Raw genomic sequence first — 60,948 nt, 5'->3', positions numbered from 1 at the left:
TGTAATTACTTCGCTACTATGGCCTATTTATTGCCTACCTCCTCACACTGACTTATTTTTTTTCTATTGTTGACTGTATGCTTGTTTATTCCATGTGAAACTGGTCGTTTTGCACTGCTTTGCTTTATCTTGGCCAGGTCGCAGTTGTAAATGAGAACTTGTTCTCAACTAGCTTACCTGGTTAAAGGTGAAATAAAATGTATAAAATATCACATTCATTCATATACAGGCTATCCTCTGTATAGCCTTCATGAAGTTGGTTCCGTTTTCAGTCATGTCTTTGGTCACATTCGCGCGGGTCAAACAAAAACACCCTAATTACTTGACAAAAGTAATCCACTCAAACACACCCATTGTATCATTCCATGCTTGACAATAACACATTGTGTACGACAAATTTGCCACCCTTCCTCCCACGACCACTGTGCCTACATTAGTTTAGATTCTAATGTCAATATGTACACCAATTACAATACCAATTGTGATATCATTCAATAGTGAGCCAAAAATAAAGTACTTGTACAGTGTTTGTATGTAATATTTGTTGATGCTGCTGATTGGGATTTGCCTTTCAGTTGATATGTTTGATACCTTTGTTGATACACATTAACTCAAACTGTAAAGTAGGCTACTACTTAGTAGTAAGTCTATAGTCTACAATAGGTGAATAAGAAAACAATATTGTGAGGCTACTTGTTAATGTGGCATGGAATTAGACCTGTCTGAACACGGTTCGCTAACCGGGATTCCTTGGGACATCCCTACCCCAGGGTTTCCCAAACTCAGTCCTCAGGACCCCAAGGGTGCACATTTTATTTTTTGCCCTAGCACTACAGAACTGATTAAAACTACTAATCATCAAGCTTTGACCATTTGAATAAGCTGTGTAAGTGTTAGAGCAAAAAACAAAATGTACACCCCTTGGGGCCCCGAGGAGAGTTTTAGAAACGCTGTAACCCCTACCCTAACCATTTTGAATGTCAACTTCAGTTGGGTAGAGATGTCCCAAGGATGCCGGATAGCAAGGACTGTCTGACAACATTGTTTGGACACACCAACTGGAAACAAAGATGGCCATTACCACAGTGCATCTTGTTTATTATCCATTATGTTCACTACACCCCCACATCAACAATATCTTTAGCGTCATTGGCACAGTACCTCCGACACTAGGCAGCAGTATTTCAAGAAAAATAGATACTTTCACAGTTATCATCTCAAACAGAGGATTAAGTATTGCACCTCAATTAACCTGTGCTTAATACAATTAAAAAATGCTCTCAAATACCTCAGAAATCAGCAAGTAAAATAGCATGCAAAGTTCCTTTTAAAAGCTTGCGATTTCAATCTTCATACCATTAATGTGCATTAAATAATTGTTTTACATAATATCTTCAATTTAATACTCATTTACAGATGCCATTCCACAGGGAGGAAATTTGGCCAGCAAATATCAGATCATCTCTCTCACATGTATGCTGCATACACTTCATCAATCACCTACTTCAAGCTTCATGTTGCCAATGACCAGTAACAAAATAAAAGTAACATATCAAATTGATGTTGTGCCAATCAAAACAGATTTTCTATGGCCATACCAACATCTAACTCCATATCTCTAATGCAAAACTGTCACCGGGTGGGGGGGGTTCTTTTCTTTAAAAAATGTAACCCAGATCAAATTCTCTGTTGTATTATTTCTGTTCCTCGTTAGACTTTGCCCCCTTGATGTCTTCGTAACATTGAATTTCTGTACTCATTGATAATACAATCCGATTGTCTTCATTCAAACTTTAGCATTGATCCTAGTGTGCACATGATTTGTTGCTTATCACCACGAGACAACTGTGCTTCTTCCAAAATATTGGAGGGACCAAACCTGACAGGGTAAACAGAATATAAAGGTGTAACCTGGATTATGAATGTATGAGGCTGCATTTACACAGGCAGCTCAATTCTGAGATTCTAATTGGTCTTTTGACTAATCACATCAAAACTTTTCAGATTTGATTGTCAAAAGACCAATTAGTTAAACAAATATTAGAATTGGGCTGCCTCTGTACACACAGCCGGAGTGGCATACACTTGCAGCAATGGATAAGTGAACCACCAAAGCACAACCACCGCCCACAGTACCCATAATGCCCTACAACTTTAGAGCTCATGACCAGCACTGTGAGGAGAAGGGAGGTCCTTGATGTCACAGTTCTGGATTAGATTGAAGTAAAAGACCACCAGTTCCTCGTAGTTCTTCTTAGAAATCCTCTCGTTAATACCATGGAACCTGAAAATGCAGAGGGAAAAGATAGAAAGATAGTTGCCAAACTACATTAAGTTGAGGTGTTCTCGTTTGTCGAATGCAGTACAGAGCATTGTTTAACCCCCCCTTGTCGGCACACTGTGTGTATAGGGCTGACTTACATTTTATGGTTCAACCGTGGCGCATGGCTAGATCACAAGACTGGAGTATTAGTCTCATGATCAACAAAAGAACAGGGCCTTGTGTTCAAACAATCCTATGACTAGATCGTTATGACTACATTCAAAACCTTGCTTCTGGACAAACTAAACACCTTCTTCCCCCGCTTTGAGGACAACACAGTGCCACCGACGCGGCCCGCTACCAAGGACTGTGTGCTCTCCTTCTCCGTGGTAGAAATGAATAAGACATTTATGCGTGTTAACCCTCGCAAGGATGCAGAGCAAAACGGCATCCCTAACAGCATCCTCAGAGGATGCGCAGACCAGCTGGCTGGAGTGTTTACAGACATATTCAATCTCTCCCTATCCGTCTGCTGTCCCCAGTTGCTTCAAGATGTCCACCATTGTTCCTGTACCCAAGAAAGTAAAAAGGTAATTGAACTAAATGACTATTGTGCCATAGCAATCACTTCTGTCATCATGAAGTGCTTTGAGAGGTTAGTTAAGGATCATATCACATCTCCCTTACACCCTAGACTCACTTCAATTTGCTTAACGCCACATTAGTTCCACAGGCGATGGAAATCGCCATCACACTGCCTTATCTCATCTGGACAAGAGTAATACCTATGTAAGAATGCTGTTCATTGACTAGAGCTCAGCATTCAACACCATACTACACTCCACGCTCATCATTAAGCTCGAGGCCCTGGGTCTGAACCCCGCCCGGTGCAACTGGGTCCTGGACTTCCTGTCGGGCTGCCCCCCAGATGGTGAAGGTAGGAAACAACACCTCTACTATGCTGATCCTCAACACAAGGGCCCCAACAAGGGTGCTTGCTCAGCCCACTCCTGTAGTCTCTGTTCACCCGTGACTGCATAGCCACTCACGCCTCCAACTCAATCATCAAGTTTGCAGACGAAACAACACTAGTAGGCCTGATTACCAACAATGCTGAGACAGCCCACAGGGAGGTGAGGGCCCTGGGAGAGTGGTGCCAGGATAATAACTTCAACTTCAACAAAACAAGCCGATTGCGGGATTCAGGGTACAGCAGGGGGAGCACGCCCCTATCCACAGATGGGACCGCAGTGGGGAAGTTCCTCGGCTTACACGTCACTGACAAACTGAAATGATCCACCCACACAGACAGTGTGGTGAATAAGGCGCAACAGTGACTCTTCAACCTCAGGAAGCTGAAGAAATTTGGCTTGGCCCCTAAAACGTTTACAGATGCACAATTGAGAGCATCCCGTCAGGCTATATCACCGCCGGGTACGGCAACTGCACCACCCACAACTGCAGGGCTCTCCAGAGGGTGGTGCGGTCTGCCCAACACATCACAGAGGGCAAACTACCTGCCCTCCAGGACACCTACAGCACCCGATGTCACAGGAAAGCCAAAAAGATCATCAAGGACATCAACCACCCGAGCAACAGCCTGTTCATCCCGCTATCATCCAGAAGGAGAGGTCAGTACAGGTGCATCAAAGCTGGGACTGAGAGACAAAAAAACAAACGAAAACAGACTTAATGCCATCATTAGCCGGCTTCAACCCGGTTACGCAAACCCTGCACCTTAAAGGCTGCTGCCCTAGAAACAGACTTGGAATCACTGGCCACTTACATTTAACATTTACATTTAAGTCATTTAGCAGACGCTCTTATCCAGAGCGACTTACAAATTGGTGAATTCACCTTCTGACATCAGTGGAAAAGCCACTTTACACTTGAATAAATGGAACACTAGTCATTTTAATAATGTTTAAATACTGCTTTAATCATTTCATATGTGTACACTATTCTATTCTACTGTATTTTAGTCAATGCCATTCCGACATTGCTCAATCTAATATTTATATATTTCTTAATTCCATTCTTTTAGATGTATGTGTATTGTTGTGGATTGTTGTTAGATACTACTGCACTATTGGAGCTAAATACATTTTGATTTGAACACAAGCATTTCTCTACACCCGCTAAATATGTGTATGTAACCAATAAAATGTGATCTGATTAGAGGTGGAGAGAGCTCTTCTACACAGAATATTTCCTTGTGGGTGTTATGGCTCACAGTTCTTCTGTTACAGTGTGTGTCCTACCTCTGGGCGTCCCCTGGTCTGAACCATGTAGGAGCAAAGCGATAGATGTCCTTGGCCAGGTCAGTGTAGTGACGGCTGTCTGTGTTTCCGATGCAGATACCTGCACATTGGAATATGATAGTAGGCCTCGACATAAAAATGCTAAAACATTGCCTGAACAACCCATTTCATGAGCAGAAAACATTTTCAACATCATGGTGGGCAAACCAAACTACTACCATTCCCTCTCCACGTATCCCCATTTCTTACCAGGGGCAACAGTGACTTGTGGGAACTGGTCCAGCACAGTCTTCTTGATGATCTGGAACCCAAAGGATGTTTCATCGTAGGAGCTGACAGGCAACGGGTCAAAGCCATCTACAAGCTCCATCTTAACCCTCTCATCTCCCACTGTGGACTGGATCAACTCCAAAACCTGAAGGGAGGACAAATACACTATCATTGTGAAAACTGTGAACAGTTTTCTTCAACTGTACTTCAAAGTTGCCAGCATGACTAAATTAAATAACATTTTCAATGCTTTACTTTTGTGAGAGGGACATATGATTCTAGCTAATATAATAGATAAGTAACATGAGTTTTTAATATAGCATGTGGTTGAACCATATAGATAGCAGTAGATTTGCAATGTCGCAGCAGCATTCATTAGACCAGGGATCACCAAATAAATTCAGCCACAGGACAATGTAGCTTGAGCAGATGGTCAGGAACATAATTACAAATAATTTGTAGACTGCAAATTGCCCACAAACATATATAATATTTGACTAAAACAATCATTTAAAATATTTATTGCTCAGAAAACTTGGGGTGCCAAATAAAAATCACCCATTGGCCAATTTGGTCCGTGGGTCACCAGTTGGGGAACCTGGCTTTAGACAGAGCTTGCAGTAAATACTAATCCCCACCTCTTGTAGTGACTGTGCGGAATGTATCCGCAGATTCACATAGGCCTCAGCTTGGGAAGGAAGAATGTTAACCTGTGAAGAAAGAAAACAAATGTATGTAATTAAAAGGACTCCCCAGAGGAAGTTGCCGCCACTATTTCAATGTAATTTCCTGTCCTAGAGATGTAATACACATTTAGGTTCCACAACTAAAGTATGACAAAGGCTCCTTATACATATTCACGAATTGGGTGTGGGAATTTCCACTTGGACTTGATAAACATCAACCAACAGGTCACCGACAGCAGTACAGTTAGCATGCTAACCTTATCTAGCTAGTTAATGTTACCCGTTGTTGCCATTTTGTTTTTTTACTACACAGTATTCAAAAGATTAGCTAGCTGGTTCTGGAACTGGATTTGTCATAAGCACTGATTTATGGAAAACTTTGCCGCAGATGGAAACCACTGGACGCGAATCCACCATAGAAATAGAAAAGAATAAGATGAAGCTCCGGTAATACAGATAACTATTGAAAGATAGCTGCATTTTTCTATATTTGGAATGGAAACGATGCAACCTCCGGTAGGCTGCTGACAGGCTTTGGCACAGAAAAGCAAAGTCAGCCAGTGTTCAGGGTTCTCACAGGGGAAGTGAAATGATAGGCTACAATGACTTAGCTCATGATCATGCACGCCGAAAATGACATGTAACTATAAGTTCCTTTGAAGGTGCCTTTTCATTATCTGGATAGACACTTGTGGTTTCTGGCCATTGTCTTTCAGCTCAGAAAAGTGATTTCTACTAGTGCGGGCATTTAACAGACAACTTTATGCACAATATATAATTTATCATGACTAGATATTGTACCTTAACTCCTGAGTTGAACATAGTGATTGCAGTTGTGGTTCTCACAAAAGCATTTGTATCAGGTCTTCTTTCCATTACTCTGTAGCACAAATATAAGCTGTAATTAGGTTTCATAATTAAATCAACACCATAAATTCCCACAACATGAGGCATGTTTATTTTATAGGAGTATAAATCCGCATGTAATTCAAATAATCAAAGATGGAACAAGCCAGTGAAATTCAGAGTGGAAAATTACCTTCCAAGGAGTTGGGAGAACAGCCACATATTCGACATGACAAATTTGAGTGGGAGCCTAAACTGTGAGAAAGAAAGTGATAAAAAAAGATTTTTTACTGACAAATAGATTTAATTTGATGGAACTTTCCCTTTAACACTCTATAGCACTTATAGGATGTCTGAGAATAGAAACACAGCATTACCTTGTGAGCCAGGTGTTCAAAGGTCCCACGTTCAGGGCCTTCACCAAACAACCTAGGCATTGGGTTATCCTCCAATCTGACGAAACAGATCACGTGTGCTTAGACTTAGAGAATGTGGGCTTAGGGTCACAAAGATTCCTCCCTTTACTGAGTTTCCTAATATTATTAACTGAAAAGGTCCTAAGAGGGAACTTGGACCTTGCAAAATGTCTCATGCTCTATATACTGAGTACATCAAACATTAGGAACACCTTCCTAATATTAAGTTGCGCGCACACCCCCACCCCCTGCCCTCAGAAGAGCCTCAATTCGTAGAGACATTGTCTCTACAATGTGTTGAAAGCGTTCCACAGGGATGCTGGACCATGTTGACTCCAATGCTTCCCACAGTTGTGTGAAGTTGGCTGGTGGACCATTCTTGATACATACAGGAAATTGTTGAGCGTGAAAAACCCAACAGTTCTTGACACAAACCGATGCACATGGCACCTACTACCATAACCCGTTCAAAGGGACTTAAATATTTCTTTAACATGATATCAATAAGGGATAAAAGCTTTAACCTGGATTTGCCTGGTCAGTCTTATGGAAAGAGCAGTTCTTAAATGTTTTGTATACTCAGTGTATGTTCATGGCTGACCATGCAAGGAAAATGGAATTCCCTTTGATAGCACAGTACCTGTAGTTGTTAAGCAATGGCTACACACAGTAGATCCATCTAGCCAATTCCCAGCCATACCTGTGACGATTCATTAATCCCCTCTTACCTTTTGACTGCTCCTGCCAGGATGCCTATGCTGCTCTCACTGGGAGGCATGGAGGAGTGACCCGGGGCCTTGGAAACGCTCAGCTTCACCGTAGCTAGCCCCTTCTCACTGATCCCAATCCTGACATATACACACAGGCAAATCAAATAAAAATCTAATATTATTTGTCACATTATTTGTTACAGTGAAATGCTTACTTACAGTTGAGGTCGGAAGTTCACATACACATAGGTTGGAGTCACTAAAACTCGTTTTTCAACCACTCCATAAAACTACAGTTTTGACAAGTCGGCTAGGATATCTACTTTGTGCATGACAAGTAATTTTCCAACAATTGTTTACAGCCAGATTATTTCACTGTATCACAATTCCAGTGGGTCAGAAGTTTACATACACTAAGTTGACTGTGCCTTTAAACAGCTTGGAAAATTCCAGAAAATGATGTCATGGCTTTAGAAGCTTCTGATAACTGATGTCAGTTAGCCTGAGTCAATTGGAGGTGTACCTGTGGATGTATTTCAAGGCCTACCTTCAATCTCAGTGCCTCTTTGCTTGGCATCATGGGAAAATCAAAAGAAAATCAGCCAATACCTCAGAAAAAAATTGTAGACCTCCACAAGTCTGGTTCATCCTTGGGAACAATGTCTAAATGCCTGAAGGTACCACGTTCATCTGTACAAACAATAGTACGCAAGTATAAACACCATGGGTGTCATACTGCAGTCATACCGCTCAGGAAGAAGACACGTTCTGTCTACTTGAGATGAACGTACTTTGGTGCGAAAAGTGAAAATCAATCCCAGAACAACAGCAAAGGACCTTGTGAAGATGCTGGAGGAAACAGGTACAAAAGTGTATATATATATATTTAATATATATATATATATATTTAATATATATATATTAAATATATATATATTAAAACGAGTCCTATAGACATAACCTGAAAGGCCGCTCAGCAAGGAAGAAGCTACCGCTCCAAAACCTCCATAAAAAAGCCAGACTACGGTTTGCAAGAAAAATATCATACTTTTTGGAGAAATGTCATCTGGTCTGATGAAACAATAATAGAACTGTTTGGCCATCGTCCTGTTTGGAGGAAAAAGTGTGAGGCTTGGCAAACCGAACACCACCATCCCAACCGTGAAGCACGGGGGTGGCAGCATCATGTTGTGGGGGTGCTTTGCTGCAGGAGGGACTGGTGCACTTCACAAAATAGATGGCATCATGAGAGAAGGAAAATTATGTTGATATATTGACGCAACATCAGGACATCAAGTCAGGAAGTTAAAGCTTGGTCGCAAGTGGGTCTTCCAAATGGACAATAACCCCAGGCATACTTCCAAAGTTGTGGCAAAATGGCTTAAGGACAACAAAGTCAAGGTATTGGAGTGGCCATCACAAAGCCCTGACCTCAATCCCATTGAAAATTTGTCAGCAGAACTGAAAAAGCATGTGCGAGCAAGGAGGCCTAAAAACCTGACTCAGTTATACCAGCTCTGTCGGGAGGAATGGCCCAAAATTCACCCAACTTATTGTGGGAAGCTTGTTGAAGGCTACCTGAAACGTTTGACCCAAGTCAAACTATTTAAAGGCAATGCTACCAAATACACTCAATTAGTATGTAAACTTCTGACCCACTGAAGAAAGTAATTAAAGCTGAAATAAATCATTCTCTGCTTTTATTCTGACATTTCACATTCTTAAAATAAAGTGGTGATCCTAACTGACCTAAGACAGGGACATTTTACTTGGATTAAATGTCAGGAATTGTGAAAAACAGAGTTTAAAAATATTTGGCTAAGGTGTATGTAAACTTCCGACTTCAACTGTACAAGCATTTGATAAAGGAACACAAAGTAACAATAACGAGGCTATATACAGGGGGTACCGGGTCAATGTGTAGGGGCACAAGTTGGTTGAGGCCATTTGTACATGTAGGTAGGGGTAACGGGACTATGCATAGATAATAAATAGCAAGGGGGGGGGAAATCAATGCAAACAGTCTGGGTGGCCATTTGATTAATCGTTCAGCAGTCCTATGGCTTGGGGGTAGAAGCTGTTGAGGAGCATTTTGGACCCAGACTTGGCGCTCCAATACCGCATGCCGTGCAGTAGCAGAGAGAACAGTCTATGACTTGGGTGACTGGAGTCTGAGAATTTTTGGGGCCTTCCTCTATAGGTCCTGGATGACAGGAAGCTTGGCCCCGGTGATGTAATGGGCCGTACGCACTACACTCTGTAGCGCCTTGCGGTCAGATGCCGAGCAGTTGTCATACCAGGCAGTGATGCAACTGGTCAGGATGCTCTCGATGGTGTAGCTGTAGAACCCTTTAAGAATCTGAGGACCTGTGCCAAATCTTTTCAGTCTCCTGAAGGGGAAAAGTCATTGTCGTGCCCTCTTCATGAGTGTCTTGATGTGTTTGGACCATGATAGCTTGTTGTTGATGTGGACATCAAGGAACTTGAAACTCACGACCCGCTCCACTACAGCCCCGTCGATGAGGATGGGGAGTGTTCGGCCCTCCTTTTACTATAGTCGACGATCAGCTCCTTTTTCTTGCTCACGTTGAGGGAGAGGTTGTTGTCCTGGCACCACACTACCAGGTCTCTGACCTCCCTATAGGCTGTCTCATCATCGTCGGTAACCAGGCCTACCACTGTTGTTGTCAGCAAACTTAATGATGGTGTTGGAGTCATGCTTGGCCACGAGGTTGTGAGTGAACAGGGAGTACAGGAGTGGACTTGAGCATGCACCCACGAGGAGCCCCCGTATTGAGGATCAGCGTGGCAGATGTGCCGTTGCCTACCCTTACCACTTGGGGGCGGTCCATCAGGAAGTCCAGGATTCAGTTGCAGAGGGAGGTTTTTAATCCCAGGTTCCTTAGCTTAGTGATGAGCTTTGTGGGCACTACAGTGTTGAACACTGAGCTGTAGTCAATGAATAGCATTCTCACATAAGTGTTCCTTTTGTCCAGGTGGGAAAAGGCAGTGTGGAGTGTGACAGATTGCGTCATCTGTGGATCTGTTCAGATGGTATGCGAATTGGAGTGGGTCTAGGGTTTCCAGGATGATGGTGTTGATGTCAACCATGACATGGGGCAGCAGGTAGCCTCGTGGTTAGAACGTTGGGCCAGTAACCGAAAGGTTGCTGGATCAAATCCCAGAGCTGACAAGGTAAAATAAAATATGTTGTTCTGCTCCTGAACAAGGCAGTTGACCCACTGTTCCCCAGTAGACCATTGTAAATAATAATTTGTTCTTAACTGACTTGCCTAGGTTTTAAAGAATGTAAAAAGCACTTCATGACTGCCCGACATGAGTGCTACGGGGCAGTAGTCATTTAGGCAGGTAACCTTTGCTTTCTTGGGACTATGGTGGTCTGCTTGAAACATGTAGGCATTACAGACTTGATCAGGGAGAGGTTGAAAATGTCAGTGAAGACACTTGCCAGTTGGTCCGCACATGCCCTGAGTACATGTCCTGGTAATTGCACATGCTGGTAGAAATGAGGTGAAACAGATTTAAGTTTGCCTGCATTAAAGTCCCATGGCCACTAGGAGAGCCGTTTCTGGATGAGCATTTTGTTTGCTTATGGCCTTATACAGCTCGTTGAGTGCAGTCTTAGTGCCAGCATCGGTTTGTGGGAAATAGACGGCTATGAAAAATATAGATGAAAACTCTCTTGGTAGATAGTGTGGTCTATCATGAGGTACTCTACCTCAGGTGAGCAATACCTCAAGAATTCTTTAGACTTTGCGCATGAGCTGTTTTTGAAAAATAGACAAACACCACCACCCCTCGTCTTACCAGAGATAGCCGTTCTGCCCTGCCAATGCACGGAAAATCCAGCCAACTGTATATTATCTGTGTCGTCGTTCAGCCATGACTCAGTGAAACATAAGATATTACCATTTTAATGTCCCATCGGTAGGATAGTCTCAAATGGAGCTCATCCAGTTTATTCTCCAGTGAGTGCACTTGGCAGGCATATACACTTTCAATATACTGTGATAGCAAACATAAACCATATTTAAGTTGTGTTTAATATCATATTGTACAACAGCTGATGAAACTAACACTGTAAAAGTGTGAAACTTTGATCAGTAACCAGGTTTCCATCCAACCACTTCATGCAGATGAACTACGTGACGCATGGGAAAATCATGACCTGGTTGATGGAAACAGCTGGTACAATTTTATAAATGTGGAAAGACAATTTATTCATTCGACATAGTGGAATCTTTGTGTGTGCGGAAAATTAATTACACGAGAAATTATGCAAATATTGAGTCACAAGACGATATGTTGTGTGTTCCTTCCACTACGACTCGGGAAAGCATGCAGTTTATTAGGCTACAGATGAAAGAAGTTATGATGAACTTCACAGGGTGGTGAAAGTGCACAGGGATGATCTTGATGCTCCTTTCCAATAAATATTGAGGATCTTATTCTAGTGACATGATGATCAATGCTTGGCTTCCATTTGACAATTAAACATTATCTTGCTCTCATCCATAATAATCTCATCATGTAGGTAGCCTACCTGCAAGCCATTGGCAAGAGTGGTCACACTTGCTATATAAACAACAATTTTGGTGACAAAACTATCAGTAGTTGAAAATGCGATAGAGACCCATTTAACTTGTTTTTTTTGGGGTTTTTGGGGGGAATTTAACCGCAAAAGTTGTTCTCACACAGCCTTTTATCCACAATAAGTCCAGTTGATGGAAACATTTCTGGTGGGAAAATGTGCATATTGTCGTACTCACATTTTTAAATAGTCGCATGAAAATCTGTCGCCAATTGGATAGAAACCAAGCTAATGTTAGTTTCTGGTTGAAAATATATTTTATGCAGGACCTTGTAATCAGCCGTTTTTGCATGGGTGGAGTTTTGGCTTGCCTGTTGACATCACCAGGCAGTATAAATTAATAGGCCAATAAAGAGTTCCAAACCTCTCTGCCAATAACAGATAGTTTCAGGTTACATATCCCTCCCATTAGGCCCTTCCAATTACACCCCTCAGTCAGACCACTTCTAGACCACTCCTAGACAGTACTAACTAAATTCTTGCTTAAGAAATTAATTTTTGCTAAAAATCTATTTGGATTTGACAATTTTAATGGAAAATTATTATAATGGTACTTTATTGTTACCCAGAAATGAGTTCATGCTGAAAAAAAAGGCTACATTGGGCCTGTGGTTATAATCACTTAGAAAGACACTAAATATGAGAGAAGAGTGAATGAATGCTTACAGAGCAGCAGGCCCCTGCAAACCACTGATGACTCCATCCAGCACAGCCAGACCCTCATCCAGTACAAACGCCAGCTGTACCCCTTTCTTCTTCAGCACCCTCACTATGTTCATTGCCCCCTGGAAGCCACTCACCTACAGTAGACCGACAAAATCATGTTAATGATTTTTGTTCCTTTTCAGTTAGTGAAATACAGTGTAAGTTGATTCCTGACATTTAATCCAAGTAAATATTCCCTGTTTTAAATCAGTTAGGATTACCACTTTATTTTAATAATGTGAAATGTCAGAATAATAGTAGAGAGAATGATTTATTTCAGCTGTTATTTCTTTCATCATATTCCCCGTGGATCAGAAGTTTACATAAACCATTTAAATGAAATGGTTTAACTTGGGTCAAACATGTTGGGTAGCCTTCCACAAGCTTCCCACAATAAGTTGGGTGAATTTTGGCCCATTCCTCCTAACAGAGCTGGTATAACTGAGTCAGGTTTGTAGGCCTCCTTGCTCACACACGCTTTTTAAGTTCTGCCCACACATTTTCTATAGGGTGGAGGTCAGGGCTTTGTGATGGCCACTCCAATACCTTGACTTTGTTGTCCTTAAGCCATTTTGACAACTTTGGAAGTATGCTTGGGGTCATTGTCCATTTGGAAGACCCATTTGCAACCAAGGTTTAACTTCCTGACTGATGTCTTGAGATGTTGCTTCAATGTATCTACATCATTTTCCTCCCTCATGATGCCATCTATTTTGTGAAGTACACCAGTCCCTCCTGCAGCAAAGCACCCCCACAACATGATGCTGCCGCCCTATGCTTCATGGTTGGGATGGTGTTCTTTGGCTTGCAAGCCCCCCCCTTTTCATCCAAGCATAATGATGTTCATTATGACCAAACAGTTCTATTTTTGTTTCGTCAGACATTTCTCCAAAAAGTACGATATTTTCCCCATGTGCAGTTGCAAACCGTAGTCTGGCTTTTTTATGGCGGTTTTGGAGCAGTGGCTTCTTCCTTGCTGAGCGCCCTTTCAGGTTGTGTCGATATAGTTCTTGTTTTACTGTGGATACAGATACTTTTGTAACCGTTCCCTCCTGCATCTTCACAAGGTCCTTCGCTGTTGTTCTGGGAATGATTTTCACTTTTCGCACCAAAGTACGTACATCTCAAGTAGACAGAACGCGTCTTCTTCCTGAGCGGTATGACGGCTGCGTGGTCCCATGGTGTTTATACTTACGTACTATTGTTTGTACAGATGAACGTGGTACCATCAGGCATTTGGAAATTACTCGCAAGGATGAACCAGACTTTTTTTCCTGAGGTCTTGGCTGATTTCTTTTGATTTTCCTATGATGTCAAGCAAAGAGGTACTGAGTTTGAAGGTAGGCCTTGAAATTCATCCACAGGTACATCTCCAATTGACTCAAATGACGTCAATTAGCCTATTATCATTTTCTGGAATTTTCCAAGCTGTTTAAAGGCACAGTCAACTTAGTGTATGTAAACTTCTGACCCACTGGAATTGTGATACAGTGAGTTATAAGTGAAATAATCTGTCGGCAAACAATTGTTGGAAAAATGACTTGTGTCATGCACAAAGTAGATGTCCTAACCGACTTTCCAAAATTATAGTTCGTTAACAAGACATTTGTGGAGTGGTTGAAAAACAAGTTTTAATGACTCCAACCTAAATGTATATAAACTTCCGACTTCACAAACTTCACAAACCTCCTCATCATGACCCAAACCAATGAAGAATCCCCTTCGCGGTGAATAACCTCTTATCAACAGGTACTCCAGCGCCTGGAGAATTCCCTACAGTGAAAAATTTGTCTGGTTAAATTCTCACAATGTGAAATCGTGTTATTGGGTGAGAAAATCAGCAACCACATTGTTGATTATGCAATGCTCTTAGCACAAAGATAATACATATCATCGATTTATCTCTACAATCTGGTCCTTGTTCATGGAACACCCAGGTTCCATAAACATCTACCCACTGTCAACCCTCACAATCTCACCATGACAGACTGCTTGTTATCGATTGTCCCTCTCCCGTAGATAAATCCATCTATCTCCTTTGCAGAGAATGGTGGGGCCTCCCATCCGTCTCTCTCCTCAGCAGGCACCACATCTATGTGGGCCAGCAGCATGTAGGGGACGAGGGCCAGGTCAGAGCCCGGCACCCAGAACAGGTGGCTGTAGTTGGCCACAACCTCATGCTGGACCAGGTGGGAAGAAAACACTGTCGGGAAAGCTGGCAGACGAAGAAAAAAAACATATGTTAAGTGTTAGGAAATGCAGGATACCACCCATATGAAAAAAAAACTACACTCAGAGTGTTGCATTATTCTACAAATACTGCATCCAAAATACCACAGTTACTGCAGTTACTGCACTTTTACTGCAGTTTCAAAACTGAAATATTTTTTGGGAAGGACATTTCTATTAAACTTTTAAAATAGTGGATTTGAAGTACACGCAGATGCATTACTGCTTGAGTATCAGAAAGCAGTGTCGAAATGCTAATTGGTAACTTTATATGCTCAAAGCCCGGCAGATGGCGATATTGAGTCGTTTCATCTTATGGTCTTAAGGGAATGCATGCAGCAGGCTATACACTAGTATCCCGCGTGGATGTCTTTTTGTGTGTGTACATTCTCCATTCAGGATGCAAAGACATCAATTTCCTCCTTAAATTCTGCCTTCTCACTATTAAATTGAGTTATTTGGGAAAGTATGCATTTTCTTGATGAAACAACATTTTCCACCCCCATGGTAGTGGCTAATGCTACTTCCTGATGTTTAGCCAGGGTCATGTCTAGATGGGACACAGCTTGTCAAAATTGAGGTCAAAAGTTATTATTTTTACATTTTAGCTAACCGTACTATTTTCCTAACCATAAACTGAATTATCCTAACCTGGGGGGTTATGAAGGAACCAATGGGATGCTCAAGGTGGGGCATTCCTGCAGGGAACCCTTAAAATATTATTGTGCAGTTGCATACATGGATTTATTGGGCTTCACTAAGGGGCTGTAAAATTAAAGTTGTAACAAAGTTGACATTTGGGCATAGCATCCATTTTTTGTCACGACCCCCAACACCCTACCATAATACTTCACCTAACAGTATATGGCCTGTGCGCATTTTTAGCACTTCACTGAGCTGGCAAGCCTCCAGCTACACAGCACTCACGTAGAAGCAGTAATAGTTAGTTCAGAGTATTTCTGAGTCAACTTTTTAGACGACATGCGTCCCATTATGCCTGATGTAAACCAAACACTGCATTCCACAGTAAGAACCTCATACCAACAGTCAAGCGTGGTGGTGGTGGTGTGATGGTTTGGGGATGCTTTGCTGCCTCAGGACATAAAGGCTTGGCAACAATGATTTGAAAGTCGCAAAATAAATCAAATGCTGTTTCTTGCCTTAAGCTGGGCATAATTCACAAGTGATAATATCATTCACAAGTAAAAGGCTAATAGTCACCCATCAAACTATTCTTGATTTAATCTTATTGTTGCATATACTAAATAATATATGTGAAATTTGTTTTGATTTCAGTGCATGATAATGGTCAATTCTCTCTCAAAACAAGGGCAGCAGAAGAAATACATGTCATCTATGCACTTAAATAGCAAATGGAGGACGCTTTTCCCGTGGTTCATTATCATGCCAGCCAGGTAGGCTATACTCCTGTTGTAAGGTGAAGCAATATGCTTAATATTAGGAAAATGTATAAATATATATAGTAGGCCTAGCCTATAGAACACTGGATGAGAACCTCTTCTTTTAATAGAGGCCATCACTCTGTTCTCTCACGCAACAGCATAGCCTATAGAATTGTTGAGCACTGTTTGATTAGATGTTCGAATATATTTGCATTGATGTCAGAGTGATTAGAGGGACAATAGAATGCTGAGTACCAGGCAGTTAACAAGTCTGGTAGGCTACTAATGACCATCAGCCGCATCAGAGCTTTTTAATTTAATCTTTATTTAACTAGGCAAGTCAGTTAAGAAATACATTCTCATTTACAATGACGGCCTACCCCGGCCAAACCTGGACGACACTGGGCCAATTGTGCACCGCCCTATGGGACTCCCAATCACGACCAGTTGTGATATAGCCTGGAATCGAACTAGGGTCTGTAATGACGCTTCTTGCACTGAGATGCAGTGCCTTAGACCGCTGCACCACTCGGGAGCCTAATTACCATGACGAAGCGGTCACGTGGAATTAGACTGCCTTCATGACTCGTCACCGCCAGTGTGACGGTAATATGGTCACCGTAACAGCCCTAGTCCACATACACATATCTGTCATGCTGCTGCTCCAGTTTCAACTGTTTTGCCTACGGCTATGGAACCCTGACCAGTTCACCAGACATGTTACCTTGTCCCAGACCTGCTGTTTTGGACCCTCTCCCCCCCTCCCTCTACCACACATGCTGTCTCAACCTCTTAATGCTCAGCTATGAAAAGCCAACTGACATTTACTCCTGAGGTGTTGACTTATTGCACCCTCTACAACTGTGATTATTATTTGACCCTGCTGATCATCTATGAATGTTTGAACATCTTGAAGAACAATCTGGCCTTAATGGCCATGTACTCTCAATCTCCACCCAGCACAGCCAGAAGAGGACTGGCCACCCCTCAGAGCCTGGTTCCTCTCAAGGTTTCTTCCTAAGTTCCTACCTTTCTAAGGAGTTTTTCCAAGCCACCATGTTTCTACATCTGCATTGTGTTCTATTTTAGGCTGGGTTTCTCTATAAGCACTTTCTGACATCTGCTGATGTAACAATGGCTTCATAAATACATTTAATTGTTTTATAATGTTAGCTATATGTAGTAATAAATAAAGGCTATGTTTCTTTAAATGGACAATTCTGTGAACTGTCTTGTGCAAGTTTTAAATTTACACAATACCCATTAGTAAAGGTATCCGCTAGAGATGACATGCAGGAACGTGCAGAGATTTGTAGTTTTGACATGTCTAAATTGATTCCATTTAGCATTTTTGAACCTGAGAGTAAATAGAGGCAAATATATTGATATAAGAGAGAGAGATGTACATGGTTATCAAAACCTCAAGCCAAGGTAAGCATACACAGCCCTTATTTTAAATGTTTCTAAAATCCCTTATGGGAAAATGGGGTAAAAATGATTGGAACCATTTCCCTGTTTGACTACTAGGTTATATGACACCTCCATTGTGGGATACTCAAGAGATGTGAGGCTACACCTCAAATTACACACTAGTCATGAAAAACATGCAGTTACTTGCTGTATATAACTGATGATAGAGCTAAATGTGTGCAATTGTTTTGCATGGAATAAACATACATTTGTAGTTCTGTTTTTCAAGGGGTGATGACATTCCAAATAGTTTAGTGTATTTAATATTTCCTTGAAAACGACACGCAGTTGTCAATGCTTTCTGCGGAGCTGACTGACTACATGCACCCAGCAGGCAAATCGAATGCTCTATCTTATTGTGACGTTTCATTGAAAACGACCGGCGCCATGCATTCCTTTTGGACGGTAAAATGAAACGAATGTTTATCGCCATTTGCCGGCCTTGTGCTCAGTGGGCTAATGGGCCTTGTGTTCAGTGGGCTAGTGTACTCAGTGAAAACATGTGTCCTACAGTAACCGGTTATAATATAACCGCCTATGCAGCATGTACCTGCTCCTAAACCAATTATATCGGTAGGTATCCGGTAGTTTACCTTTCCTCAAGAGGCCGTCGAACTCGCGCAAAGCGGTGGTGTTGAGCTGCGTCTCCGTGGTTGACACGGTGGGAATCCGGATTGCGTCTGCGTACAAAAAAGCAGGCGGCGTTGAGCAAATTTGGTGTGCACATTATAGCGATTAATCATTCACACAGCATAGGTTGACAAACCTGCTCAGCTTGATGATCGAATTAATCTGGATCTCACCTCTGAAATTCGATAGAAGCTCCTCTCTCTGGTGCTGGTTTATGTCAGACGCAATATTGTTCGTCTTCTCCCAGTGTGCAAGTTGAAGTCCTGCATTCACATCAAACGTTAGTGTCCTTACAGTGGCTGCAACGAAAAAGGCTAATATAACTAATAACAAGCTAAACGACACAATTTTCACAAACTTGAGAATGTTCAATTTTGCACTGCGTTCGGTCATTTTTTTAATTCGACAGTGCACAGCGTGTTCTTGTGAAGAGTGCAAGCTGCTCGTGACGTGTTCTGCTAATTTGATCTATGAATGATCGTTTGAGCGCCACCTTTTGGGCTGGAAATAGGTCACCAGATAATCATTTACCTTATTCACCTTCATGCACTTCCAATCAAATTGCCATGGAGCACTTGTTTTATTAGACAGAACATGTCAAATGCTCTTTATTAAAATTAACTCAGACAACTACACAATAAGCAACTCTTGAAAAATCAACAAAAAACAACTTACATGTTTCATATTACACTGAAGTCCCTGACATTTTGTCTTGACCACATCTTTGGTGAACTCCACATAACACTTTACTTGTTTTTGATAACAAGGCCACAAACAAAACCAACACTAACGTTTGATACTGTAACTCCATGAATTTGTGACATACTTTTATTAAATACAAAAACTCAATTAAGTTACAAATTTCATACATGTTTTTATTATTTAAAAAAAATGTAGGCCTAGTCATTTGTTTTCTGCACTTGCACTGATCCTGTATGCATTTGAACAGCACAGCAGGTTTCACCGTAACATTTTCGAACCAACAGGATTGTCCAAAGGAGAATGACACCAGAGCCATATATAGAGATTAAAAAATTTGAATGATGGTAACAAAATGATGTTCCGCACAACAACTGTAAACCAATGTGTGGAGTATTGAGGAGGAGCAGGGGAATTATGCCTCCCTAGAGAACGAGCAGAGGAATATCCTAGGGTTCAGCCTGGAGGGACAGCCCCTCAGTCTCCGCCTCCATGCTGAGGTTGTCCAGCAAAGCCACAAAGGGATTGGCCAAGCTATCCTCCATGGCAGCATAGATGAGGTAGAGGAGACAGGCCATGATGAAGAAGACCAGGATCTGGACCCACAGAGGAACCAGGCGATGCTCCACTGCCCATCGCTGTAGGGTCATGGGACTAGCAGAGAGGTCTGGGTATTTAAACTGGACCGGTCGCCCCGCTGCACCCTTGATAGGCCTCCGACGGGTGGCACTGGAATAAAGGGGGGGAATTAGCAACATCGTAGTACCCAAATACTTATATTCCATGTACCTATAGTAGACTTAGGTAAACCAGAATTCTCCAACTCTGGTCCTAAAGAGTTGCTGGGGCTGATGCGTTCTGTTTTAGTACTGTATATGGAAGAACCAATAGATTGCAGAATAACCTAGACAGGGTACCTTTCAATTAAAATACCGGTAGCAACTGACTGCTTAACCAGGTTCGGACAAAGGCTGATGTGACTGCAGGCTTCTTTAATTTCTAGTCTACTGTGTAGTGTATTTTTATGAGAGACTGGACTTACGCAATGCCAGTTGGTGTGGGTTCTGTCTCTGGGAACATCTCCATCAGAACATCTGTGACTGGCTCCTAAAGTCCGGACAAACAGAAGCACATATCAGAGACAGACACACACCAAAATAGATGAGAGGAAAGAGAAGTGTCCACACCAGTGTCCGCCCTCACCACCTTAAAAAACAGGTCAGGTGGAATGCCAAAAATAGATCATTAAAAGTTGGGGGAACCAGGAAAGTCAGATAAAGACACTTGTGATTATTGTGCAAGACCCACCCAATTAAACTCACATACTAACAGTCAATTTATAAACAGAGTAATAGAATGAGCCCTGCAGATCTGCATGTAGACCTGAAAGCACAAGTACATGAACTGTTGAAAGAGCGTAAAAAAATAATCTAAAAGACTTGGGTAAACAAGCTAATGTATGTGCCTTGATTTGCCGTTTGAAAAGGGATGTCTTAGGGGTGATGAATAGGGATCTGTTAGTCATCGTATACTTGTCCACCGTCGCCGCTTCCTGCTAAAATAGGTGAGAAACCACACAAATTAAATGTTACATCCTCGTTTCCCTCTCAGCCCTGTACACCCACACAATGTTTACCACAGCCCAGTGAATCACAGAAACCCGATAACCACCAACACCAGCCTGTCACTGATAAGATTATTGAACTGTTTGTGAATACTACTGACCCAGTAGGGCCTGGGGCAAGGTCCTTGATTACTACTCCTGTTGTTCCCTCGCTTGATTTCTGGTCCACTACTGGAGAGAGGGATCCGACTCTCAAACTGTAGTTCCACAGGAAAAGGTAAATACAGCATATCACTCCAGTGGAGATTGATAGAATTGCATATTTTACATAGTAAATATGATCATTAAGACTAGATACCAAAACCAGTTCAAAACAAACTTCCCTCCTCCACCATTTGAGTAATGCTGAAGTTCTTAGAGGACAAAGAGGAGTCAACATCACTACCACCTCTCAGAGACACAGACTGGGGAGACACCTGCAGGGGTTAGGACAGAACTTAAAAATAAATATACACCAACAGCTTGCTTGATCCCTTAGAAGATACTCTCCATAAGTGAAAAAACCCCACCAAAATCCTTGCACCATCTTTGGAGTGAGAAAAGGGTGCCCAGACTCATGCACATTTTATACTGAACAAAAATATAAACGCAAAATGTAAAGTGTTGGTTTTATGTTTCATGAGCTAAAATTAAATATCCCAGAAATGTTCCATATGCACAACAATCTTATTTCTCTCAAATTTTGTGCACAAATTTGTTTACTTCCCTGTTAGTGAGCATTTCTCCTTTGCCAAGATAATCCATCCACCTGACTGGTATGGTATATCAAGAAGCTGATGAAACAGCATGATCATTACACAGGTGTACCTTGTGTTGGGTGCAATAAATGGCCACTCTTAAATGTGCAGTTGTCACACAACACAATGCCACAGATGTCTCAAGTTGAAGGATGTGCAATTGGCATGCTGACTGCAGGAATGTCCACCACAGCTATTGCCAGAGAATTGAATGTTAATTTCTCTACCATAAGCCGCCTCAGTCGTTTTAGAGAATGTGGCAGTATGTCCAACCAGCTTCACAACCGCAGACCACGTGTAACCACATCAGCCCAGGACCTCCACTTCCGGCTTCTTCACCTGCGGGATCATCTGAAACCAGCCACCTGGACAGCTGATGAAACTGAGGAGTATTTATGTCTGTAATAAAGCCCTTTTGTGGGAAAAACTAATTCTGATTGGCTGGCTCCCAAGTGGGTGGGCCTATGCCCTCCCAGGCCCCTCCATGGCTGTGCCCCTGCCCAGGACTACTCTGTTTATTATCTATGCATAGTCACTTTAACTCTACCTACATGTACATATTACCTCGCCTAACCGGTGCCCCTGCACATGGACTCTGTACCGGTAGCCCTTATATAGCCTCGCTATTGTTATTTTACTGCTGACGTTTAATTATATTGTTAAATCTTTTTTAAAAAAAGATTTAAGAAAAATAAGTGTTAAAGCATTGTTGGTTAAGGGCTTAAGGCTTGTAAGTATATTTCACCTGTTGTATTCGGCGCATGTGACAAATAAAATTGTATTTCATTTTAATGAATTTATTTAAATTGACTGATTTTCTTATATGAACTGTAACACAGTAAAATCGTTGAAATTGTTCCATGTTGCGTTTATATTTTTATTCAGTATATATTAAATGAATTGCTAGCAGAAGGGGAGCGATCCCATGCCCATTGAAGAGGAATGTCTGTAAAAAGTAAGTCATTATGAAAGTGTTACAGTGGGAGGAAGTTCGGTGAGTGTAGTGGTATATCCCTAAATCTGTGGGCAGTCCTAGTACAGAGGATGTTCTGCTCAGCACATGCCCAGGGGTAACAGGTGAGGGGGGAAGCTGCTGCCCCCACTCTGCTGTGGCAGACAACTCAGCCACATTCCCATGATACCCTGCAATCCTCCCGGGATCGATTTCAAAGAGGCCCGGATCTCTTCGAACCAGCTGCCAGGGTGGCACCATTATCATCCCATTACACAAAAGCATTACCCTCATGAAATAATTCCATCACCCGTTTTAAAACATTGATTTTGTGAATAAATAATATATAATGGTGCTGGTGGTATAATGAATAGGCAGATTTACCATTCTGGACAAAGGCATAAAACACTGATGATAGCGATATTCCGTGTTTTTATTATTCCATGAGTGCGGTACCATCTATTAAAAGTAAGGAATAACTTAGCTGAGAACCACTCCTAAAATATAACTTATCTTTACATTGAGAGAGTTTTCATTATTAGATCCATGTCCAGAGATACCAATTACTGCCACCAGATGGCACTGCAGGCAATGTTCTCTCCTTTCATATATTGAGGAACATGACATACTGTAACTGCAAAGGACATTTACTATTCTTAAAGGAATGAGAGGCTTAACATAGGTACTGATCTTTGCTTTGAGCACAGTTCTGAAAACCAGAGTATGAATGCACTCACCCGCATGTCAACGTGCAGGTTTTCCTCCATTAATGAAACCGTCTCTGGGCTTCCTTGTTGTGAAACTGCAAAATCAGAGGCAGAAACCCATTAGATTAGATTGATTGCTGGTATATCAGCACAGTATGATGGCAATTGATTTATATATACACATATACAGTACCAGTCAAAAGTTGACACATTTACTCATTCAAGGTTTTTAAAATTTATTTTACTATATTATAGAATAATAGCGAAGACATGAAACTATGAACTAACACATGGAATCATGTAGGAACCAAAAAAGGTGTTAAACAAATCAAAATATATTTTATATTCTTCAAGGTAGACACCCTCTGCCTTGACAGTTCTGCACTCTTGGCATTCTCTCAACCAACTTCATGAGGTAGTAACCTGGAATGCATTTCAATTAACAGGTGTGCCATGTTAAAAGTTCAAATGTGGAATTTATTTTCCTTCTTAATGCGTTTGAGCCAATCAGTTGTGACAAGGTAGGGGTGGTATAAAGAATTTGGTAAAAGACCAAGTCCATATTATGGCAAGAACAGCTCAAATAAGCAAAGATAAACAACAGTCCATCATTACTTTAAGACATGAAGGTCAGTCAATCCTGAAAATGTTAAGTAGGAAAATAGGGTAGGTCATAGTTCACATGGGTAAATTACTGATTAACCTACAATACCAGACACAAGTTTGGACAGACATACTCATTCCAGGGTTTTTATTTATTTAGACTATTTTCTACATTGTAGAATAATAGTGAAGACATCAAAACTGTGGAAGAGAAATTACAGTCCATCATTAATTTAAGACATGTAGGTTAGTCATTCCGGATAATTTCAAGCATTTTGAAAGTTTCTTCAAGTGCAGTCGCAAAACCAATCAAGTGCTATGATGAAACTGGCTCTCATGAGGGCCGCCACATGAATGGAAGACCCAGAGTTACCTCTGCTGCAGAGGATAATTTCATTAGAGTTACCAGCCTCAGAAATTGCAGCCCAAATAAATGCTTCATAGATTAAGTAACAGACACATGTCAACGTCTCCTCTGAACAGTTGATTGCGTGAAACAGGCCTTCATGGTCGAATTGCAGCAAAGAAACCACTACTAAAGGACACCAATAAGAAAATACTTACTTGGGCTAAGAAACACAAGCAAAGAACATTAGACCGGTGGAAATCTGTCTTTTGGTCTGATGAGTTCAAATTTGAGATCTTTGGTTCCATTCGCATGTCTTTGTGAGACGCAGAGGTGAACGGATGATCTCTGCATGTATGGTTCCCACCGTGAAGCATGACAAGGTGTGATGTGTGGGGGGTGCTTTGCTGGTGACACTGTCAGTGATTTATTTAGAATTCAAGGCACACTTAACCAGCATGGCATCCCATCTGGTTTGCGCTTCGTGGGACAATCATTTGTTTTTCAACAGGACAATGACCCAACAAACTTCCAGGCTGTGTAAGGGTTATTTGACCAAGAAGGACAGGGAAGGAGTGCCGCATCAGATCACCCGACCTCAACCAAATTGAGATGGTTTGGGATGAGTTGAAGGAAACGCAGCCAGCAAGTGCTCAGCATATGTGGGATCTCCTTCAAGACAGTTGGAAAAGCTGGTTGAGAGAATGCCAAGAGTGTGCAAAGCTGTCATTTAACACTTTTGTGGTTACTACATGATTCCAAATGTGTTATTTCATAGTTTTGATGTCTTCAATATTATTCATCAATGTAGAAATTGAAAAAATAAAGAAAAATCTTTGTATGAGTAGCTGTCTCCAAAGTAATATGTAATATGTAATATGTAATATGTAATATGTAATATGTAATATGTATATATATATATATACATACACACATACATATACACACAGCTCAAAAAAATAAAGGGAACACTAAAATAACACATCCTAGATCTGAATGAATGAAATATTCTTATTAAATACTTTTTTATTTACATAGTTGAATGTGCTGACAACAAAATCACAAAAATTATCAATGGAAATCAAATTTATCAACCCATGGAGGTCTGGATTTGGAGTCAAACTCAAAATTAAAGTGGAAAACCACACTCCGGGCTGATCCAACTTTGATGTAATGTCCTTAAAACAAGTCAAAATGAGGCTCCGTAGTGTGTGTGGCCTCCATGTGCCTGTATGACCTCCCTACAACGCCTGGGCATGCTCCTGATGAGGTGGCGGATGGTCTCCTGAGGGATCTCCTCCCAGACCTGGACAAAATGATCCGCCAACTCCTGGACTGTCTGTGGTGCAACAAGGCGTTGGAGCGAGACAAGGTGGTGGATGGTGTTCTCAATTGGATTCAGGTCTGGGGAATGGGCGGGCCAGTCCATAGCATCAAGGCCTTCCTCTTGCAGGAACTGCTGACACACTCCAGCCACATGAGGTCTAAGCATTGTCTTGCATTAGGAGGAACCCAGGGTTAACCGCACCAGCATGTGGTCTTACAAGGGGTCTGAGGATCTCATCTCGGTACCTAATGGCAGTCAGGCTACCTCTGGCGAGCACATGGAGGGCTGTGCAGCCCCCCACAGAAATGCCACCCCACACCATGACTGACCTACCGCCAAACCGGTCATGCTGGAGGATGTTGCAGGCAGCAGAACGTTCTCCACGGCGTCTCCAGACTCTGTCACGTCTGTCACGTGCTCAGTGTGAACCTGCTTTCATCTGTGAAGAGCACAGGGCACCAGTGGCGAATTTCCCAATCTTAATGTTTTCTGGCAAATGCCAAACGTCCTGCACGGTGTTGGGCTGTAAGCACAACCCCCACCTGTGGACGTCGGGCCCTCATACCATCCTCATGGAGTCTGTTTCTGACCGTTTGAGCAGACACATGCACATTTGTGGCCTGCTGGAGGTCATTTTGCAGGGCTCTGGCAGTGCTCCTCCTGCTCCTCCTTGCACAAAGGCAGAGGTAGCGGTCCTGCTGCTGGGTTGTTGCCCTCCTACGGCCTCCTCCACGTCTCCTGATGTACTGGCCTGTCTCCTGGTAGCGCCTTCATGCTCTGGACACTACCCTGACAGGTACAGCAAACCTTCTTGCCACAGCTCGCATTGATGTTCCATCCTGGATGAGCTGCACTACCTGAGCCACTTGTGTGGGTTGTAGACTCCGTCTCATGCTACCACTAGAGTGAAAGCACCGCCAGCATTCAAAAGTCGACCGATTATGATTTTTCAACACCGATTCCGATTATTGGAGGACCAAAAAAAGCAGATACCGATTAAATTGGCCAATTTTTTATTTATTTATTATTTGTATTATTTAAAATTACAGTAATACTGAATGAACACTTATTTTAACTTAATATAATACATCAATAAAATAAATTTTGCCTCAAATAAATAATGAAACATGTTCAATTTGGTTTAAATAATGCAAAAACAAAGTGTTGGAGAAGAAAGTAAAAGTGCAATATGTGCCATGTAAGAAAGCTAACATTTAAGTTCCTTGCTCAGAACATGAGAACATATGAAAGCTGGTGGTTTCTTTTAATATGAGTCTTCAATATTCCCAGGTAAGAAGTTTTAGGTTGTAGTTATTATAGGAATATTTCTCTCTATACGATTTGTATTTCATATACCTTTTACAGTTGGATATTCTTATAGGCACTTTAGTATTGCCAGTGTAACAGTATAGCTTCCATCCCTCTCCTCGCCGCTACCTGGGCTCGAACCAGGAACACATCGACAACAGCCACCCTCGAAGCAGCGTTACCCATGCAGCGCAAGGGGAACAACTACTCCAAGTCTCAGAGCGAGTGACGTTTGAAACGCTATTAGCGCTCACCCCACTAATTAGCTAGCCATTTCACATCGGTTACACTAGCCTAATCTCGGGAGTTGATAGGCTTGAAGACATAAACAGCGCATTGCTTAAAGCACAGGGAAGAGCTGCTCGCAAAACGCACAAAAGTGCTGTTTGAATGAATTCTTACGAGCCTGCTGGTGCCTACCATCGCTCAGTCAGACTGCTCTATCAAATCATAGACTTAATTATAACATAATAAAACAGAAATACGAGCCTTAGGTCATTAATATGGTCGAATCCGGAAACTATCATCTCAAAAACAAAACGTTTATTCTTTCAGTGAAATACTATTTAATCTAACAGATGGCATCCGTAAGTCGAAATATTGCTGTTACATTGCACATCCTTCAATGTTATGTCATAATTACGTAAAATTCTGGCAAATTAGTTCGCAATGAGCCAGGCGGCCCAAACTGTTGCATATACCCTGACTCTGCGTGCAATGAACGCAAGAAAAGTGACACAATTTCACCTGGTTAATATTGCCTTCTAACCTTTCTTTTAGCTAAATATGCAGGTTTAAAAGTATATACTTCTGTGTATTGATTTTAAGAAAGGCATTGATGTTTATGGTTAGGTGCACGTTGGAGCAACGACAGTCCTTTTTCGCGAATGTGCACCGCATTGATTATATGCAATGCAGGACACGCTAGATAAACTAGTAATATCGTCAACCATGTGTAGTTAACTAGTGATTTATGATTGATTGATTGTTTTTTGTAAGATAAGTTCAATGCTAGCTAGCAACTTACCTTGGCTTCTTACTGCATTCGCGTAACAGGCAGGCTCCTCGTGAGGCAGGTGGTTAGAGTGTTAGACTAGTTAACCGTAAGGTTGCAAGATTGAATCCCTGAGCTAACAAGGTAAGAATCTGTCATTCTGCCCCTGAACAAGGCAGTTAACCTACCGTTCCTAGGCCGTCATTGAAAATAAGATTGTGTTAACTGACTTGCCTCGTTAAATAAAGTTGTAAAAAATATATTATTATTATTTTTTTAAATCGGCAAAATTGGCGTCCAAAAATACTGATTTCCGATTGTTATGAAAACTCGAAATCGGCCCTAATTAATCGGCCATTCTGATTAATCAGTCGACCTCTAATATATACACACACACACACACACACACACACACATTTCACCCTGATCCCAAAGTCGACATTAGAAAGTTAATACAACTTAATAATCATACCTGACTCTTCGTCCCCTTCACTGTCTGAGTACTGGTCTGCATCCCCTGTGCCACCGTTCTGCCAGGGCTGGGCAGGTTTTAGTAGCCTCTGCAATTTCCTCTCATATATAGACCTAGTGGTGGCTATCACACACACAAACATAAAATGAGAATACATTGTATAATAATATAGGTAAATAGACCATCTGTAAACAGTGTAGTCTGGGAATAATCTCACCTACAATGGGTCCAGCTTCCACTCCATATTTGAGTAGTGTGGTCTTAAGCTCATCATCTGTCAGTACACTGGGGTCTAACATCTTTGGATCTTTCTCCTCTTCCTGTGGGGACAGGAAACTACCATGTATGATGAAAAGACATTACACAATTTTACCATAACTGAGAACTCTCTTAAACTAGACAGGGTAAAACACAGTCATGTTGATCGTACTAATAGAAACATATACACTGCTCAAAAAATAAAAGGGAACACTTAAACAACACAATGTAACTTCAAGTCAATCACACTTCTGTGAAATCAAACTGTCCACTTAGGAAGCAACACTGATTGACAATAAATTTCACATGTTGTTGTGCAAATGGAATAGACAACAGGTGGAAATTATAGGCAATTAGCAAGACACCCCCAATAAAGGAGTGGTTCTACAGGTGGTGACCACAGACCACTTCTCAGTTTCTATGCTTCCTGGCTGATGTTTTGGACACTTTTGAATGCTGGTGGTGCTTTCACTCTAGTGGTAGCATGAGACGGAGTCTACAACCCACACAAGTGGCTCAGGTAGTGCAGCTCATCCAGGATGGCACATCAATGAGAGCTGTGGCAAGGTTTGCTGTGTCTGTCAGCGTAGTGCCCAGAGCATGAAGGCGCTACCAGGAGACAGGCCAGTACATCAGGAGACGTGGAGGAGGCCGTAGGAGGGCAACAACTCAGCAGCAGGACCGCTACCTCCGCCTTTGTGCAAGGAGGAGCAGGAGGAGCACTGCCAGAGCCCTGCAAAATGACCTCAAGCAGGCCACAAATGTGCATGTGTCTGCTCAAACGGTCAGACTCCATGAGGGTGGTATGAGGGCCCGACGTCCACAGGTGGGGGTTGTGCTTACAGCCCAACACCATTCAGGACATTTTTCATTTGCCAGAGAACACCAAGATTGGCAAATTCGCCACTGGCGCCCTGTGCTCTTCACAGATGAAAGCAGGTTCACACTGAGGACGTGACAACGTGACAGTCTGGAGACACCGTGGAGAATGTTCTGCTGCCTGCAACATCCTCCAGCATGACCGGTTTGGCGGTGGGTCAGTCATGGTGTGGGGTGGCATTTCTTTGGGGGGCCGCACAGCCCTCCATGTGCTCGCCAGAGGTAGCCTGACTGCCATTAGGTACCGAGATGAGATCCTCAGACCCCTTGTGAGACCATATGCTGGTGCGGTTGGCCCTGGGTTCCTCCTATTGAAAGACAATGCTAGACCTCATGTGGCTGGAGTGTGTCAGCAGTTCCTGCAAGAGGAAGGCATTGATGCTATGGACTGGCCCGCCCGTTCCCCAGACCTGAATCCAATTGAGCACATCTGGGACATCATGTCTCGCTCCATCCACCAACGCCACGTTGCACCACAGACTGTCCAGGAGTTGGCGGATGCTTTAGTCCAGGTCTGGGAGGAGATCCCTCAGGAGACCATCCGCCACCTCATCAGGAGCATGCCCAGGCGTTGTAGGGAGGTTATACAGGCACGTGGAGGCCACACACACTACTGAGCCTCATTTTGACTTGTTTTAAGGACATTACATCAAAGTTGGATCAGCCTGTAGTGTGGTTTTCCACTTTAATTTTGAGTGTGAATCCAAATCCAGACCTCCATGGGTTGATAAAATTGATGTCCATTGATAATTTTTGTGTGATTTTGTTGTCAGCACATTCAACTATGTAAATAAAAAAGTATTTAATACGAATATTACATTCATTCAGATCTAGGAAGTATTTTTTGAGCAGTGTATGTATCATGTCTACTATAATGATAATTGAATGCTGAATCAAACATCATGATAAACTAGCTGTTACAGCAGAACATCAATATAACGGCAAGTTGTACAAAGTGGTTTAACAGCGGTTCAAATTCCACCCCCATTAAAGCTTCTATCGAAGACACCCTGTTTTGTCTACAATTCAACTTCTCCATAATGCTTGGTTCTAGCCTTTATTGAAAAATACTTCAGTGTTCATATATATTCATTGACAGACTAGCAGACTAGCTGACTGTGCTGTAAGTTGCAAAGACGACAATCCGGTACAGCAGCAAGCATGTGTTCGACCAGAGAAAGCAGCTGAGAAGACATCTGAGAACACAACCCCGGGTGTCGCTAGTTACCAGAGCCAAAGTCACCATTACAGCTAAACCAAATCAAATTTTGTCAAATGCGCTGAAAACAACAGGTGTAGACCTTATCGCGAAATGCTTACTTTACAAGCCCTTATCCAACAATGCAGTTAAGAAAATATTTATTAAATAAACAAAAAAGGTAACACAATAAAATAACAATAATGAGGCTATATACAGGGGGTACCAAGTCAGTGTGAATGGGGTACAGGTTATATGTACATGTAGGTATGGGTAAAGTGACGATGTATAAATAATAAACAGCAGCGTAAAAAAAGGGGGGGTGGTCAATGCAAATAGTCTGGTTATCCATTTGATTAGCTGTTAAGGAGCCTTTTCGACCTGCACTTGACACTCCGGTACCACCTGCCATGCGGTAGCAGAGAGAACAGGCTATGACTTGGGTGGCTGGAGTTTTTTGGGCTTTCCTCTGACACGCCTAGTATAGAGGTCCTGGATGGCAGGAAGCTTGGCCGTACTAGGCTGTATGATAGTGATGCCCGGGTTGTCTCATAACCCGCCAGTCCCCGCAGGCTGGGTTTAGGGTCATTAAATATTGTGTGGCTGTAGGGCGGGTGGGTGGCGGGCAGGTGGAATAAAGAAAAACAAAACCTTTAACAAAAACAGATTTTTTTAAAATTATTGTGCAATTTACATAATGTACATTGAGGTTTTTCTTTCATTATCTTAGGCTATCTGGAATTAGTGCATAACCCTAAACTTTAGGGGTTAACTGTATGCGCGCCAAATTGCCGACACAGCCAATCCTCAAATTATGCTTTTGGGAATGGGCAGAAAAAGTTCACATCAATCCCCGGAGGCAAAAGAATAAGATAAATGCTGAGAAAGGAGAGTTGAAAATAAAGAGAAGGGAGGGCCAGACAAGTAATGTTAGGAAAAGATTTGGTGAAGTGGTAAAACAGAATGATAGTAGTGTCGGCTATGTTATCTGACCCGATTCAGGAAACTAAGCGTAGGTCACAAGTCACAACTTCACAGGAGAGCTGTTTGAATGTAAAAAATATATAATTTTTATGTGATGAATGTGAGGTGCTTTACAAATTTGACAGTCACAAGACAGGACTTCAAATAGGCCAATGGCATGTCAGGGGAACTGTGACATACTGTTTAGATGGGTTAAATGAAAACTGAAATCTGGACGACTAACCAGAATAACCTACTGTTAATAATAGTAGTCCAGTGTGAATCGACATCCCTGTGATTTGAGAGAAAATGTCTGAGTTTTACAGGTGTTGCTCACGGTTTGAGCAAGAAAACAAGATCCGAGTGGATAAATTGTGCTACGCATAGCCTATATATGAATGGCCCCACACGTAACAACTTTCACAGTGAATGCCTTTGTTTATATGTTTTGTGCGAATGAATTGAACAAGAACCAAATGCATCATTAAAAAAATATTGCACCTGTTTAATGCAACCCTTGCTGTTAATAGATTGCAAAGCAGCATACAACTGAGCTACACGTTTGGAACAAGTTCACTTTCTTATCCATAGCCTAAAAACGCATATCAAGTGCAAGTTAACTGTTAAACACATCTGAAGGCTGGGGGGCATTTTGGAAGTCTTCTACTGCGGATCGGTAAAATATCCTACTGATTATGATCGCACTTCCTCAATTCAAATATTATGGCGGCACTATAATAAAGATGGTTTGGTATGGTTTAGAAACTTGGGAACCAAGCTCGAGTTATCAGTGTATCCTGTTATCGCCTGGACTTGTTGAAATATCTTCACACCTAGAAAAACAAACCTCCAGGATTCGGTCAAAACAGTCCATTTAAAAAACAATAATTACAGGGGGCATATCCCGTCTGAATTGTCCTCAGGAATAACGGATATTCTGGGGTAATAAATACATAACCAACGTTCTCTAGTAAGCAATAAGGCACGAGGGGGTGTGGTATATGGCCAATATACCACAGCTAAGGGCTATTCTTAGGCACCACGAGTGCCTGGACACAGCCCTTAGCCGTGATATATTGGCCATATACCACGAACCACCGAGGTGCCTTATTGCTACTGGTTACCAACGTAATTAGAGCAGTAAAAATAATATGTTTTGTCATACCTGTGGTATACGGTCTGATATACCACGGCTGTCAGCCAATCAGCATTCAGGACTGGTAGCACACAGTTTATAATTAATAATAACTCCAGCAAAATTAAGCATTTCTTGCAGTAAAATAATACACCAAATGTCGGCAAAATTGGGATTTGGGAACAGGAGTGGAGAAATATGATTGATTTCTTTCTGCATCTTGAGAGAATGCAATGCTATACAATCTGTAGAGGTGCTGTCTTCATCATAAAATGCATAATGAAAGTTGATAGTATTTCAACCACATAAAATACGCATTGCTTTATTGTATTTTCATCCCAGTCCATAAACGTCTTTGCGCCGCAAAAGATGACAGAGAAGACTTTACCGATGTCAACTACTATAGATTGAAGAATTCATTCTATCGATCTATTACATTGTTCTTTTGTGCAATGGTATATTTAGTCATCAAGGGCAACATATAATGACAAAATAAAAGCTACAAGTACCTCATTATAGACAAGTTCACTAACAAATAGCCTACCAACATGTTGTAAATTATAAGCAGAAACATATCTAAAATCAGGCAAAACAAAATCCTGCACCCTCTGTCAAAAAAAATATTCTGCCATCTTTGACTCTAGCCTATAGCGCATTTTCTATATTTGCAGGTTAGGGTTGGGTGTGGGCCTCAGATTTTCACTTTATCACATATAGTCATGCGGTTGCGGATGGGTTATTAGAAATTGCAGCCGGTGAACAAACAGCTGACCCGAGCACCACTACAGTAAGCACTACCCCCAGTAGTGCCTTACAGTCGGATGCCGAGCTGTTGCCATACCAGGCGGTGATGCAACCAGTTTCGGCAAATGTCGGCAAAATTTCTACAATGTATCTTCTTAAAATCTGACTTGAAATCTAACCTTTAACACACTGCTAACCTTATGCCTAACCTTAAATTAAGACCAAAAACCTAATTCTTGTTGAAAGCTTTAGTTAAGTGTGAAACCACACTGAATGATGGCATGGCATTGTTGACCCAGTTCTGGAAGACCCCCCCTTCATGGGCCCCTCCCTGCCCCCCTCTGCAGACCAGCCAGCCAGGCTGAGTATATAGCTGACCTTGCAGAGTTCAGGGTATTAGTTGATATGGGGTTACAACAGCTGCATAAAACCTTGTGTCCTCCCTTTACTATTAGGCAGTCACCCTGGGACAGTATCAAGAACATGTTTAACTTAGTTTACCAGAAGATCTGACCCCATAGACATAGTAAACACTGTATACTAAATGTTAGTATAGTATAAAGTACAGGAAAGTATAGCATTCGTTTATAGTTGACTACCTCTGCTAAGCTAAAACCATTTGAACGTTCCCTAGTGAGCAAATGACTGAATAAGGGAGGAACACATAAAATTATACAACGGGTGGGTCTAATCCTGGATGCTGATAACACCGCATAAATGACTTATGATCAGAGTTTATATGAGATCGATTCCTATTCCCAAATAGATTAGGAGGACTGGGTATAGAAAGCTCAATTGATCTAGATCAGAACACATATGTTGGCTTGAACCAGTATACGTTATAAAGCGTTTCACTCGAGCTACTTGATACAAAATAATTAACTAGCCATCCGATTGACATGTAAGCTCTACTTACAAAGTCCTGACTGTCCTGTACTTCCACAACATCGTCATCTTCCTCATCACTAGAGAAATCTGCAGCACTTTTCTGAACGATATGTTTCAAATATAGTTCCACATAAACTTGCTTCTTGCTCTCCACCGCAGGCAGGGTGACGTTGTGGGCTATTAACTCCGACTTCAGTCTCGGCTTGGAGAACTGAGCAGGGTCTTCTACAAACACGGGCATGTCACGCGTCCAGGGGCCGACCAATACACCAAAGCAAACAATATGCCAACTTGTTTAGCAAGCTAGCTATTGAAGTAAAGAGACGGTCCAATGCCAATGAACCAGCAATCGTTGCTAGCTAGCTACCGCGTCACCCAGCGGGAGAAACAGGTGCTGCCTGGAAGAGGGCAGAGGGCACGAGTTACTTGATTTGCCAGCCAACACAGTCAAGCAAGCAGCTGCAACTGTAGGAGCTACAGTAAGTTAGCTAACTAAGCTAATTGAGTCAGACTAGTCATGTGGCATTTCACTTTAATAGTATTAACTGACATTAGTTGTTGATACCGTTTTTATGCATTATTTAGCTTGTACCCTTAAAATAGTTACCTTTGTTTGGCTGGTACTGCAGTGAAGGCACGGTTGTCGGCTGTTTCTCTGATTTGGCGCCGAATGACTTGTGATGCTTCTTGATTAAATGCCTTTTCAAATCACACTTGCTTGCGTTTACAAATGTCACTTTGACGAAATACTTTTCTACATTTACATGTGAGCCTGGCTGGGGCATCATTTGGGGAAGCTACAGGTACATTTTTCTACTTTACCAGGTTTGTCATATATATATATATATTGCAGTTAAAGTCGGAAGTTAACCTACACCTTAGCCAAATACATTTAAAGTAATTTTTCACAATTCACGAAATTTAAGACTAGTATAAATTCCCTGTCTTAGGTAAATTAGGATCACCACTTTATTTTAAGTATGTGAAATGTCAGAAGAAAAGTAGAGAGAATGAATTATTTCAGTTTTTATTTCTGTCATCACATTCCCAGTGGGTAAGAAGTTTACATACACTCAATTAGTATTTGGTAGCACTGCCTTTAAATTGTTTCACTTGGGTCAAACGTTTCTGGTAGCCTTCCACAAGCTTCCCACAATAAGTTGGGTGAAGTTTGGCCCATTCCTCCTGACAGAGCTGGTGTAACTGAGTCTGATTTTTAGGCCTCCTTGCTCACACACGCTTTTTCAGTTCTGCACACACATTTTCTATAGGATTGAGGTCAGGGCTTTGTGATGGCCACTCCAATAAGCTTGACTTTGTTGTCCTTAAGCCATTTTGCCACAACTTTGGAAGTATTCTTGGGGTCATTGTCCATTTGGAAGATTTACCTTCCTGACATGTCTTGAGATGTTGCTTCAATATATCCACATAATTGTCCTTCCTCATGATGCCATCTATTTTGTGAAGTGCATCAGTCCCTCCTGCAGCAAAGCACCCTCACAACATGATGCTGCCACTCCCATGCTTCACGGTTGGGATGGTGTTCTTCAGCTTGCAAGCATCCCCCTTTTCCTCCAAACATAACGATGGTCATTAAGACCAAACAGTTCTATTTATGTTTCATCAAACCAGAGGACATTTCTCCAAAAAGTACGATCTTTGTCCCCATGTGCAGTTGCGAACCGTAGTCTGGCTTTTTTATGGCGGCCTTTCAGGTTATGTCAATATAGGACTCGTGTTACAGAGGATCTAGATGCTTTTGTACCCGTTTCCTCCAGCATCTTCACAAGGTCCTTTGCTGTTGTTCAGGGATTGATTTGCACTTTTCGCACCAAAGTACGTTCATCTCTAGGAGACTTCTTCCTGAGCGGTATGATGGCATGGTCCCATGGTGTTTATACTTGCGTACTATTGTTTGTACAGATGAAGGTGGTGCCTTCAGACGTTTTGAAATTGCTCCCAAGGATGAACCAGACTTGTGGAGGTCTACAATTTTTTTCTGAGGTCTTGGCTGATTTCTTTTGACTTTCCCATGATGTCAAGCAAAGAGGCACTGAGTTTGAAGGTCGGCCTTGAAATACATCCACAGGTACACCTCCAATTGACTCAACTGATGTCAGTTAGCCTATGAGAAGCTTCTAAAGCCATGAAATAATTTTCTGGAATTTTCCAAGCTGTTTAAAGGCACAGTCAACTTAGTGTATGTAAACTTCTGACCCACTGGAATTGTGATACAGTGAATTATAAGTGAAATAATCTATTTGTAAACAATTGTTGGAAAAATGACTTGTCATGCACAAAGTAGATGTCCTAACCGACTTGTCAAAACTATAGTTTGCTAACATGACATTTGTGGAGTGGTTGAAAAAGGAGTTTTAATGACTCCAACCTAAGTGTAGGTAAACTTCCGACTGTATATATCTGTATATATATAATGTATGCGTATATGTTATAGATGTTTCATTCTCAGGATAAACCTAAACATGCCCATACAGTACCTATGAGGAGGTCCACAGGTGACGTAACCTACCTCTGGCCCAGTCGTTTTCCATATCCCCCGGACCCTCCTTAGTTATCCATTTTTCCTGTCGTCTTCTGTCATTTAGGCTGGCATAAAGAACGCAAGACATAGAAAGAATGTGGAAGTTTGAGCATACAGTCATGCTTGCAGAAGAAAAGAAGATGCTTATTGTTTTACCGGCTTCGAAAGGTAGGCCTAAGCTATGCCCTGTAGTATAGGACCTGAGTAACAAATATCCTATTACCAGTTTACCTACCTGTATGTAGGCTATTTGTCTGGGTTTGGTTTGTTTCCCATGAGATCACAGTGGCGGGCTTGGGTCCTCGTTTTGTACAATTGTCTTACATTATTACACCCAGTGGCTACAGCAGCCATTCCCATCCTCCTGGCAGTTTTCTCAGAGACAGGTTTCATTTACTCCTTGAAAAGTGGGATTATGTGTGTATAACAGCTGTTTCAAAAGGATATGCATGCCAAACAAGGTGACTGAGACAGATTTACTGGCATGTGGACATAGACAGTGATAGAGTACCAACCTCATTGCATTTTCTCCAGGCAGGGAGGAATGCCAGGTTTTTAAATCGTGCTCTAGGCATCTAGGCAGATGTAGATAGGGGACTGAGCAGCTGGAGGGAGGATAAGGATCTGACAGGATACTACATCCTATCTCCAACACAAAGGATAGAAGGTGTTTATGCTTTAGGCTATCACTAAATGATGGACAGCTGATTTTGATAAATTCTTTGACAAAAAATATTATTTGGTTATTTAAAATGTTATATGAAGCTCCTACTGTTGATTTGGAGACCAGATTTTGTGATATTTATGGTTATTTTTATTTTATTTAACCTTTATTTAACTAGTCAGTTAAGAACAAATTCTTATTTTACAATGATGGCCTACCCCCGGCCGAACCCTCCACTAATCCGGACAACGCAGGGCCAATTGTGCGCCGCCCTATGAATCAATAAATAATAGATGTACAATAATTAAAGAGACTATGACCATATGCAAGTGACAGAGGCAAAATTATATTCCTTCCTCATGGTCTATGTTTAGAATACAGTCGGTACCCTGGTTGCGTTTCCACTCTGTACACAATGGCTTTAAACCCTACATGACATACCAGAGAGAAATCACATAGGAATAGAAAGCCATAGAACACAGGCGTGACTAAATGATCAGGGAAAACAACAAACTTCTGAATAGTCCCAATGTGCTTCTTTTGTTTATTAGCCTCCAAAATGTTATGCAGCAATATGTTGAGACACATTATTTTAATATCAAAAGCTGGAAAAATAGTAATTATAACAAGGGCAGGTTGCAGGGAGGCACTGGTCAGGATTTAAAACTCATATCCCTTTGAATAATTGACCAAAGAAACTGAACTGTCTTCAAGGCCTCGGAGGAAATAAATTATAGTATCTCATTATTCTTTTATTTTTCTAACTGATTCCTCGGTGAATTAACAAGAATTGTGTTTTTGACAGAGGAAACTCAAATATTAGGCTATACGTACAGTGATCCTTATTCAACGCATCATTCTAAAATATCTATCTGCAAGCCATTTAATACTCAATTACAGAAATACTCTTTCCAAATCTTTCAGTCAATGTCTAAAGGAAAAGGGTAAAGTGTTAATCAAAAGGGTGTTTGTGGTGTTAAAGGAAAGCAGTGAATACAAGACAGATTATGTAAACAGTCATTTCTATTCAGTGGCAGGCCTCTTCCTGATGTTTGGAACCACAGACAAAGGATTGGAGAATGACCTCAGCATTGATTCATTCATGACTGAGACACAGAGAGCTAAGCAGTTTTGGGTAATTAACTAAATCTTTGTGCAAACAGAGGCAATATTTGGGATTGGGAACTGGACGATAAGCTTTAGTTGCATGGACAGAACAGTCTGCCCATTTAAGATATGCTATTTTTAGAGACTCAGCCTTGTCCAATCAAAACTGGTAGCCTAACAGTGTTTCCAGGATAAGTCCATAACACACAACCCTCACACCTCAAGATTTTTAAAAATTAAAAACAATGCAATAGAAATGATTTTTCTTCTGTTGCAAACCAATTCCCTATACAGCATACCCAAAGCTATAGAGAGAGACATCCAAACATGTTATTTAACAAAGGGGCCAACTGTACCTACCATTAGTGCAATGTCTTCTGTGCAGCCCTTCTGACTGAAATACATACATAAATCACTGATAAAGGTCCAATGCAGCCATTTTTATCTTAATATCAAATCATTTATGTGTAACAATTAAGTACCTTACTGCAATTGTTTTTGTTTAAAATGTTCTAAAAGTTTTTTAAAATTTGCTTCTTAGTAAAGAGCAATTTCTCAAGCAATAATTTTTCTAGGACTCTCTGGGAGTGGGGAGGGGGAAACTGAACACTAGCTGTTTTTGACAGAGAGGTTTGAAACTCTGTTTCTTTTTGGTCTATGAACTAATTCACCGCCTGCTGATGTCACTAGGAAGGCCACAAGAACAGGCTGAAATTTCAGGCTCTATTTTCTAATAGGTCTGTACCAGTCAGATACATCCCCTGTTCACTTTATTCAGGTCATTCAAGCTGGCCATCTCTGTTGAGGAAAAAGTACAAACATGGATGCTGTAGTCTAGCTCAGGGAAGAAAATGGGGAACTGAGGAGGACAGAGGCAGTATTTGTTGAAATTGTATCAAGAGCAAAGCTGAGGTATTTGAGGCACAGGGGGGCCAGGTATTTGTCAGTCACTGTTCAGGGTTTCTGGTGCTTTCTGTGTCTCCAACTCAAACAACAAAAGCCCCATTGAGGCAAGCTTTTTTTTCTCTGAACTCGAGCACAAAGCTTCCTGTACGGCTGTGACTGTCCACTGCAGAACAGGGCTTCTGCTCTGCAATGGACAGTTATTCAGACAAAGCACAAAGAGGGTAGGACGATTATAGACTGCCAACCAATTTTGTTCTTAAACCTGCACTTTTCCATGTGGAGTTTGTAGACTGAGTATATTAAAACATTAAGAACACCTGCTCTTTCCATGACATAAACTGACCAGGTGAATCCAGGTGAAAACTATAATCCCTTATTGATGTCACTGGTAAATCCTCTTCAATCCTTGTAGATAAAGGGGAGTAGACAGGTTAAAGAAGGATTATTAAGCCTTTAGACAATTGAGACATGAATTGTGTATGTGTCCCATTCAGAGGATGAATGGACAAGACAAAAGATTGAAGTGCCTTTGAATGGGGTGTGGTATTAGGTGCCAGGCGCACCGATTTGTGTCAAGAACTGCAATGCTGCTGGGTTTTCAGTTTTAATTTCCCGTATGTATCAAGAATGGTCCACCACCCAAAGGACATCCAGCCAACTGGACACAACTATGGGAAGCATTGGAGTCAACATGGGCCAGCATCCCTGTGGAACGCTTTCGACACCTTGTAGAGTCCATGCCTTGACAAATTGAGGCTGTTCTGAGGATAAAAAGAGGTGCAACTTAATATTAGGAAGGTGTTCCTAATGTTTGGTACACTAAGTGTATATAGCTGTATTATAGGTGCAAAAGAGCCAGGCCATCTTAAGACAGAAAGTGTGTAGAGAACAGGCCAAAATGCAATAGAACTAAGGCTACAGTACATTCAGAGCTTTATTTGCACTGTCCTTTGTACCTGGAATTAATGCTTTAGATATGAAGGCCCTACAGTACCTACAATTATATGATAATGCTCTAGTAACTTACTGTACTATCTTGCCTGCCATTGTACTATTGTCCCATCTCATTATTATTCTGTTCTAATAGTCTCCCAGCCAGCCATGGTGATCATTCATTTGTCCGGCAGACATTAGATGGCTATTATTGGTGAGAATATTCCCTGCTCACTTTTTTGGAAAGCAGTGAGCTCTCACACCCCTAATAAGTCTTCTTTCCCCAGACACCCAATTCAAACCCTGGGTTGACAGCCCCCTCTGGCCCCCTCCCTCCTCCAGATCCTATAACGCCAGGGAGCCTACTGATGCATGTCCAGGCATAAATTAGCAAGGCCTCTGCTCTGCTGTGTGTCAGACACTGGCCAGACGATAAGGTGAATCTCAGGGAAGCACAGCCAGGAGGATTAGCACTAATCCCAAACATCCTACAATGTTTCATCTCCACTGGGAGCCAATTGAAGTCATTGTCACACTGTCAGACACACCAGAAGTGTGTGTCAGTGTGTTTATGTAATATATGTCTGTGTGGAATGTAATCACATACATACTGTGGAGTAATGGACAAAACAAAATGAAGATAAAAATAAATTCTGGGTTGCTCTTCACTATTACAGTGCAGGATACGATACATTCCATTATTTGCAGTTGTGTTTTAAACTCCATCTCACAGAGGTATTTGCTTGTTTCCCTAATACACAGGAATAAGGGACAGCAATCAAATGTCTAGCGAGTCACATTGCAACCCACTATTCATTCAATACACATGCACCTACTACTGTCAGACTACATAGTCACTATCACAGACCAAACGCTGCATTCTGTAAGCAGAAGAACAACAGTAAGATCTTCTCATTTGAAGCTGCCTTTTTCATACAACCAGATAACAATTACCAAAACATGGACAAGTAGCTTTCACACACTAGCCCTAAGCCCACAGTTTACTGATGGGCAGATTTATTCGATGTAATAAATCTTTCACTTACCTCCATTTCCTCATCTTCTGGCTGTGTCCTCACTGGAGCGAGTAGGCTATGGCATCCCCTCAGCCTGATACTGTAGAGAGACAATGGGTAGTGGGGAGGAGGAGTTATTGTGTAAGCAGGAGGCGAGAGAAGAGTGGAGAGACCGAGGGAGTAAACCAGAATGAAAACTGAAAGAGAGAGAGAGAGACCTTTGGAGGATCAATTGCTGACAATACTCACAAATACACAAATCTGACGAAATGCTGCTGGAATGACAATTTTAGAAACCCCAGTTGCCATGATGGAGAATAATCAAGCAAAAATCCCTCTTCACATGGGGAAATGAAAGGGGGAAAACACAAGGACTGGGAGAGAGAATGTGTCCTTATTTTAGGGGGTTTCTTTGAATGAGAGTTCTTAAGATTCCGAGTTGGCAGTGTGCCCATGTGTGTTGGATGGAGAGGATAAAAGAGAGGGTTGAGGTAGCGGGGTGTCTATTGTGTCCCCTTCCTTTCAACCATAGCACTCCAGTTGATCCTTGCAGGCAGTGGGCGGCTGCTGATTATTCTCAAAGTATCTTACTTTATCAACCTCCAGATTGGAAAGTTTTGTACATTTTGTTTAATCTGTTAGATTATAACTGCCGAAATTGACATAAACTTTGACATCTACTCCCAGCACAGAAAAATTGTTGATTTACAGGGAAGAAAAGAGCAGGCAATCCAAACATGTCAGAGAAGCACTGGGACTCAAATCAATGCAGGAAAATCCTCATTCCTTAAAGAGCTTTTTCACTATTCTTTGTTCAGGCCTTCTTTATTCCTTTTTTGTCCTCTTAAACAGTCCATCACTGGCAGAGGAAGAATGTAGTTTGCAATGTGCAGGGATGAAGCCAGCAGGTGCTGTGCCCCTCTCTGAGCCACATTCACACTCTCTCTCTCTCTCTCTCAGCTTTCTCCTCCCTCCTTCCTTCCGCTTCCCCTGTTAACACATTCCCTTTTGAGAAAACGGGGTGAAAGGAATGGGGGAGAATATGAGCTACTGTATACGTAAGTAGAAGGGGAGATAAATAAAGGGCAAGAAACCAGAGGGAAGAAGAAATGTGTGTGAATTGTTGAAGATTTAATTAGTAAAAAGGTTTAGGTCATGATGTCCCATGAGGCTCAGTTGGTAGAGCATAGCGCTTGCAATGCCAGGGTTGTGGGTTCGATGTCCACATTGCGACTACTAAGAAAAAAAATGAACATGGATGCATGCCGCTCTGGGTAAGGGTATCTGCTAAATAACTAATATGTAAAATGTCACGACATCTTGATCAGCTCTGTAGTACAAGACTGATGAGGAAAAGGAGAAGAGAGTGTGTTGGAGAATGGTTAGATGGTGGGGATAAATAAATCTGCATCCCTCCTCTTCTCCCCAGCTCCCTGTACATTCAAGAAAAGCCCAGTTTCACTGTCTCCCTGCCGCTGCCAGCCCCAGCCCCAACTCTATTCTGTCTCTCCTTCTCCCTTTCCATCAAATAGACACACAGGCTCAGTTCATTACTATTCACCAGGTCTCACTAAGACAAGCTTCACTGCCCCACTCACTACCACTGGGGAGGGGAGGGAAGGTAGAGGCACAGATAAATCTTACAATGGAGGAGAATAAATCACAATAGACTATCCAGATGTGTGTAAAAAAAACACTTACTAGACTGTTGTGTGCTAAGCATCATCTGGTGGTTTGTTTTCTTGTTGTGTGACAGCATATATCCAGGTAAACAACAATGCTAGTTTTATTCTAATCCGCACCACCCCTGATATCCCTGAGTCTAGCAACAAATGCAGTGAACAAATGGAGCTTTCTGCTGTTTAGATGGACTCTCCATTACTAACGCACAATACAGATGTACACAGTACATTCAGAAAGTATTCAGACCCCTTCCCTTTTTCCACATTTTGTTACATTATAGCCTTAAAAATTGATTAAACAAAACATTTTTCCTCATCAATTTAGACACAAGACCTCAGAATGACAAAGTGAAAACAGGTTTTTAGAAATTTGAGCAAATTTATTGAAAATAAAAAACAGATTACTTATGTAAATAAGGTTTCAGACCCTTTGTTATGAGACTTGAAATTGAGCTCAGGTGCATCCTGTTTCCATTGATCATCCTTGAGACGTTTCTACAACTTGATTGGAGTCCACCTGGGGTAAATTCAATTGATTGCACATGATTTGGAAAGGCACACACCTGTCTATATAAGGTCCCACAGTTGACAGTGTATGTCAGAACAAAAACCAAGACATGAGGCCGAAGGAATTGTCCGTAGAGCTCCGAGACAGGATTGTGTGGAAAAGATCTGGGGAAGGGTACCAAAATATATTTCTGCAGCAATACTTCTGCAGATACTGGAAAAAATACCTTTGATATAAAAGTTTGCTTAGTAAAGAACAATTTTAATGTTCTGGCTCTTCAAAATAATCTAAAAGTATGTCTTAATAAAGAGGATCTTGATATGATAATGGACTTACACTGGGTATACAAAATATTAAGAACTCCTGCTCTTTCTATGACAGACTGACGAGGTGAATCCAGGTGAAAGCTATTATCCCTTATTGATGTCACTTATTAAATCCACTTCAATCAGTGTAGATGAATGGGAGGAGACAGGTTAAAGAAAATTTGAGACAGTTGAGACATGTATTGTGTATGTGTGCATTCAGAGGGTGAATGTTCAAGCAAAAAGCAAAAAAATGTATGTGCCTTTGGCCGGTGTATGGTAGTGGGTGCCAGGCTCACCGGTGTGTCAAGAAATGCAACTATGATGAGGTTTTCACCAGTAGCGTGCCGTGGTTCTGGGGCCTGGGCCTTCAGTGAAGTCCTACACAGTCCCACCCAAATTAATCCACCTCTTATTACCATCATTATGATGCCATGGCTCTAGACACTATACATTTAGACAGAAACGCAGTATAACCAGGCGTTGCGTCACCTTGAAATGGACATTTTTATTCAGAGTATTGCAGGGGAAGAGTACAATACCTTTTCATTGTGCAGCTTCGTTGCCCTGCGCGCTTGTTCGTTGAGCTGTAGATCCACTCGGGTGTCCCCAAAAGTTTTCAAAAGCACCTTTGTTTGTAAGTGCCCAGCCGTACTTTGGTGTCTTGTTGCTGCCTTGGTTAGACAACTCAGGTTTGCAAAGCCAGTGTGGCTCCAAACACCAAATCGATCACTTCCAAATAATAGGCATTCCCAGCAGTACAGTTTGCAGTGCTTCTCGGAGCATGTCTTTATAGCGTCGGCTTTGTAGCGTCGGCGTCTACCTCTCCTGACAATGTCTAACTTTTCTTGAAAAGTTTGTCTTGAGAATGGCGTTATAATTATATCCTCAACCAAATCGATATCGTCTCCTTCCGCCATTGTGGGTTGAAAACACTGTTTAGTAGTACGCAAATTAATTCGTTGATCAATTTCAGTTTCCGAGTTTCCTAGTTGGTAATCCAATCAAAAGACGTGCAGGCACTACGCCTGCTAGCTGGCTCCTGTGTAACACTGGAGCCAGCCTGCAGGCGTACAATAGCCAACTCTAAAGCTGATTGGTTGACAATTTTAATTTCCATTCACTTTAAGCTACAAGCGCCCGCACTGTTGATTCTGAAGGCCTGAGGGCAGATTTTAGACCCCTGGCAACACATGATAGCTGAATATGATTGGATAAAATATCTAACATAAAGACCAGCCCTCCTATTCTCAACCTGGGGCTGGAAGCAGTGCAACCAAGAGGAACGCTATGAAATGAAGAGTGTAACTCTTACTCTGGGGAATAATTTAATACATATTTGTGGGAAAATATATTTTAATTTTTTTATATATATTCTGATGATGTTTAGGCCAACAGAGAAGGCCTTGCTGGCCCTGAAGGCCCACCACTGGTTTTCACGCTCAACAGTTTCCTTGTGTATCAAAAATGGCTCACCGGTGAAAATGGCACCGGAGGAGATAGCCGCCGTTTTACGGTCTCCTAACCAATTGTGCTATTATGTGGGGGTTTTTGCGATATTTGTCAATTATTTTGTAAATAATGTTTCTGCAACCGTATCTTACGGAAGAAAAGAGCTTCTGGATATCAGGACAGCAATCACTCACCTCGGATTAGACAAAGATTTCTTCAACAGCAGCATATTCAACACGATATTCTCCAAACACCCCACAGGCCAGACATCCCAATTATTTGCAAAAGGAAGCGACGCAGAGGACGAAGAGCCGGATGCCTCGTCCGGACCCGCAAAAGACAACTGGGAAAGCTGCCGTTACCGTCAATATTACTCGCCAACGTTAAATCATTGGACAATAAACTAGACGAGGTACGATCACGAATATCCTACCAACGGGATATCAAAAACTGTAATATCCTATGCTGCACGGAATCGTGGCTGAATGACGACATGGATATTCAGATAGCGGGATACACGCTGCACCAGCAGGATAGAACAGCACGGGGGGGTCTGTGCATATTTGTAAACAACAGCTGGTGCACGAAATCTAAGGAAGTCTCGAGATTTTGCTCGCCTGAAGTAGAGTATATTGTGATAAACTGCAGGCCACACTACTTGCCTAGAGAGTTCTCAGCTATACCTTTCGTGTTTATTTACCACCACAGACAGATGCTGGCGCTAAGACTGCACTCAGTCAGCTGTATAAGGAAATAAGCAAACAGGAAACCACTCACCCAGAGGCAGCGCTCCTAGTGGCCAGATTTTAATGCAGGGAAACTTAAATCAGTTCTACCAAATCTCTATCAACATGTTAAATGTGCAACCAGAGGGGGAAAAAATATTGATTGTACTCCCCACACAGAGACGCGTACAAAGCTTTCCCTCACCCTCCATTTGGTAAATCCGACCACAACTCTATCCTCCTGATTCCTGCTTACAAGGAAAAATTAAAGCAGGAAGCACCAGTGTCTATAAAAAAATGGTCAGATGAAGCAGATGCTAAACTACAGAACTGTTTTGCTATCACAGACTGGAACATGTTCCGGGATTCTTCCGATGACATTGAGGAATACACCACATCAGTCACTGGCTTTATCAATAAGTGCATTGAGTACGTTGTCCCCACAGTGACTGTACTACATACCCCAACCAGAAGCCATGGATTACAGGCACCATTCGCACTGAGCTAAAGGGTAGAGCTGCCACTTTCAAGGTGCGGGACTAACCCGGAAGCTTATAAGAAATCCCGCTATGCCCTGCGACGAACCATCAAACAGGCAAAGCGTCAATACAGGGCTAAGATTGAATAATACTACACCGGCTCCGATGCTCGTCGGATGTGGCAGGGCTTGCAAACTATTACAGACTACAAAGGGAAGCACAGCCGTGAGCTGCCCATTGACACGAGCCTACCAGACGAGCTAAATCACTTCTATGCTCGCTTTGAGGCAAGCAACAATGAGGCATGCATGAGAGCATCAGCTGTTCCGGACGACTGTGTGATCACGCACTCCGTAGCCGACGTGAGTAAGCCCTGCCAACATACACAAGGCTGCGGGGCCAGACGGATTACTAGGACGTGTGCTCCGGCCAATGCTGACCAACTGGCAGGTGTCTTCACTGACATTTTCAACATGTCCCTGATTGAGTCTGTAATACAAACATGCTTCAAGCAGACCACCATAGTCCGTGTGCCCAAGAACACAAAGGCAACCTGCCTAAATGACTACACACCCATAGCACTCAAGTCCATAGCCATGAAGTGCTTTGATAGGCTGGTAATGGCTCACATCAACACCATTATCCCAGAAACCCTAGACCCACCCCAATTTGCATACCGCCCAAACAGATCCACAGATGATGCAATCTCTATTGCACTCCACACAGCCCTTTCCCACCTGGACAAAAGGAACACCTATGTGAGAATGCTGTTCATTGACTACAGCTCAGTGTTCAACACCATAGTACCCTCAAAGCTCATCACCAAGCTAAGGATCCTGGGACTAAACACCTCCCTCTGCAACTGGATCCTGGACTTCCTGACAGGCCGCCCCCAGGGGGTGAGGGTAGGTAGCAACACATCTGCCAAGCTGATATTCAACACTGGAGCTCCCCAGGGGTGCGTGCTCAGTCCCCTCCTGTACTCCCTGTTCACCCACGACTGCATGGCCAGGCATGACTCCAACACAATCATTAAGTTTGCTGCCGACACAACAGTGGTAGGCCTGATCACCGACAACGACGAGACAGCCTATAGCAGGGGTGTCAAAGTCAAATGGACGGAGGGCCAAATAAAAAATTTAGCTACAAGCCGAGGGCCGGACTGTTCGAATGTTCATTGAAAAATGTTTAAATGACGCATATAGTCTAGTGAACCTAATTGAACCTACTGAAAACCTAACAAATATATTCCAATATGATCAGATAAATAAAGCAATATTTTCTTATGGCTCTGTCAGTAATCTTTAATTTTCAACAGACACAAAAGACAAATTTCCTTTATATAAAAATCCCCATAACATGAACATTAAATGAAAGAAACCGGTATTCAAGGCACCATCAGTAGCCTATATTTTCTATTTTAGCAAAAGTGGGCTAAATTTACTTCAAAGAAAAAAACAATAATAGCAATTTTCTATCATCCACTCAACTGAAATATTTTTTAAATATAATTGGATTGAAATACAATAAAATAAAGTGCAAAAATCTATTAATCAAAAACAACACTTTGTTTAAGGAGAAGTAACATGCAGTGAAAACAAATATTAAACTTTAACTTTTAAACTTGAACTGAGTAAAAACTCTAAATATGTGATTGCACAGTAATGTTCACTTGTTTGAGGTTGAGGGTGATACTTGGTGGTGTCCCATCTTTTCCACAAGTTCATCAATGTTCGGGGTAAGGCTCTGAGCTGAGGAAATCCTCAGAATTGAGTGGAGGTGTTCAGCAGTAAGTCGACTTCTGTGTGATGTTTTGTTCAGGTTCATCAAAGAAAAAAGTTGTTCACACAGGTATGTGCTGCCAAACATAGACAACGTTTGAGCAGCCTGGATGCGCAGCTGGGGCATTGTGTCGGGGAGGAAACGGGCGAACTCCGCAGCACCCACTGCCGCATATTTTGCCCTCAGTGCATCATTGCATTGGAGGTCAATCAACTCCATTTGGAGGTTTGGTGGTGAGCTTTCCACGTCAACAGCAAATGGGTTACCGAGCAGTTCCAACCTGCTTTTTTGTGCTTCAAAGTCAGCAAATCGGCGTCGAAAGTCAGCGGCAAGCATACCTATTTTATCAGCCAACTGTGCGCTCGGGAACGCACTGGTAGAGAGCTTCTCTTTCATGGTCTGGCAGCTGGGAAAGTGGCTCAAATTTTCTTTCCGCATCTGCGTCTCCCACAGAGTCAGTTTGGTTTTAAATGCCTTCACTGTACTGTACATATCAGAGATGACATGATCCCGACCCTGCAGCTGCAAGTTCATTGCATTCAGATGACTCGTAATGTCACACAGAAAAGCCATTTCACACAGAAACATTTCGTCTCGGAGTTGTGTTGTGTCTTTCCCTTTGCTGTCCAAGAACAGACAAATCTCCTCACGAAGCTCGAAACATCTTTGAAGCACCTTTCCCTGGCTTAGCCATCGCACCTCTGTGTGATAAGGCAAATCACCATGCTCCGTTTCTAACTCCGTCAGAAATGCCTTGAACTGGCGGTGATTCAAACCTTTGGCTCTGATAAAGTTAACTGTGCGCGTGATGATGCTCATTACATGCTCCATTTTCAAGGCTTTACCGCACAACGCTTCCTGGTGTATGATACAATGATAAGCTGTCAGCTCACCTGTCGCGTTTTCCTCTTGCATCTTTTCCCGTATCTTCGCCACCAGTCCGCTCCTGTGTCCACACATCGCAGGTGCTCCGTCGGTTGTCAAACCCACGAGTTTTTCCCAAGGCAGCTCCATCTCATTTACACATCTTGACACCTCTTCATACAAATCATGCCCCGTAGTTGTGCCATGCATAGGACGTAAAGCCAAAAACTCCTCTGTCACGCTTAGGCTGGAGTCCACTCCGCGGATGAAAATTGACAACTGGGCAATGTCAGAAATGTCGGTGCTCTCATCCACAGCCAAGGAATATGCAATGAAATCTTTTCCCTTTTTCACAAGCTGCTCTTTTAGATTGATGGACAACTGGTCTACTCTCTCGGCAATGGTGTTTCTGCTCAGACTCACATTTAAAAAGAGTTGCCTTTTTCTGGGCAAACTTCGTCACAAACTTTAATCATGCAGTTTTTGATGAAATCCCCTCCGTAAATGGCCGGGCTGATTTAGCGATCTCTTCTGCCAAAATAAAACTGGCCTTGACAGCAGCCTGGCCTTGTGATTTGGCTTTTTTGAACAGAGCCTGTCGAGATTTGAGGCCTCGTTTTAATTCCTCTGCCTTTTGTAGCCTTTGTTCCATGTCCATATTCTTGTTTTTGTCCGCGTGTTTCGTTTCATAATGTCGTCTCAGATTATACTCTTTCAGTACCGCCACACTTTCTCCACACAGAAGACACACAGGTTTTCCAGCTACCTCCGTGAACATATACTCCGACTCCCACCTTGTTTGAAACCCCGGTTCTCAGTGTCCACCTTCCGTTTTGCCATTTTTGATGGGTATCTGAAAGTTAATTTTACTGTGATGCTGACGACTGCTGTGCCAATAAATATTGAAATGAAGCAGCCTACTGCTCGGTGCGTCACCGTTGCATTGTGGGAAATGTAGTATTGGTGCGTGTAAAAGATCTGCGGGCTGCCGGCTTGCTGCGGTCTGCGGGCCGGTTCTAATAATAAATCAAGATCATCCCAGGGGCCGTAAAAAACCTTCTCGCGGGCCGGATGTGGCCCGCGGGCCTTGACTCTGACATATGTGGCCTATAGGGAGGAGGTCAGAGACCTGGCCGGGTGGTGCCAGAATAACAACCTATCCCTCAACATAACCAATACTAAGGAAATGATTGTGGACTACAGGAAAAGGAGCACCGAGCACGTCCCCATTCTCATCGACGGGGCTGTAGTGGAGCAGGTTGTGAGCTTCAAATTCCTTGGTGTCCACATCACCAACAAACTAGATTGGTCCAAACACACCAAGACAGTCGTGAAGAGGGCACGCCAAAGCCTATTCACCCTCAGGAAACTAAAAAGATTTGGCATGGGTCCTGAGATCCTCAAAAGGTTCTACAGCTGCAACATCGATAGCGTCCTGACAAATGGTTACCCGGACTATTTGCATTGTGTCCCACCACCCGCCAACCCCTCTTTTTACGCTTCTGCTACTCTCTGTTTATCTTATATGCATAGTCCTTTTAACTATACATTCATGTACATACTACCTAACTTGGCCCGACCAACCAGTGCTCCCGCACATTGGCTAACAGGGCTATCTGCATTGTGTCCCACCACCCGCCAACCCCTCTTTTTACACTTCTGCTACTCTCTGTTCATCATATATGCATAGTCACTTTAACGATACCTACATGTACATGCTACCTTAATAAGCCTGACTAACAGCTGTCTGTATATAGCCTTGCTACTCTTTTTTTATGTCTTTTTACTGTTGTTTTATTTCTTTACTTACCTACACACACACAAACATTTTTTTTCTCGCACCATTGGTTAGAGCCTGTAAGTAAGCATTTCACTGTAAGGTTTACACTTGTTGTATTCGGCATACGTGACAAATAAACTTTGATTTGATTTGAATGGTCCACCGCCCAAAGGACGTCCAGTCAACTTGACACAACTGTTGGAAACGTTGGAGTCAACATGGGCCAGCATCCCTATGGAACACTTTCAACACCTTGTAGAGTCCATGACAAAATGAGCCTGTTCTGAGGTGGGACGCCGGGTGGCGACCCAAGAGGGGGAGGTACTGTCATGTCTGCTCCCGCTCTTCCCTCTCCCTGGCGCTTGAGGACGCTCGGTTGCCCTGCATCACTCACTCCTACCATCCATCACGCACACCTGCCTTCCCTCGTCACGCGCATCAGCGTTATTGGACTCACCTGGACTCACTTATCACCTGTTAATTTCCTCCCCGATATTTGTCAGTTCCCCGCTGCTGCATTGTATTGTTTTTGCCTTTTAACATTGGTTTGTGACGCTGTTCCTGTCTCGTTCTATGTCCGTCTTTATTAAATATTTTACTCCCCGTACCTGCTTCAACTCTCCAGCATCAAACCATGTGACAGCTTGGGTGATCAGAGCTGCTTCACTGAACTTTAATCTAGTATAAGGATATCGTGGGAGGACTTTTCAAGGAATTATGCTTCATGCTCATTTGACCACAGCCATTTTCTACTGTAAGTGACACTTCTCACATTCAACCACATTTTGACCCCCATCCCTGAAACATACATTAGCTGACTTGTTTCTATGAACCATGATTACAAAAACGACTCATATTAGTCTTTTGGATAATTAATCTTTCATCATGTTGTTATTTTAAGTCTGTCATATTGTAATACACCAGAAATTAGTCTTATTGAAACCCTAGGATTCATTCTTTGCTACCGTCAAGGTCCTGTAAAGATGGAGAACTTGCAGGCATTTGTTGCTGCCACTTAATAACCTGATTAAATTAGCTTCTACCTAGCATTCAGAATTAGTAAATTATACTTTTTTTTCCTGAGGGGTAATGCTATTTTGCATTGCAGTGCTAACATAATGCTATTGCTCAGCTGCCTGTCTTCTGCATTCGACATATCCTTGACTCTATTTTTGGCCTTGGAGAGGGGTAGCATGGGGGCATCTCTGTCCGAGGGGGAGGGGTGGGGCCAGGTTTGACACAACTCGTGTCTCTGTGCCCTCCAAAGCACCAAAAGGTGAGTGACAGATTGCTAGAAGCGTGAAGAGTCCATTTCAATTCCAGAGCCCATTTAGAAACTAAATTGAACATGGACATTTATGGCTTATCGTTACAGCTCTCTGGACAATCTGAACATTACCTCAGAATGGAGCCCTGTCTGGTTGGGACAACAAATCTTTAGTCTTATAACTTATTTACTCTTTAAAAATCATTGGCACTCTTCTCTTTAGGCATTTTAGTCAATTCTAATTTCAAAGTAGGCCTACATTAAAATGTACTTTTAGATCATGTAGCTAGTGCTATTGACATTTATCTTAAGCGATTGTAGGGCTGGTGTGAGTTATAGCAGTATAAATGTCTCTTGACGAAGGAAGTGAGGCAACCTGTTCTCCTTCTTATTACAGTGACAGCTTCAATAGCAAAACAATCTGCAGTCCCTCCCCCTTACTGCAGCCAGTCTTACTAGAACCCTGGGGGAAATACAAGAGAGACCCGCAGCCTGCAGCAAAAACAGTGAGGAAGAATAGCCGGGAGTAAAAAAGTGAAACTAGCAGATTAAGATTCCATACACAGTTTGACCTCGCACTGTCTTAGGCCTCTGATTAAGTGTTGGCTAAATGTCAGACTATGGAGATGAGACGGAGAGGAGTTGAGAGGCCTGAGACGCTTCTCTCTAGTTTATGCCCGGCTACAGACGTTGATGTGGCCAGCATACTAAATGTCAGAAGGCTTCAACAGAAAAACATGTGTGTGTGTGCATGAGCGAATGTGTGCCTATATGCGACACACCGAGACAAAAGAGGTGACAAAGAGAAAAAATATTAGAGGTTGATTCATGGGCATTAATCCTGCAGAGAAAATTAAAAACTGTCTGCCAGAACTCAAGTTTGTTTTCATTTAATATGATCGATAACGTATGGATCAAAGATACGTGACAAAGTTTGTCTGCTATTCAGAGTGTAAAAGTGTTCATCTCAGAAACATTCAGTATTAGAGACATCTGACTTGCAGGATTAATTAGCATATTTTCTCTTCACTAAATCTATTTACAGAACATCTACTATGGCTAAATAAATCATTCTGTGTCATAATCTTGTTTCATTTCTACATTCTGTCACCAATCTTATGAAGAAGGGCCGTCTTTATGTTGATATTGCCATAATTGGCATTTAATTTCATTGGATACAATTACTGAGCAGTAAATGTAATTTCATGTTGACAAAACGCAACCACCCAACCATCCAATGATGGGATTTATAAATCAATTATCTGGGCTCCTGAAAGGACTGATCTCTATAATATACAGTCTAAACAACTTTTGGAAAGCTCATATTCTAAGCTAGCCATTAAAAAGGTATGGTACACAGACCTAATTGAATCTGAACAACCCTTTAAGTTAACTGGAACAGAGTATGGAAAAATATGAGTTTCAAGTTTTAATGTCACGTGCACACGTATAGTGAAATTCCTTTCTTGCTAATTTAAAACCCAACAATGCAATAATCAATAATAATGTATTACTATAAAAAAACACAAGTAATATGAAATACACAAAGTAAGTAAGTATGCATACTATATAAAGGAAATATTTAAAAAGTCAGTTCCGATACCATATTTACATGTGCAGAGATACTGGAGTGGTAGAGGTCAATATGCATAGGAGTAAGGTGACTAGGCAACAGGATATAAGATAGAGTAGCAGCAGCTTGTATGTGTGCGGGTGTGTAGAGTCAGTTCTTATAGTATGCACGAAAAAAGTATGACAATGTATGCACACAGTACTATAAGTTGCTCTGGATAAGAGCATCTGCTAAATAACAAAAAGGACAAATGTGTGTGCATATTATGTGTGAATGAGCAGATGATGGAGTGGCAGTCTGTGTGTAGGGCCCTGTCAGTGTGCATAGAGACAGTGCAAATACTGAAATAAAAGTTCAATAAAGATACAAGGCTAACACAGTCTGTGTAGCTATTTTGTTAGCCATTTATCAGTTGTATTGCTTGAGGATAGAAGCTGTTCAAGAGCCTGTTTGTGTCACACTTGATGTACTGGTGCCTCTTGCCGTGCGGCAGCAGAGAAAATATTCTATGGCTTGGGTGGTTGGAGCCTATGACGATTTTCCAGGCCTTCTTTTCACACCGCCTGATATATAGGTCCTGGATGGCAGGGAGCTTGTTCCCAGTGAAGTACTGGCCATCCGCACAACCCTCTGTAGCTCCATGTGATCGAGGGTGGTGCTGTTGCCATACCTAGCAGTGATGTTCGTGACTTCTTCACGACTGTGCGGGTGTGTATGGACTATTTTAAGTTTTGGACACAGAGGAACTGAAGCTGTCTACCTGCTCCACTCTCCCCCCTCCCCCAGTGTTTTATTTTTAGTGGCAATCTACGGGTACATGTTTCATAAAAGTATAATTTGAAATGGATAATGTATCCCCAACAAAAAATGGGGTCCACATTTTTTTTAAGGTAAACTGTAAAGGAAACGCAATGTATGTGCACCATCTAGTGTTTAAAGTCAACAACCTCAACTCCACTATAATCAGAGCGTTAGTAAGCAAGTGGTACTTCATTAGACGTGATATTTGGATGATGTAGTTGTGGATTATAACTCTGGGATATAATAAAAAAATATATACAGTATTAACACTTTAAAAGATATATATATTATAATAGTCGTATGTAACACAGAGTGATTGTGATAGGTAGACCAGATTTCTTAACCAAATATTTGAGAGATCGAGTAAAAAATAATACTTTGTTTGCAATAGACACCAATTCTTATAATTCTGCTTGTGACAACTTTGACAGAACCAGTTCTAACCATGGAAAACCACCATCTTCAGCCTTATTCAAATTACAATGCAGTTGAAATTTAACAACTGCCTTACAAATCTCTGCAAGAATGTTAGTTTGTTGACATTGTTAGTTGACAATTACCTAAAAAGTTACTTGTGTGTTGGTGTAACCTTGAAAGAGGAAGTGTGCAGGCTGATTGTCGTTAATCAATGTCTTTTCTAAAAACATATACAGTATTTCTCAGGGGCCATGACTCAACCAGCATCTCCGCTCCAAGGAAAAGACTTGGCAAATCAGTTACACAATATGAACCCAGCAAGTTGTTCAATTTTGGGCACAGTTTATCCACTTGCATACACATGGAACTACATTGCCTTCGGAATATATTCAGACCCCATAACTTTTTAGGACGGTTAGGACATCTACTTTCTGCTTGACACAAGTAATTTATCCAACAATTGTTTACAGACAGATTATTTCACTTATAATTCACTGTATCACAATTCCAGTGGGTCAGAAGTTTACATACACTAAAGTGACTGCCTTTAAACAGCTTGGAAAATTCCAGAAAATTATGTTATGGCATTAGAAGCTTCTGATAGGCTAATTGACGTCATTGGGGCGGCAGGGTAGCCTAGTGGTTAGAGCGTTGGACTAGGAACCGTAAGGTTGCAAGTTCAAACCCCCGAGCTGCCGTCGTTCTGCCCCTGAACAGGCAGTTAACCCACTGTTCCTAGGCCGTCATTGAAAATAAGAATTTGCTCTTAACTGACTTGCCTAGTTAAATAAAGGTAAAATAAAAAAATAAAAATTTGAGTCAATTGGAGGTGTGCCTGTGGATGTATTTGAGGCCTACCTTCAAACTCAGTGCCTCTTTGCTTGACATCATAGGAAAAACCAAAATAAATCAGCCAAGACCTCAGGAAATACATTGTAGATGTCCACAAGTCCGGTTCATCCTTGGGAGCAATTTCCAAATGCCTGAAGGTACCATGTTCATCTGTACAAACAATAGTACGCAAGTATAAACACCATGGGACCACGTAGCCTTCCCTCAGGAAGGAGACACGTTCTGTCTCCTAGAGATGAACGTACTTTGGTGCGAAAAGTGCAAATCCCAAATCCCAGAACAACAGCAAAGGACCCTGTGAAGATGCTGGAGGAAACGGGTACAAAAGTATCTGTATCCACAGTAAAACAAGTCCTATATTGACATAGCAAGGAAGAAGCCACTGCTCCAAAACCGCCATAAAATAGCCAGGCTACGGTTTGCAACTGCACATGGGGACAAAGATCGTACTTTTTGGAGAAATGTCCTCTGGTCTGATGAAACAAAAATAGAACTGTTTCGCCTTAATGACCATCGTTATGTTTGGAGGAAAAAGGGGGAGGCTTGCAAGCCGAAGAACACCATCCCAACCGTGAAGCACCGGGGTGGCAGCATCATGTTGTGGGGGTGCTTTGCTGCAGGAGGGACTGGTGCACTTCACTAACTAGATGGCACCATGAGGAAGTAAAATGATGTGGATATATTGAAGTAACATCTCAAGTCATTAGTCAGGAAGATAAAGATTGGTCGCAAATGGATCTTCCAAATGGACAATGACCCAAAGCATACTTCCAAAGTTGTGGCAAAATGGCTTAAGGACAACAAAGTCAAGGTATTGGAGTGACCATCACAAGGCCCTGACCTCAATCCCATAGAAAATATGTGGGCAGAACTGAAAACGTGTGTGTGAGCAAGGAGGCCTACAAACCTGACTAAGTTACAGCAGCTCTGGAGGATTGGACCAAAATTCACCCAACGTATTCATGGAAGGTTGTGGAAGGCTACCCGAAACGTTTGACCCAAGTTAAACCATTTAAAGGCAATGCTACCAAATACTAATTGAGTGTATGTAAACTTCTGACCCACTAGGAATGTGATGAAATAAATAAAAGCTGAAATAAATCATTCTCTCTAATAGTTTTCTGACATTTCACATTTTTAAAATAAAGTGGTGATCCTAACTGACCTAAGACAGGGAAGTTTTACTATGATTAAATGTCAATAATTGTGAAAACTGAGTTTAAATGTATTTGGTGCATATGTAAACTTCCGACTTCAATGTATTCAGACCTTTTTCTATGTGACTCCAAATTGAGCTCAGGTGCATCGCGTTTCCATTGATCTATGCTAAATTCAATTAATTGGACATGATTTGGAAATGCACACCTGTCTATATAAGGTTCCACAGTTGACAGTGCATGTCAGAGCAAACACCTAGACATGAGGTCGAAGGAATTGACCGCTGAGCTCCGAGACAGGATTATGTCGAGGCACAGGTCTGGGGAAGGGTACCAAAAAATGTCTGCAGCATTCAATTTCCACAATGGAAGTAGTTTGGAAGCACCAAGAATTTTCCAAGAGCTGGCCGCCCGGCCAAACTGAGCAATCGGGGGAGAAGGGCCTTGGTCAGGGAGGTGACCAAGAACCCGATGGTCAATCTGACAGAGCTCTCTGTGGAAATGGGAGAACCTTCCAGAAGGACAACCATCTCTGCCCACTTTTTTTTGTATCCATTTTAGAACAAGGTTGTAATATAATAAAATATGGAAAAAGTTTAGGAGTATGGAAACTTTCCAAAGGCACTGTATTTAGCCTTTCACAAGGATATGAAGCATATGTAGCATATTGCAGCATGAATGTGTAGTAAATGTGTAGCATAAATACTCTCTTCCAAATTACATGAAGGTTGTTGTGTTAGCATCTATGTGGAAGATACTGGCCTGGGTGCAATATGGTAAATGGTAAAGGAATAGGATTCAATAAATGCTTGTGATTGTTCGAATTGCTACCATTTGTTGGTACCCATTCCTACTCTTTGACCTTGCTGTGACCCGAAAATTCATAACTGGCCATTAGCCTCAGTAAATCAATTCAGGGATGAGTTGTAAGCCAGCAAACCAAGACGCTCACCAAGATCAGTCTTGGGGACGTCCCTGCTGCTAAACAATTTTATCTTCCTGTCATGGTTGAAGTTTTACAACAAATGTAAGTCAATATAAAACTAGTGGTGTTGTGTGATGCACATCCTCCAACCCCAGTCAACCTCCTAGACTTTAGACCTGCAAACAAGTTCATGTTGGTATACTTTATTTAACCTATATTTAGCTGGGGAGTCATTGCTAAAGTCTGCCATTTTAAATATACAACTGACAGCGAGTATAAGTGACACTTTGTCAATGACTTGCGATAATCATTTTCCCCACCTTGACTTGCCGCCCACACAGAGAAAGTCTCGGAGGAGGAGAGTGCCATATAAATGATCAAGAGCATGTTGTAGTTCTTTTGAAGTTATATTCCAATCATTTATCAAGTATGATGCTTTTACATCTATGGGAAGTTATTTTGGGCCCTCCACAGGTTAGGTCCCCTAAGCCCTCCTGGTGATACAACTCCATGCTGGCACCAAGGGAAGCCAAGGCACCCTTTCATCCTGTGTCATTTCCTGACCTAAATGAATGAATGGACATGACTGACTATGACAAATAAAACAATAGTTAGCTTTAAAATATAATTTTGACACAGTTTGACACTTAACAGCAAATCATTGACAATTGAAAGATACCCGATGTTCATAGAGTCTCCTCTACCCATTAACTACAAAGGACATCCTTTCAGTTAAGTAATTTTGGTGGGAACTTGAAAATATTTAAAAGAGAGCGAATCACTCAAATATTATACTGCAAGACCTTCAGCAGGTAGAGACAGAGTAGTTACTAACCATACTGTTGACTGGACACTCAATAACATAGAGGCTAGTTAGGTCTACTACTGGACAATTCTCTTTGCAAAATTGTGGACTGACTTTTGTTCATAATTTCTCAATTTGAATTTCTGAAGCTTGTGGAACAATAATGTTTATAGAAGAGCGGATTATAACACTATTTAAAAGGAACTTTCACCACACCTGTACATACTGGAGTGTGTTCTTCAGTTTTGGACTGTGTATAGCCTTCCTGGGACCCACCATATTGGACTTGCAATGTCAAACCCAGTCTACACTGAGCCAGATCACCTGGGTCTTCTTCTCCCAGCAGTTCTGCCTGCTCATCGGCAGCTCAATCGGAGGGGTCTTCAAGAAAACGTGAGTCTCTGGACAACAAACGTCAATCTCTGGTTTTCCCAAAATCCCAGTTGGTGGATTCCCGAAATCCATAATGTGCAACCCTACACTTTTAGAAAAAAAAGGTGCTATCTAGAACCAAAAAGGGTTCTTCGGCTGTCCCCATAGGAGAAACCTTTGAAGAACCCCTTTTGGTTCCAGGTGGAACATGGAACCCAAAAGAGTTCTACCTGGAACCAAAAAGAGTTCTCCTACAGTATGGGAACTGTGTTCCCTGGATTCTCACTTTAAACCAATTACAAAAAGATAGCTGTAATTTAAAGGGCTTTCTACGTAGTTCTAGGTACTGGATTTTTGTTTAAACTCAATGCAAACAGTTCCGTAGCTTCTTTTTGCTTAAACTGTGAAATCACTTTGCAGAGCCTTTAAGAGTGTGAAGGTTTGTGTATGCATCAGTTGGCAATTATCTCTGTAGCCTATTCTATCAACAGTGAGCCCCTAGCCAGCAGGCCGTTGCATATTTCAACCATAGTGTTGGCTAACATCTTGTTCAATGTTTGAGCCATTCAAACCTCTAGTATATGTGTATGTTATTTCTTGTAGTAATAACTCCTCCCCTCTCTCCCAAAGGTTGTTCAGTGCTCTAGCTGCACTGTTCTTGTCCTCGCTACTCATCTCTGTAATATTTGCCATCATCCCCCTCTGCCATAATGTGCTGCTGTTGGCTATTGCCATGGCTGTGTCCGGTCTGGCCATGGGCATCATTGACACCATCGCCAACATCCAGCTGGTCGCCATATATCAGAAGGACTCGGCTGTCTTTCTCCAGGTGAGAGAGTAACTATGCCCAGTTCAGTTCAGCTTTCAGAATATACCCAAAGTGCATTATATTTAGAATGAATGATAGAAACTTTCTTGTTTTTGCAGGCCCTCCACTTCTTCATTGGGTTCGGGGCGCTGGTGAGCCCTCTGATTGCTGATCCCTTCCTGTCGGAGACAGGCTGCAGGGTGGGGAATGTGACAGAAAATGTGACCGAGATGATGCACCACTTCAGGAACACGCTGAGGAACAGCCCCATGGTGATGCATAACGTGTCCGTGAACCACCTGCCCCTAGCAGAGGAGCCAGAGGAGTCCATCGTGTCCTACGCCTTCTGGATCATGGCAATGATAAACGTAAGATCTTGACCAAGCATAGTGAGGTGAAACATAGTGTGTAAGCTCAAGCATAATGGCTCCTAATATTGATTCTGCTCACTCCAAACTTTGAATAATGTTGATTGATTATTGCAAAGGCTTTGATCCAAGATTTTACATTTCTTCCCATGATACATCATTTGAATGATATTTTCCTCTCCCAGCTGCCAGTGCCAATGGCAGTGTTATTCCTGATGTACCAGGAGCAGTTGATCTCCTGCTGCCGCAGCACCACACCTCTTTTGCTGGACAAAGACGAGCTGTCCATGGAGAACCAGGGGGCCGAGGGGCCTGACACAGAACCTAAAGACCAGGAGGAGGGAGGAGGTAAAGGGCAAAACTGGATCTTTTGGATCTGATCTGAACTCCTCATTTCCTCTATAAGATGACAGTATACCCAAGATAATTTGAAAATTATAATACTTGGATCACATCAAACTCTGAGTATGGATCAGTTGAAAATTCACACCTACTGTACTAGCCAAGTGGTTTAAATCTCTCC

At 42.0% G+C, this 60,948-nt stretch overlaps 3 protein-coding genes, 1 long non-coding RNA gene and 1 pseudogene across 5 annotated transcripts in view; 1 reads left to right on the top strand and 4 right to left on the bottom strand.

Moving 5' to 3' along the window:
- Positions 1–1,081: 1,081 nt before the first annotated feature.
- On the bottom strand, positions 1,082–18,959 carry LOC135504254 (N-fatty-acyl-amino acid synthase/hydrolase PM20D1.2-like). 2 transcript variants are annotated; one of them, XM_064922637.1, is made up of 13 exons: positions 18,675–18,959; positions 18,465–18,551; positions 14,749–14,984; positions 14,456–14,542; positions 12,731–12,864; positions 7,471–7,590; positions 6,704–6,779; positions 6,520–6,581; positions 6,282–6,360; positions 5,433–5,504; positions 4,774–4,939; positions 4,525–4,624; positions 1,082–2,284 (listed from the first exon to the last, which is right to left on the bottom strand). In XM_064922637.1, the coding sequence occupies exons 1-13, from the start codon at positions 18,892–18,894 to the stop codon at positions 2,155–2,157; spliced, it is 1,569 nt and encodes a 522-aa protein (XP_064778709.1). In that variant the 5' UTR covers positions 18,895–18,959; the 3' UTR covers positions 1,082–2,154. The 2 variants fall into 2 exon arrangements, with proteins under 2 accessions (XP_064778709.1, XP_064778710.1); XM_064922638.1 differs by having other exon boundaries at positions 2,195–3,921.
- Positions 18,960–19,313: 354 nt separating this feature from the next.
- Positions 19,314–34,802, bottom strand: lemd1 (LEM domain containing 1). The gene is made up of 6 exons (XM_064922635.1): positions 34,364–34,802; positions 28,488–28,590; positions 28,271–28,393; positions 23,251–23,315; positions 20,243–20,307; positions 19,314–19,929 (listed from the first exon to the last, which is right to left on the bottom strand). Exons 1-6 carry the CDS (start codon positions 34,574–34,576, stop codon positions 19,650–19,652), a joined length of 849 nt encoding a protein of 282 aa, XP_064778707.1. The 5' UTR covers positions 34,577–34,802; the 3' UTR covers positions 19,314–19,649.
- A 2,159-nt stretch (positions 34,803–36,961) lies between these two features.
- Positions 36,962–41,752, bottom strand: LOC135504253 (uncharacterized). Its single transcript, XR_010450112.1, has 4 exons — positions 41,534–41,752; positions 39,009–39,042; positions 37,393–37,519; positions 36,962–37,276 (listed from the first exon to the last, which is right to left on the bottom strand). It is a non-coding gene; the product is annotated as an uncharacterized LOC135504253 (long non-coding RNA).
- A 6,053-nt stretch (positions 41,753–47,805) lies between these two features.
- On the bottom strand, positions 47,806–50,399 carry LOC135504251 (general transcription factor II-I repeat domain-containing protein 2-like; annotated as a pseudogene).
- An 8,641-nt stretch (positions 50,400–59,040) lies between these two features.
- Positions 59,041–60,948, top strand: part of LOC135504248 (major facilitator superfamily domain-containing protein 4B-like) — a 3,317-nt gene continuing 1,409 nt past the window's right edge. The window contains exons 1-4 of the mRNA XM_064922632.1: positions 59,041–59,270; positions 59,880–60,078; positions 60,177–60,425; positions 60,611–60,773. Coding sequence (XP_064778704.1) covers positions 59,041–59,270; positions 59,880–60,078; positions 60,177–60,425; positions 60,611–60,773 — 841 coding nt within the window. The remainder of the gene's footprint in view (positions 59,271–59,879; positions 60,079–60,176; positions 60,426–60,610; positions 60,774–60,948) is intronic.

This window comes from Oncorhynchus masou, chromosome 18 (assembly GCF_036934945.1).
Source record: "Oncorhynchus masou masou isolate Uvic2021 chromosome 18, UVic_Omas_1.1, whole genome shotgun sequence".
NCBI lineage: Eukaryota > Metazoa > Chordata > Actinopteri > Salmoniformes > Salmonidae > Oncorhynchus > Oncorhynchus masou.
Note: the sequence above shows the minus strand (reverse complement) of the source record. Positions and strands in the feature narration are given on the sequence as shown.

Excerpts from the sequence above, each read along its gene's own strand:
- lemd1 (XM_064922635.1), bottom strand. The coding sequence starts at position 34,576 with ATGCCCGTGTTTGTAGAAGACCCTGCTCAGTTCTCCAAGCCGAGACTG. Across the intron at positions 28,394-28,487 it reads GGAAGCTGGACCCATTGTAG|CCACCACTAGGTCTATATAT; the intron begins GTGAGATTATTC and ends TGTGTGTGATAG. Across the intron at positions 20,308-23,250 it reads ACCTGCACGTTGACATGCGG|GAGCCAGTCACAGATGTTCT; the intron begins GTGAGTGCATTC and ends TCCGGACTTTAG.
- LOC135504254 (XM_064922637.1), bottom strand. The coding sequence starts at position 18,894 with ATGACCGAACGCAGTGCAAAATTGAACATTCTCAAGTTTGTGAAAATT. Across the intron at positions 4,940-5,432 it reads CCGCACAGTCACTACAAGAG|GTTTTGGAGTTGATCCAGTC; the intron begins GTGGGGATTAGT and ends TCCTCCCTTCAG. Across the intron at positions 4,625-4,773 it reads ACAAGTCACTGTTGCCCCTG|GTATCTGCATCGGAAACACA; the intron begins GTAAGAAATGGG and ends TCCAATGTGCAG.